General features: G+C 39.6%; 2 protein-coding genes and 1 pseudogene across 2 annotated transcripts; 2 read left to right on the top strand and 1 right to left on the bottom strand.

Annotated features, from left to right (window-relative positions):
- Nucleotides 1-629: 629 nt before the first annotated feature.
- Nucleotides 630-1,505, bottom strand: LOC102665402 (uncharacterized). The gene has a single exon (XM_006574007.1). It carries the CDS (start codon nucleotides 1,503-1,505, stop codon nucleotides 630-632), a length of 876 nt encoding a protein of 291 aa, XP_006574070.1.
- A 24,311-nt stretch (nucleotides 1,506-25,816) lies between these two features.
- On the top strand, nucleotides 25,817-63,182 carry LOC100811914 (uncharacterized; annotated as a pseudogene).
- A 5,578-nt stretch (nucleotides 63,183-68,760) lies between these two features.
- On the top strand, nucleotides 68,761-72,003 carry LOC100810677 (DNA-3-methyladenine glycosylase). Its single transcript, XM_003516782.5, has 5 exons — nucleotides 68,761-69,205; nucleotides 70,520-70,577; nucleotides 70,822-70,905; nucleotides 71,000-71,141; nucleotides 71,335-72,003. Exons 1-5 carry the CDS (start codon nucleotides 68,824-68,826, stop codon nucleotides 71,611-71,613), a joined length of 945 nt encoding a protein of 314 aa, XP_003516830.1. The 5' UTR covers nucleotides 68,761-68,823; the 3' UTR covers nucleotides 71,614-72,003.
- Nucleotides 72,004-72,089: the final 86 nt, after the last annotated feature.

The following is a 72,089-nucleotide window of genomic DNA, read 5'->3' as shown; positions in this document are numbered from 1 at the left end:
TTATTCCCTAGTGGATGGCGCCTCCTCTCATCTCTTCTCCTTTATCTTCCGCTGCATCTCCATGGTGGAAAATCACCATTGAAGGACCTCATTGAAGCTCAATGATCCAGCCTCTATAGAAGCTTCACAAGTAAGCTTCCATCATCCTCACACATCTCCTTCATCATTTTGTTGTTCAAATTGGTGGCATTATCGGTGATTATCTTTCTGGGCAACCCATATCTGCAAATTATTTCCTTCTTGATGAATTTTACCACCACATTCCTAGTCACATTAGCATATGAGGTAGCTTCCACCCATTTTGTGAAGCAATCAATGGCGACTAGGATGAAACGATGCCCATTCAAAACCTTGGGTTCGATAGCCCCAATCACGTCTATGCCCCACATCAAGAACGACCATGGTGCTGACAAGACATTCAATGGCGCAGGTGGGGCATTAACATTATCTACAAAGGTTTGGCGCTTGTGGCATTTCCTGACGTGAACACAACAATCACTCTCCATGGTGATCTAGTAATACCCGACTCTCAAAATCTTTTGGGCCATGGCATGCCCATTGGCATGGGTGCCAAAGGATCCTTCATGCACCTCTGTTAGTATCTGCTCGGCCTCATTTGCATTCACACACTAAAGCAATACCATATCATGGTTTCTTTTATATAGGACATCCCCACTCAGGAGGAATCTGGCTGCCAACCTCTGTAACGTTCTCTTGTCATTGTCAGAGGCCTCAGGTGAGTATTCCTTGTCCTTGATGTATCGCTTGATATCGAAATACCAAGGCTCACCATCCTCCTCTTTTTCTATCAAACAACAGTGTGCAGGCTTAATGTGACATTTGATGTTTATGCACGAAAAATCTCCGCGAGAGCCTATTTTGAACATGGACGACAAAGTGGCAAGAGCACCAATCATTTGATTTTTCTTTCTCGGAATATGATGAAATGATATATCATTAAAGAGTTCCATCAATTCCTTGATATAAGCTTGGTAAGGTATCAACTTATGGTTTCTGGTCTCCCATTCACCTTTCAACTGATGAATTACCAACACCGAATCTCCGTACACTTTGAGCAACTTAACCTTAAAGTCGATTGCTGCTCGGATTCCTAGGGCACATGCTTTGTACTCCTCCATATTATTTGTACAAGCGAAACACAATCTAGCCATGAAAGGAAAACATTGTTTATCTGGCGAAACCAACACTACCCCAATTCCATGACCCAATGCATTAGACGCACCATCAAACCATATAATCCACTTTTCTTTGTCTTCATCTTCACTCTCTTCCTCAAATAGGGCCATAATATCCTCATCGGGGAATTCTAGATGCATAGGCTGATAATCACTTATGGGTTGTTGAGGTAGATAATCTGCCAAGGTGCTCCCTTTTACTGCCTTCTGAGTGACATAAACAATATCGAATTCTAACAACAAAACTTGCCATCGAGCTATTCTCCCAGTAAGAGCAGGCTTTTTGAAGATGTACTTGACTAGATCCATTTTGGACACCAACCAAGTAGTGTAACTCAACATATATTGTCTCAAACAGTGAGCTGCCCACGCCAAGGCACAACATGTCCTTTCTAGTAACGAGTAGTTCATCTTGCATGCTATGAATTTCTTGCTCAAGTAATAAATGTCTCGTTCTTTTTTTCCGTATTCATTGTGTTGCCCCAACACACACCCCATTGACTCATATAATATTGTCATGTACAGAATAAAAGGTCTTCTAGGCACTGCTGGTACGAGCACAGGAGGATTCATCAAACACCGTTTAATTCTCTCAAATGCTACCTGACAATCATCGTCCCACTTAACAGACTAGTTCTTACACAACAACCTGAAAAGAGGCTCACAAGTGGCAGTTAACTGTGATATGAATCTAGTGATGTAATTTAACCTCCCCAAGAACCCCTAGACTTGTTTCTTTGTACATGGCTTGGGCATCTCGAGGAATGCTTTCACCTTGTTTGGATCCACCTCTATTCCTCTCTGGCTCACAACAAAACCGAGCAACTTTCTAGATTTTACCCCAAACGTGCACTTCGCGGGATTCAATCTTAACTTGTATTTACGTAGTCGCTTGAACAAATTTCACTAATTGATTAAGTGCTCCTCCTCCATTCTTGATTTTGCAATCATGTCATCTACGTAGACTTCGATCTCCTTATGCATCATGTCATGGAACAATGCCACCATGGCCCGCTAGTATGTTGCCCCAACATTTTTTAGCCCAAACGACATCACCTTATAACAGAAGGTTCCCCATAGAGTAATGAAAGTCATCTTCTCCATGTCCTATGGTGCCATCTTTATCTAATTATACCCTGAAAACCTATCCATGAAAGAGAATAGGGCAAAACGGGTCGTATTATCCACTAGAACATCAATGTGTGGCAAAGGAAAATTATCCTTTGGACTGGCTCGATTTAGATCTCGATAGTCCACGCACATTCGCACTTTTCCATCCTTTTTGGGGACGACCAAAAAACTTGCACCAAAATGTTTCTTCACCTCTTCTTTTATCTTTAGGGATATCCCAAGCTTCATTCTCCTCAATTTTTGTTTCATCGGGGAGCAGTCGGGATTCAATGATAGCTTGTGCTGCACAATTTCTGAGCTCAAACCAGGCATATCCTAATAAGACCAAGCGAAGATGTCTTGGTAGTCTCGCAACAGGGCCACTAATTCTTCTCGGATGTTAGTTGACACACAAGTGCCAATCTTGACCTCCTTTTTCTCTTCACCAGTGCCCAAGTTGACAACCTCTGTTTCCTCTTGATGTGGCCTTATTTCCCTCTCTTCTTGCTCCGCCATCCTCAACAAATCAGGAGGCAATTCCTAATCCTTCTCTTCATCTTCCTCAACTTGGTTGATTGGCATCTCAAAATTGACATTAGGGATCTCGATATCAATGTCTTCATAAGACTCATTATCAGATTTGCATCAACTCATTTAATCGCAACGAAAATAAATGTTAAGAGATGTAGGAGGGAATATGTCTTTGAAATGCATTTTATTAATGATCACTGGAATTGAAAAAAAAGTACGCTCGACAATATGTGAATCCTAAAGCCTTAAGCATAGCAATATGATCTGGGAATGTTTAATTACATCAAATCTGAAACATAAATCTCGGGTTGCTCTATGATCTGCCAATTTCTCAATTCAAAGTCTGGGGGACATGGTTGCACCCAATTCAACTGATCTTGATCGGTCTCTTCATCCAGCATAGCAACTTGATCTTCATGCATCCACCCTACACTCATAAACCTCTCATTGATGTGACAAATAGGGACCCTCTCCACCTATGGTTCTCGCCCTTGTAAATGACCTAAGATTTTCTCTTTCCTTTCCAAAGCAATCCTCTTTTCGTCTGCACATGTAGGCTTGTAACCCAAACCAAATCTCCCACGGTTTTCAGAAATCTCCAACAAGCTTACCGCACCATCACCATTCAGGCCCAAACCTATTCCAGGCTCATACCCATCCTTTAGCATAACTCGGGCTACCAACAAAGAGGTATCAAACAAACATGGTTGTATCGAAGGAGACTCCACATAAGCATTATTCACAATTTCCAATGTTTGAAACAACATTTCTAATGACTCCTCTACTGCTTCAACATAAAGAGTAGAAGACAGACAACTTACTAGTATGTCCTCTTCACCTGATACTATAACAAGCTGACCCCGCACCATAAATTTCAATTTTTGATGTAAAGATGATGAGAGCACCCTAATAGAATAGATCCAGGGCCGACCTAACAAAAAATTGTAAGCGGGAGTTATATCCATGACTTGGAAGGTGATTTGAAATGTGCATGGGCCAATCTGAATTGGGAGATTAATTTCCCTCTCACATCACGTCGACTTCCATCGAAGTCTCTGACCACTATAAAGCTTGGCCTCATGTATGAGGCGTCAAATGGAAACTTGTCTAATGTCATTTTAGGCATGGCATTGAGAGAAGAACCATTGTCCACAAGCACCTTGGCCACCATATGATCCGCACATTTGACCGACACATGTAGAGCCTTATTATGCTCCCTCCCTTCAATTGGTAACTTGTCATCAGTGAAAGTCAGATAATTAATTGTAGTGATATTATTGATTATTCCTCCAAACTTCTCTACCGAGACGTCATGCGCCACGTGGGCCTCATTTAAAATTTTTATCAACAACTTCCGATAAGGCTTAGAATGCATGAGCAGTCCCAACAAAGAGATCCTGGCCGACATTTTATTCAATTGTTCGATTACCTTGAATTCACTCTGCTGAATGGTCCTCAGAAATTTTGTTGCTGCCTCAGTAGATATCTCTTTCTTTCCAAAATTGCCCTCTTCCTCCGCAATATTTCTGATAGGGGCCTCATTATTCGTCACAGGGCCTATTTTCTCCCTTTCAACCTCATCCTCCTTTGCATTTCCCTTGTCCTTCAACTTTGTTGGTAGTTCGGGAGGAGAAAAAATACGTCCACTACGAGTCATGCCACTCATATCGATAATATTCGTGACCTTAGTAGTCGGCATGCTAGCCCTAACACGCATGATGAACGCGTCCTGCCTTCTGTCGAATCCCTGTATGCCATACCTCTATGGCACCTCCTTGTCACTTTTATAAGGGAATGGTGATGGTGTCCTCACCACAGCGGGTTGGAAACCTCGAGGTACTTGAGTGGTAACATCTCTGGTAAAATGAATTTCCAAAGGTTTAGGCTTACCCAGGTTGCTGTCACTTGACTGCATGAACACCTCTCCTTCCTCCCTCCTTACACGGCCAATTTCAATTCGACCCCCATCTATCAATCCCTGCAACAACTCCTTGGATACTGGGCACGTTTCTACATCATGAAACTCCCCTGGATGCAGTGGGCACTGATCCCCTTTATTACCGTTGTATTCCACCATGCCAGCCTTACGTAAAGCCTCCAAGATGAATCATTTTGGGGTTGGCACATCCTCTTTTTTCTTCAACTCCTAAGACTCCCCTTTCTCAACAGCATTCACCGATGAGCTTCCATGATTTGCAGGAGGATTAGTTCTTACATTAGGACTATCCACTTGAAATGTAAGCCATCCCGCATCAGTCAAACTCTGCACTTTATGCTTAAAAGCTACACATTGTTCAATGGAGTGCCCCGGGACACCACCATGGTAGGTGCATGTAGCGTTAGGATTGTACCATCAGGGAAATGGAGGTTGATAAACCCTTCTCGGGCTCACTACTACCATTTGGTTGCTGAGTAAGGATGGTAGTAGGTCGGCATACGACATTGGGATTGGGGTGAATTCTACAGGTTTCCTTTATGGGAAATTCCTTCATGGGTTGGTGTTTATGTTGGGATTGGGAGTTGTATTTGGTCTGGGTTGTATAGGGAATTAATTTTGTGGGTGATGTTGGGGAGGTCTCTGCGGTTGGTTAGGTGCTCTTGGTCGAAGGGGCGTTGGGCAGGGGGGAGGACCGATATTGGCTGAGTAGTGGTATTGGTGTGGGGGATACTGATACATGTGGTTGTGAGTGGTTTGCGGGGAGTTCAGCCATGTGGGCACTATAGTCACGACATGGGTTTCTCCCTTTTTTTTCTTTGCTTTATTCTCCCTAGGCCTCCTATTACCAGGACTCATAATAGAAGCATAATCAAATTTCTCTCTTCTCAGACCCACTTCAATCCTCTCGCCAGCAAACACTAAATCTGGAAAACTTGAAGGCATGTAACCCACCATATTCTCATAGTAGAACACCGACAATGTATCCACTATCATTGTTATCATCTCTCTCTCCATCACCAGGGGCGCTACTTGAGCTGCCAGATCTCTCCACCTTTGAGCATATTCTTTGAAAGATTAATTATCTCTCTTGTACATATTTTGTAGTTGCATTCTATCTAGATTAGTATACTAGGTAATAGCTGCCCCAACAAGAGTCTCCTGGAAGAAATGCATCAATAACTTTTCATCCTTTGCATACGCCCCCATCTTCCTACAATATATTTTCAAGTGATTCTCTGGGCAAGTGGTTCCCTTGTACTTACTAAAATCTGGCACCTTTAACTTTGGAGGAATAACCACGTCTGGTACCAAGCACAACTCTGCCATGTCAGCAAAGGCATAATTTCCTCCTCCTTCAATGGCCCTCAGCCTTTCCTCTATGTGATCAAATTTTTCCTTCTCAATTATAGCAAGAGGCCCTCCTCCCCTCACAAAATGTAAGGGTTGGGGTGGTGATTGATATTGAGTCCCCCTTGGAGCGTTTGGCACAGGGACACAAGAAAATGTCTGCCCTTCAGTGGTATATCCGGGGTGGGGCTTGAAATCGACCAGAGTGTGGTCTTGGGGAGCTTCATGTGTTTCCCCCATGGGTTAAGGGATATGGGTATGATCAGGTTAGGGTTGTTGATTCTCAATAAGTATGGGTGCAAAATTGTTGATATTCTCACCAGGAGCGTATACAACAGTGGGTGGTGTATAATTGGGAGGAAAACCATATGGTGGAAGGAAATGCTTGCTCTAAACCTGAACATAATGGGGGCCACTTGCATTTTCCACTGCCTCGCCTCCTTGACCTACTACATCTGAGACTGGACAACTCACTCAATTGAAACCGGACGGGTGAATCGAGTCCATCGTAGTGGCAGTACTCGCAAAAACAACTGTAGCAGTGTTAACCTCGATCATCTTCCTCATGCTCATCATTGCTTCCATCATTATTGTTATCTTCTCCTTCATGGCTTCCATGTCGGTCTTCATTTGTTCCTGTACCTCTTCTATCTCACTCATTATTCTAGCTTTGGCATGCGTCTGGTATGAGTGCCGTAAAGCGCATTTTTTCTCTTTGATTACAATGATTACGATTCTGATTTCAAGGAAAGAATGCAATGAGCAATGCAACAACCAATAAGCATGAATGCATGAAAATGGTGACCCGACACAATTTTTTTTGGCACAATTTTCACGCAAGCTATTCAAAAGAAACATGAGGTCAAACCAAGCCCATTTTCCTTTTAACAAAAGTGGGTTCAAATACATTGTGTAAAGGTGTGGCGTCCCTAAATAATGACTGGTTTAATAGTAACGATTTAAATAACAAAAACCATGGGAATTTTTTTCTTTTTTTTCTTTTTCATTTCTTTCTCTTTTTCACAGTAATTAAGTTCAGAAGGAAAATCATCACTATAGAGTCCTGAATGGCCAGTTCACAACTCTATTCGGAGTCATTTCTTTTTTTTCACGCATAACCTTTAAAATATGTTGCTCTTTCAAAAATGAAAGTATACCAGCCATCAATTTAGGTCGTCACGTGTAAAATAATAAAGTAAAATACAGTCGGTGAACTCTCTTTCAAATAAAGTTTGTTAACACATTCTTTTCAACTAACAAGATTAATCATAAGCACATTCATCATCTAAAGCTGTCCAAAAATATGGGAGTTTTGCAAAATACATAGTGTCATCCAGAGCAAAGGTATCCAATGTGGTGGCTTCAGCCACATGTATACATTCATCAAATTCCTATACAATAGGTCTACACATACAAAAAAAACAAAAGAGTAAACCTAACTATCTGTACTAGATACACCCACCCCCAAAAAGTATATAATCCTAGTCTAAGGAGCCGTCTGCTATGATGAAGAACCTCCACTAGTCGCTATCCCTCTGGGACCTCTCTCCTCCGTAGAGTCTGCCTCAGATGCCGACATGACGTCCTCGGGAGAATCCACCTCAGGAAGTGGGTCCTCATCACCCTCTAGAAAGTCAAGAGCATCCACAGCAGGCTCAGGAGGTAGCTCCTCTGGGTCCTCCTCAGGGTCTTCCTCAGATGACATCACCTCAATCACTTGGACTGGCTCCACTAGTAGATATGGAGTAGGTGTAGGTAATATCCACTCCACAGTGCTTGAAGCGTGCGTGCTGGTTCCTCTGGATGTACCAACGAAGTAGCCGTGAGTCGGATCATGCCACGGAATCGGCACCTCGCATTGCCTTCGAGGGTCTCCCAAACTCCCTCCAGGCACTCCATCTCCACTCTGTCATGGATGAACTGCGCTGCCATCATGATCTACAAGGAATAAAAGAAAGGGGTAGACTCTTTCACGAGAGATCTAACTACAGTAGCAACACAAAGCTTCCCATAACCACTACATGCAATTAAAAGGTGTGCCTTAAGGCTTTTCTCCTCTGGTAATCGATTACACAGCATTGGTAATGGATTACTAGAGATCAAACACGAGTTACACAGCTTCAGAACATGAAAACCTGCAATATGCACTGTGTAATCGATTACACATAACTGGTAATCGATTACCAGTGGCCTGTTACTCTGTGTAATCGATTACACAGTATTGGTAATCGATTACTAGAGGCCTCCACAACATACTGTCTCCATTTCTAAGCTTGGTAATCGATTACACAACATTGGTAATCGATTACCAGAAGCCCTCTCACGTTCCTGATCCCATTTCTAGGCCTGGTAATCGATTACACATCCTTGGTAATCGATTACCAGAGGCCATCTTAACTTCCTGTCTTCATTTTTAAGCCTTGTAATCGATTACCCACCCTTGGTAATCGATTACCAGAGGCCATATTCCAAATATTACTCAAGATCCATAGCTGGCCAGCCACCACACAAGCCTCCTTGCTTTGTGGTCTTTGTTCTTTTATCGGTTGACTGCCAGGAGCTCGCCTGTTTAGGTACATCACAGGTTCTCACTGACTGACTATGCCCGGGTTGGGTCGGGATTGGTCAAGCTTGGTTTTGGGCAATAACACCCCACCTGACGTCCCCAAGGTCTCCTGACCCCCGCGACATATCTCCAGGTACCACTCTGTGGTCAACGAATAAAAGTAGGAAGTCTCACCCTTCCACACTTCCTCACTTCAAGCTTGTAGGATTATGGGGTACCCGTCACATGTGGTACTAGGTGGCGGTCGGGCGATGGTGCAAGTCGACTATCCACATCCACAAATCACACATAAATCCACCATCCCCAGTTGCCCACCTTCAACTGAGCTCACGTACTCCCACGTAGCCCTTATCCTCGTTCCTCTCAACACCGGGTCCCCATCAATCCCTCCAAGCTTCCATAACATCCAAGCAATTTCAACATCCAAACATCATGAACTATCAAAACCAAGCAAAAACAGGGCAGAGGCAGAAAACTCTGCCCAAAACACAAACCAATACCACAACTTTTCTTACTCAAATACCCCAGTAACATTCTCTTCGTTCCAATTTGTTCACCGTTGGATCGACTCGAAAATTTTACTGGAGGTCCCTAGTACACAAGTCTACATTTTGACCGTTGGGATCTGCTAGAAAACGTCGAGAACCCAATATGTACAACCCTTTCCACAGCCAGCCATGCATAAGCATTTTCTGCACAAACACAAAATTCAGTTGCACACTTTAACAACAAAATTCTGCATATAAGTGCAGATTTTCGAAATCACCCTTGCCCTCATCCAAAATTGCCCAAATTGGATCCTACAAGTCCTAAATCAAGTATAAATCATATCTAAACCGAAGACAAGCTTTAGACCAAAGCAACTCAAAATCTAGGTATCTAAAACCCCACAATTTAGTGGATTTTCAAGGTTTGAGAAGTGAAAATGAGAATGGGGTAACTTTGGAGCAAACTCTCATCTCAAACAATTCTATAACATTAATCTAAACTCTCTCAAACTGTTTTTACGACGAAAACTCTACCGAATCAAAATTTGACTCCTCAACACCCAATTTACCCTAGAAATGGCTCTTGCCTTCACTTTGGTCACTCATTTTCCTCCTTTGCACAGCCCAAGCTTTCCCACAGTCCTAAATGACATTTCAAACTAGGATTAACTCACTCTAACCTCCAATTACCACTAAATCCAGATTTGGCTTTTCAAATCCTCAAAGCATCACACTTTTCCACTCATATCACTACATTCTCAATTTTTAACCCTAGGTTAACTCTACCCTTCATCTCTATCAGTTTTCCATCATCCATTTTAGCACACAAGCATCATCATAAAAACCCTAAAACAGAATGGGTAAGCTTGACTCATACCAAACATGACAAATTTAGCATGCTTTCATCAAATTTCTTCACAAATAACTATCATAAGGCATAAACCTAGTAAAACTACCCATTATATCTCCCAAAACCCAATACCCACGAAAATTTATGTGAGAAGAAGTCTACCCAAACCTGAAATGTGAAGTCCCACAATGGAGAGGTGCGCTTCACGACTCCGAAAATGGCTTCCTTTCGCGATTTGGAGCAGAAATGGTGTACAAAGGTTGGAGCTTTGATGGAGCTTCAATGGTGAGGAAGAAGAAAGGAATAGCAACGTGAGAAAGAGAGGGAGAAAAGCTTCTGAATTTTTGGGGCTGAGTGAGGAGAGAGAGAGAACGTGGCTTGTGTTTAAAAGGCTTCCTCTTTTCTTTTTCTTTTTTAAACAAAAGATGTGCCACATGTCTTCTTTTGAGTGGAGCAAAAAGGGTCCATTTTTTTTTTCTTGATGTGACCCATAATCAGTCACAAGAAGAGAAAAATCTGACCTTTTTGAAACGCTAAAATCTTGCATCGTTTGCGTGTCGTTTCTCTGGTTCCAGTCCCTCGCGTTTCTCTGCACCCGTCGAGGCCAGTTTTTGAAAATAGGCAATATATATATCAAAACGCTCAGAATGAAACCCCGAGCGTGGTGCAGAGGTTGGTTTCGTTAAATTTTAAGTTGTACGCAAAATGATAATTTTTAGACTAATTAATTGAGAATTAACCTATAACTATCCAGTTATGGATTTCTCTTCGTTAATTAGCCTAACCCGCGTATCTTTCCCCCAATATACCTACTTCTACCAAAAGTATATATATATATACACTGAATAATACTTATATGTAATCATTCAAAATGCATCGTTTACAAAATTCCGGGTAGAAATTTCCAGGATGTCACACAAGGTACAATTAAAAACAAATAGCAGGTGCATCAGTGGTTCCTGATTATATGGGTCATTAGCTCGACCATGTGTTGGTAGTAGTCGAAAAGACTATGAACTTCATCCGGGGTAGAGGATGCACCAGCCACCGTCTTGGCTCTGGCTAGCAGCCTTGGAAGCTCTTGACTTCCATTTAGAGTGAGAGCAAATATGTCCATCCATTTCATGCCTTCTTCATGCAATAACTCTATCACCTCTTCCCTTGCCTCCCTTTCAACTTGCAAGGCCGACACCTTTGCTTGTTCATCCTTCAGCACCTGCCCCCGACCAGCAGCTAGGTTCACCTTCTCTTTATATTGATCAATGATTATCAACATGTTGTTTTTCATCTTGCTCAACTGCTCTTTCAAACTTCCCTTTGACTCTCGACAATTCCTTAACTCATCTTTTAACATTACGTTCTCCATCCTTGATTTGTCTCTCTCGGCCTTTCTCTAAGTTTGAGCTCATTCCTACTGCCTAACAAAGCCCCCAAAACTTGTTTCTACTCCACTTTTCTTTTATGGCTTTCTTTGTTTCCTGCTCTAGCGCTTCAGCTGCAAACATGTTGATATCTTCCAGCCTATCACATTCTTTCCTAACTCTAGTGACTACCACCTTCAGCTTCTCCTTTGCTACTTTTGTCTTTTCCAACTCAGCCTTCAAGACTTGCACCTCTTCACTTTCCTTGAGCACTTCTGTCTCTTCCCCATTCAGACCCTTTAGCTTTTTGAGCCAAGCTATCCCTTGCACTCTAGATTTCAGCCATTTGTGATAGCTGCCTATGACACCATTTCTTCTTCCTTTAAGCTCCTTATCTTTTTTCCCCACTTTATTCCATGCCTTACGAATCTTTTGAAGTATCTTCGTATTAGCTTCGTTGAATCCTTGTGCGATGAAAGGCATGATGGTTTCCTCCGATGGCGTACCTCTCATTGGATACCCTAACTATCTTATGGCCAACATAGGGTTATGATGAAATCCTCCCTAGGAAGGGACCAGTCACTAGAGCCATGAGCAAGAGGCTCCAAGAGGATTGGGCTAGAGCTACTGAAGAAGGCCCTAGGGTTCTCATGAACCTCAGGATAGATTTCTGAGCCCATGGGCCAAGGTTGGGTCCAATTATCTTTGTACATATTAGACTAGGATGTCATTATATTTGGTCCTTGTATTTAGGGCTCCATAATGTAGGTAGGGAACCCTAGAAATATAGGATTTTTCAGCCCTTGTATTTTAGGGCACCTAGACTAGTTTTTGTATTAGGGGTAGTTTTGTAATTTCACATGCACTAAGTGAATATTTGATGTGTGTGGTTGGAAATAAATTTAATTGAATTGGTAGAAGCCCAATCCAATTAAATTTTAGAGGGGGAGGTGAGCATTTGCTTACTACACCCCATTGCCACATCATATAGTCACATTTTGTGCATGTCATTCATGCTTTACATGCCTCATGACACCTAAGCATACTTAGTGGAGAATCTTGGAATTGATCTTGGATTAGTGGGCTGAACCATAACTAAAATTCACTAATCATAATTAGTGAAATTTTGGCTCCAAAGTTTGGCTCTACAAATTCAATTTCAAATTCAAGTGAAATTTGAATTGAAATTCAAATTTCCCTCCAATTTTGTGTGACACTTAGGCTATAAATAGAGGTCATGTGTGTGCATTTTTTTAACTTTGATCATTTGAATATCAAACTTCAGATTTCAGAGCTCTTTTAGAGCACAAAATTTCGTGCTCTTCTCTTCCCCTCCCTTCATTCATCTCCTTCTTCCTCCAAGCTCTTATCCATGGCCTCCTATGGTGGTGAGCTTCTTCTAGGCTCATCTTCTCCTTGAAGTGGCGTCTCTTCTCTCTCTTCCTTCTCTATTCCGCTGCCATTCATCTTCCAAGAAGCAAATGAATCCATTGATGAAGAAGATCCTAGGCCTATAAGCTCCAATGGAGCTTACATCAGGTTATAATTAATGCAACCCCTCGTCCCTATCAAAGGGACATTTAGAAATCCTTCACACGAGCACAATACTCCTGTCCCCCCTTCTTTCCACCATGGGGACCAACTAATGGATTCTCCCATCATGCCTGCCAAGAGCTATTCCCAATTTGCTTTATCTTTTCCTGAACACATGCAATGACCTTGTAGAGGACAGACAAATCTACTTCCATGATTAAAGACGTGGGATACCAACCATACATAAAGAGCAGGCGTACAACAGACAATTCTTGCACTATTTTCTCACATCTTAAATCGAATGTATCACACACATCTGCTAAAACAGCAATGACCAGGATTTCCTTGTTGTGGTGATAAGTAAGAAAGGCATCAACCACTGCAAGATCTACAAGTTTGTCTACATTCGGAAATAATACTGCCACAAACAGTAGTAGTGCCAATACATCCATGAATGATAACCATTCTTTTGGGCTTGCTAAGGTTTCTGCCTTCTCCTCTAAGCACTTTCTCGGTATTCCCGCTACTCCATTCCTACTTTGCTTCACTCGATTTAACTCTCATTCTAAGATCTTGACTACTCCCGCTACTCTCGCCATAGAAGGGTAGTACCCAGAAAAGAGGTATGGCTTCCTTCCTCCTATCGGGCATCCAAAGTTCCTCTCAAACTCCTCTATGGTTGGTGCTAACTGAAAGTCCCCAAAAGTGAAGCATCTCAGCGATTGGTCATAATATTGGGTAAGAGAAGCAATGGCTTCAACTAATACTTCTATCATTGCCAGATCCCAAATCTTTCCATATACCCTGCTAAAAGACTGATGTTGAACCTGATCCATCCGCTACCCCAACTTTCGCAAGCTGGCTACTTCTAGATTTTTGACCTTGACATGATAAAACCTTTTCTTCAAAGTATGTGCTTGGTTTGGCCCCATGTTTTCATGAATAGAAAATTGATTGTTAATACTTCAACACCCTATCATAGAGGAAAGATATGATGAATGATCAAGGCATAGTTATGCTATGCATGACAAACGTATTTATCAAACTAACATAAGACGCCCGAAAGACCACCCCTTCTTATTAATAGTGCATTGGGTACCATGTTCATATGACTTTCAATCATCCTCGGGAGAAAGAATTGTATAACCCCAACATGGTTTATTTATAGTTATTACCATGGTACCCAACACATGCAACTAAGAACGTGGTGTAAACTTTCGTGTTTCATTGTGACTTTGGCGACAAAGAAAAGAATGCAAGGCATGAGCAACTATATGGAAGGAGTATGCATGAGTGAACATAACATGTGACTAATGACAACAAAAGGTATGTGATTGGCAGAACAAAAACATGCTAAATGAATATGTATGATAATGGAATGACTTATGCAAATGCAATGCATGAATATGATAAATGGTAAATATAGGAATGATATGTCCATTATGACACTATGTAGAGATGCATGATACGATCAAGGAAACAAGACATGGCGAGTTTGCTTCATGTCCCTAATTCAGGAAACTAATGGAAAGGATCCAAAAGTTCACTATCTAGTGACAACTCCTAAGGGTAGTTTCATGTAACCTTATAGGCCTCTAGAGATATCATCCTCTTAGGTAACAACACTGTGGCGGTAGAGACTACCAACGACAATGCATCACCAAAAGAGGAAAACTCTAGATGAGGCTTCACTGTTATCAAGCGAGTCGGAGACCTAGCATGATCACAGATTGACCTTCACTCCCTATGGCTCACACAGACTCGGGTATAGGGCCTAATATCTCAATGTGTGTGCAAAAAGTGTAGGTGTCATTTGTGAATGGAGCAACCTAAGGATTAACTAACCCTACCTGCCAAGCAAACAGAAAATTCCTAGGTAGATACAACAAGTACATCACATGTCTACCCAAGGATTCAATGGCACAAATTATTTCTAACTACGAAGGTAATAGATACAAAGATACACACCAAGAGATAAAAACATGGCAAAGGTTATTTACAAGTATGAACAAAACAAAGGATAAAAGAAATGAGGTTGAAGCAAAAACCACAAAAAGAACTGTAGTGGAATGAAACGATCATGAACGTGAGCATAACATAAGGATAAAAGAGAAAAGGGAACATAAATAAAGAAAAAGTCACAAAAAAAAAATTTCACACTGACCAAATGGCTTAACTTTCTAACATGTCCCCAGTGGAGTTGCCATTTGTCGCAACCTGCCTTACGACGGGATGGCGAAAGAAAATAAATAAAAGCACGTTCATCTCCTAGGGAGAAAACGAGTGGGAATCACCACCAACATTTTATTTTAGGAAAATGTTAGAAAACGAAAAGAGGTCTACAAATTTTGAAAAAAAAGGTTCAGGAGTTGTTTACGCATAGGGAAGATATTAGCACCCCACGCGCCCGTCACAAGAGATGGCATCCTTTAATCCAGTGTGCAAAACATGACTTCAAAATTATTTATTTTCCCTCTTTTATTATTATTATTATTTCGAATCGACAAGGGTGTTGCCCTTGCTCCTACGTATCCCCGAGTGCAATGAGGAAATCAGACCTATGTAATTCTTTAATAAGAATACTCATGTTTCTTTTTGAAAGATTCATTTTAAATGCAAACAAAAAGTTTTTAAGGCGTTGGACCTTGAAACCATCTTAAGTGATATTTGAAAAAAAGAAGTTTGATTGTGAATTGATTTTTTTTTTATTTTGGTTTTGTTTATCACTTTCTAGTCATACTAAGAAAAACAAATTTCGTGACACTAGTGACTGATTAGAACTAAGCCTTATGGATAAAATGAAATTACCAACGATATGTGAAGAAGATAAATGCACATATAATATAACAAAGGACCTATAAGGGTGCATAGATTACATAAAAATCTTAAGAAAAACTAACTGACTGTTGCACAGGTTACAAGGCTAGCAAGATAAATGATGTAGGAAATAATCCACGGTTCGATTCAGCAACGCCTCAACTTTGATTTTTTTTCTTCTTCTCTTTCTCTTTTCTGTGTTTTTCCTTTTTTTTCCCTCAATTTTCCAACCCTTAAACCCTTCCCCTGCAAGGCTATTTATAGGAAGGGCCATTTGGTGCAGGGGAAGCTCGCCCAGGCGAGCTAGTTGCTTAGGCTTAAAGGTATCAGCTTGCCCAGGCAAGCTGGTTGCTTAAGGCTGAAGCTTTCCTATGGCCTAGGCAAGCCAAATGCTGTTGGCCTGGGTGAGTTTAGGTCTAGAAAGTTCCAGAAAATGACCATTTTTCCCCTTTCTTTGTGGCCTTTGTTTTTGGATCTGACAATCAAACATCAACCCTGAGCAACCCCTCGACCTTGCGCTGCAGCCGGTGCCAGACACCGTAATTTGATTAGCAATGATCAAAACATCATATGTAAATGATAAAAGTATTATACTCAGATGAAATTAGGGTCTAATAGCAGCCTTGGTAATTTCCTTGAAAGTTCTGTTGAGGTCTGTCTTGATTATGCAAATAATGGGCCTCCTCTTCCTGTTGGCAATCACCAGGTGCTGAACAGTTGCCATTCTGATGGTCACCACCACATAAATCACATCTTAAAACTTGTTGAACTTGACGATCTTAATGCATTTTCTATGATCCACCTTGTTGAAATTGTTGAGGAAGTTGCCCTATCTATTTTGTTAAGGCCTCTATTTGCTAAGTCAAGAGTTTATTCTAAGCTAGAATTGCATTCTGAGTATTCGACTCCATTATACCTTTCCTTTGAACTAGAGCCCTATCATGTTGACTCTGATAATCACTGGCTACAATAGAGTCAATGATTACAATTGCTTCCTCAAGGCTCTTAGACATCATAGTACCTCCAGCTGAGGCATCAAGAATAATCTTTGTCTGAGGTCTCAAACCACTACAGAAAATATGTAGTTGTGCAACATCATCGAAACAATGGTTTGGGCACCTCTACAGTAAATATTTGAATCTCTCCCATGTCTCACAGAGAGGTTCATCTGGCCCTTGGGAAAAAAGTAACAATAGCTGATTTTTCACTAATGTATGTGGATGGAGGAAAGAATCTTGCAATGAATTTTTCCTCCACTTCTTCCCAAATGTTGAGACTTTTGTTTGGATGTGATTGGAGCCATGTCTTTGCTTTACCTGTCAAGGAGAACGGGAAAGCTCTAAGGTAGATAGCTTCAACATCTTCGTCAGAAGCTCCCATGGTACTGCATAGTTCCATGAAGGTAGACAAATATGTGTATGGATCTTCATGATCCATTCCAGCAAAATGGTGTGAACCAATCAAACTGAGCTATGTTGGCTTCAACTCCACAACCTTGTTACTGAAAAGAAAAATGACTATGTTGCTGTAATCTTTTGGTTCTTGTTGATAAGCATAGTCACCAAGAATCCTCCTTGGTGGTCTATTTTCTTCTCCTCTTCTATTAGCCATAACATCAATTACAAGTGGCTTTTCTAGTGAAGGAGAATAAAAAGAAGAAGATTCACCTGGTGGCTTAATGGTTGCTTGTTTCTTTTTCTTCCTGTTCTTCCCTTCAGTCTTGGCAATTTCCAGATCAAATAGCAATTTATCTGTGTCATACCCTAATTTCGTCCGGGGATTATAATTTGATGATATACAACCATTGATTGGTAGCTTCGAGATATTTGGCACCCTTTGTTGCACAATATGTGAAGTCCCGAGACGTGCCGAAAATCAAAAGGAAGCAGGCTTACGCGATCCGTGAAAATTCCGTGATGTGACGAAAATCGAAAGGAGGTATTTTTCGCAATCCGTGAGTTTTCGTAACTTCTTCGAAAGCTAAAAAAGAGTAAATACATAATCCGTAAGGACTCGTAATCTTGCGGAAGGAAAATAAGTACCGTTACGAAATTCGTAAACTTTCGTAACGTTACGAAAAAAGAATTACCAAAAAAGGTAGAGGGGGGTGCATTTAGTAAAAAGGGGGGTACAAATAGCAATCAGGCCCACTGGGGCCTTCCAGATTCTTCCTCCAGAAGGCTGTTGCTTTTGGAGGAAGCAACCTTGCTCGCCTGGGCGAGCTGGGTGGCAAGCTCCTCCCCTATTTTGCTATAAATAGGGGGAGGAGTGAAGGGAGAAGGGGTTCAGCCTTCTTGGCACTTCTCATTCTCTCGAAATTGCTGAGGAAAATTATTTCCGTGAAGAAAATCTAGGCCGAGGCTCTTCCGTAACGTTTCCGTGAGTAATTACGCGAAGATTCTCGACCGTTCTTCAACATTCATCGTTCGTTCTTCGTTTTCTTCAGTCTTCAACGGGTAAGTACCTCAAACTGAGCTTTTCAATTCATTCTATGTACCCGTGGTGGTCCACATTTTGTTTCATGTATTTTTATTCTCGTTTTCATTCACTTTTTATACCCCCTTTTGACGTGCTTAAGTCATTTCTCGCCTAATCTAAAAATAAAATAAATTTCCACCGATCGTTTGAATTGTATCATCCGTTAATTTCGGTTTAAATGAATTCCGACCGTTCGGTCGTGCCGTAACCACGTTGGAAATCAAAAAAGAGGTAAAATAATAATATAATAATCAAGAAAATACCTTTTAGTAAAATAAAGCGAAAAATCAATCGGACGTTTTCTCTTTGGGATTTCTCATTCTTAATTGAATTGACTAATAAATAAAGTGAAACTAAGGCTAAAATCAACTCGCCTAGTCAAGCTCGTCCACAAAAATAGGGTTTTGAAAGTTTATCATTTCAGTTTCTTACCAAGTAAAATGGATCATTTTTAAGGTCCAACGCCTTAAAATGATCACCTTTCAAGTAAAAAGAATCACTTGATTCACGCATAAGGAAGAACTACGTAGGTCTGATTTCCTCTTCGATGGAGGGTACGTAGGAGCAAAAGCCCCGCTTTTGTCAACCTCAAAAAATAAAAAGAAATAAAAGTTAAGGTAACACAATTTCCACAATTCTAAAAAATAGGTTGTTGTCCTTTGAGACAAACGTGAGAGGTGCTAATACCTTCCTCAAACGTAAATACAACTCCCGAACTTAGAATTTTCATTTTGACCGGTTTCCTTCGATTTTCCCGATGTTTTCCACAAATAAACGTTGGTGGCGACTCCGTGCACCTTTCCTCCTTTGGAAAGTGCACCCGTGAGCCTCGCCTTCGCTCGCCCGCAAAAGGGCACGTTGCGACAGTTGGCGACTCCACTGGGGACTATTTTTGTGAGTTAGGCCTATTTTAAGGAATTGTGGATTTGTGAAACTTCGTGTGTGCATTTGTTGAACTGTGTAAAATGTAAATAACTGTTGTCTATTTCGCATTCTTTACACTGCATTCTAAGCACCCCCGGGTTTGAGTAGAAAAAGGGCCCTATACCCGGGTTCATGGGAATTTAAGGAGTGGAGGTGAATCTATCAACATGCTAGGTCTCCGACTTGCTTGATAATAGTGAAACCTCGTCTAGAGCTTTCTCTCTTTATAATGTGTTGTCGCTGGTATTCCATACCGCCACAATATTATTATCTTGAGTGATGATACCCCTAGAAAACAGCCGTGTGAGTTATGAATTGTTGGGGAGTAGTTATTAGAGACCCCTAGATATTGTCCTATAGGTTCCCAAATAGGGGCAAAAAGCAAACACGCTCCGTGCCATTCGTTCTCATGCATTTTTTTTGGTAAAATAGCACTAGTTTATAGTTTTTGCTAGTGGTGTTTGGTTTCTTTAGAGTAATACAGCAGAGGCACCAGCAGAGGCTCCCGACGAGGCAGATGAGGCCCGCGAGGACGAGGAGATGACTGATTTACTTGATATCTTAGGAGGGAGCGGGGCCACATGATTGGGAGATCCCTTGATCCATATTTCTTTTTGTTTCCATTTTTCCTGTTATATATTTTTGTTTGACTAAGGGACTAACGTTTGTTTCATGTTGATTGACTTTTGTTTTGTACATACATATCGTTTGAGTTGTTACGTCAGTACTTGTTTCATTGTTGTCAATAATGTTTGTTGAAATTCCGGGACTATGTAAAGTTTTTCATTTAGGAACGTCGTCCTAAAAAATAAAATGAACCAAAAATCCTAATAAAAAGAAATAAGCGTTGTGAATAAAATGTCTGCGTATACAAAGAAAAAGGAAAGTGTGTATAAAAGGATTTTTTGTGTGTAAATGATGCGTGGAAAGGAATTATTGTGTGTGTGAGCAACGAGTGTATATGAAGAAACTTTTGTATGAACCATAAGTGTGTGTTGGGAAAAATGAAAAAATCTTTGAACGTAAATAGGGTTTGTATATAGACCGTGTGACGTAAAGAGAAAGAGTTCCAATGCGTGTACAGAAAAAGTTTGTCATGTATAAGAATGTAGATGTACAAAGAAAAATTTCTTCATAGAGGACCATAGGTGTATAATTTTGTGAATATATAAAAATGAAACAAAAAGGAAAAAGAAAGAAAGACCGTGAAGGTCGACATGTTATAGTTAAGAAAAGGAAAGAAAAGGAAGAAATGGAAAGAAAGAAAAATAAAAAGATGAAAATAAAGAAAAGAACAATAAAAAAGAAAGAAAGAGAAGGATTCCCGATCAAAGGTCGAAAGGAAGTAAAAATGGAAAAGAAGCGATTCTCAATCAATGAAAGAAAGGGAATGGAAGATCTTCAAACCAGATAAATTTTCGGCAAGATAAGTGATTGCCGGCAAAGGAAAACCCATTTTTGGTGTCTCTTCCTTTCAGATTGCCATTCAAAGGTCATTCTCGACTGGCGATATCCCACCCCACATGAACAAAGAGGAAAAGACCGAAACACCCAGCTTCCTCTCCAAAAAATCCTATTGGTCCATGATCGTACGTTTGATCTTTGATTCGATAGGAAGTCATGTGCAAAATAGAGTCATGGTGCAGTTATGGTTTGGGAATAGGATAAAACACTTGCCTTGTGAGTTTTATACACTATGAGTGATTTATTTTCAGCTTAGCCCGATGTTTCCCCTGCATGTTCATTTAAAAGCTAAAAGTTGACGTCCTGCCCTTCATTCTCGGTTACAAGGAAGATTACCCTTGGCACAAGTATATTTTTTCTCTAAGATATGGTGCTCTCGCGAATGATTTATTTTTCTTTACAAAAAGCATGTTTGCCTTTCAGGTGGAAAAACCCGGTGGACCGTTCGGTCCCGCCGACCCCCTTTTTCGGAGCCCCATGAATGTTATTGCCTAGCGCTGTTCATGTGTCCTCCACCTTCGAGTTTGGAGCTATGTTTCATGATTGCCTAAGTGCGGACCCTCAAGGCAATCCTCCATTCTCCCTCTTTTTCGGAGCCCCATGAATGTTATTGCCTAGCGCTGTTCATGTGTCCTCCACCTTCGAGTTTGGAGCTATGTTTCATGATTGCCTAAGTGCGGACCCTCAAGGCAATCCTCCATTCTCCCTCTTTTTCGGAGCCCCATGAATGTTATTGCCTAGCGCTGTTCATGTGTCCTCCACCTTCGAGTTTGGAGCTATGTTTCATGATTGCCTAAGTGCGGACCCTCAAGGCAATCCTCCATTCTCCCCCTTTCTTGGAGCCCCATGAATGTTATTGCCTAGCGCTGTTCATGTGTCCTCCACCTTCGAGTTTGGAGCTATGTTTCACGATTGCCTAAGTGCGGACCCTCAAGGCAATCCTCCATTCTCCCCCTTTTTTCGGAGCCCCATGAATGTTATTGCCTAGCGCTGTTCATGTGTCCTCCACCTTCGAGTTTGGAGCTATGTTTCATGATTGCCTAAGTGCGGACCCTCAAGGCAATCCTCCATTCTCCCTCTTTTTCGGAGCCCCATGAATGTTATTGCCTAGCGCTGTTCATGTGTCCTCCACCTTCGAGTTTGGAGCTATGTTTCATGATTGCCTAAGTGCGGACCCTCAAGGCAATCCTCCATTCTCCCCCTTTCTTGGAGCCCCATGAATGTTATTGCCTAGCGCTGTTCATGTGTCCTCCACCTTCGAGTTTGGAGCTATGTTTCACGATTGCCTAAGTGCGGACCCTCAAGGCAATCCTCCATTCTCCCCCTTTTTTCGGAGCCCCATGAATGTTATTGCCTAGCGCTGTTCATGTGTCCTCCACCTTCGAGTTTGGAGCTATGTTTCATGATTGCCTAAGTGCGGACCCTCAAGGCAATCCTCCATTCTCCCCCTTTTTTCGGAGCCCCATGAATGTCATTGCCTAGCGCTGTTCATGTGTCCTCCACTTTCGAGTTTGGAGCTATGCTTCATGATTGCCTAAGTGTGGACCCTCAAGGCAATCCTCCGTTCTCCACCTTTTTCGGAGCCCCATGAATGTCATTGCCTAGCGCTGTTCATGTGTCCTCCATTATCAAGCACGGAGCCTCTGGTGACTGGGAAATATGTTCTTCTGTTGTTTTCCGGATCGGTTCCTTTGCCAAACGTGTGTATATGTGTATATGTATATTATATTCGTTGTTCTTGTTGTTGTTTGTATTTTGTTTTGTGTTGTACAACAAAAAAGAAGGAGTAGAGACGAGAATCGTCATCACGGAAAGGGCAGGATGGACGAAATCAGTGTCTTATCTTTGCTTTCCTCTTATCTCCGATGAGAGGTAAGTAAAGAGGGGCAACTGCCATACCCTAATTTCGTTCGGGGATTATAATTTGATGATATACAACCATTGATTGGCCGCTTCGAGATATTTGGCACCCTTTGTTGCACAATATGTGAAGTCCCGAGACGTGCCGAAAATCAAAAGGAAGCAGGCTTACGCGATCCGTGAAAATTCCGTGATGTGACGGAAATCGAAAGGAGGTATTTTTCGCAATCCGTGAGTTTTCGTAACTTCTTTGAAAGCTAAAAAAGAGTAAATACATAATCCGTAAGGACTCGTAATCTTGCGGAAGGAAAATAAGTATTGTTACGAAATTCGTAAACTTTCGTAACGTTACGAAAAAAGAATTACCAAAAAAGGTAGAGGGGGTGCATTTAGTAAAAAAGGGGGTACAAATAGCAATCAGGCCCACTTGGGCCTTCCAGATTCTTCCTCCAGAAGGCTGTTGCTTCTGGAGGAAGCAACCTTGCTCGCCTGGGCGAGCTGGGTGGCAAGCTCCTCCCCTATTTTGCTATATATAGGGGGAGGAGTGAAGGGAGAAGGGGTTCAGCCTTCTTGGCACTTCTAATTGTCTCGAAATTGCTGAAGAAAATTAATTCCGTGAAGAAAATCCATGCCGAGATGCTTCCGTAACGTTTCCGTGAGTAATTACGCGAAGATTCTCGACCGTTTTTCAACATTCATCGTTCGTTCTTCGTTTTCTTCAGTCTTCAACAGGTAAGTACCTCAAACCGAGCTTTTCAATTCATTCTATGTACCCGTGGTGGTCCACATTTTGTTTCATGTATTTTTATTCTCGTTTTCATTCACTTTTTATACCCCCTTTTGACGTGCTTAAGTCATTTATTTAAGTCATTTCTCGCCTAATCTAAAAATAAAATAAATTTCCACCGATCGTTTGAATTGTATCATCCGTTAATTTCGGTTTAAATGAATTCCGACCGTTCGGTCATGCCGTAACCACGTTGGAAATCAAAAAAGAGGTAAAATAATAATATAATAATCAAGAAAATACCTTTTAGTAAAATAAAGCGAAAAATCAATCGAACGTTTTCTCTTTGGGATTTCTCATTCTTAATTGAATTGACTAATAACTGAAGTGAAACTAAGGCTAAAATCAACTCGCCTAGTCAAGCTCGTCCACAAAAATAGGGTTTTGAAAGTTTATCATTTCAGTTTCTTACCAAGTAAAATGGATCATTTTTAAGGTTCAACGCCTTAAAATGATCACCTTTCAAGTAAAAAGAATCACTTGATTCACGCATAAGGAAGAACTACGTAGGTCTGATTTCCTCTTCGATGGAGGGTACGTAGGAGCAAAAGCCCCGCTTTTGTCGACCTCAAAAAATAAAAAGAAATAAAAGTTAAGGTAACACAATTTCCACAATTCTAAAAAATAGGCTGTTGTCCTTTGAGACAAACGTGAGAGGTGCTAATACCTTCCTCAAACGTAAATACAACTCCCGAACTTAGAATTTTAATTTTGACCGGTTTCCTTCGGTTTTCCCGACGTTTTCCACAAATAAACGTTGGTGGCGACTCCGCGCACCTTTCCTCCTTTGGAAAGCGCACCCGTGAGCCTCGCCTTCGCTCGCCCGCAAAAGGGCACGTTGCGACAATCTGCAGAAACTTTACCTTGCATAAAGGAAAAAAGAACAAACTACAATAAACCATAAGCATGAAGGTTAGCGAAAATAAAATATAAAAAGAGAGAATTTATACAAAATCAAAATAGGAAAACAATAAAAGTAAGGAGAATGGCCTATAAAACTGAAAGATTAAATCTGAAAGAACTGAGTGAGCGACTAAAGTCCCCAGCAACAATGCTAGAAACTTGTTAGACTATTGGCAAGCGTACCAATGTCGTCGCAAGTTACAGATTTTATAAAAGAGATCATCTGCACAGGGACTTGAGTTACTCAGTTTCTCCAATTAAAAGTAAATAGTTCAATAGTTATGTACAACAAATTTAATTGAAATCTCATGGGTTTAACGGAAATAACGAATGTAGCAGAAATATCAGAATTAGTGCGTCAAAAATACGTAAAATTACGAAAACAAGTTAAATGAATTTAATTAATTCAAGAGAAACATAGGATTGGATTTCATTGTTCATACCCTCAGTATCCAAATATTATTAATACATATGAATTATTTTCTAACATCATTAATGCATATATTAAATCACCCCAAATCAATCCTTCGCATTCGAGAATCCAAAAAATATTTACCTAATATCGATTCCTTGCATATGAAATAAATATCCCAGCATTAAAATCATAATCTCATGCTATTTGCAATCATAATGTTATGCTTTATTTCTAGCAACGAAACGTAAAGAGTAAATTCATTCAATTAAAATTCTAAGAGTACTTTCCAGTCAAACTTAAAATTCAATTTCATGAAATTAGTGATCAAATAGAATCAAGGATTAGGAATAGAATGAAATCACTAGTAATGAGTAGAAAAGATTCATATATATATATATATATATAATATTAAAGGAAATACATAAGGTTACGAAGATTACATCCAATCCTTCGGAGAAACTAGCCGATTATTGTGTAGAGCACAAGATCAATATAAGAAATGATGAAGGATGCGATTCACAGTCACTTCTCTGCAGCTCTAGGTCCACTTTTCTCTCTTCTCTCTCCTTGTTCATGCTTTTTCCTCTGGTTTCTGCACTCCACACCTCTGGTTTTCAACTTTTCCATGGCTTTTAAACAAAATGATCCAAGAGGTGTCTGACCAACTCACCCAGGCGAGTTGGTTCCTTCAAGCTGAAGTAATCTCACTAGCCCAGGCTAGTTGATTGCTAGCCTAGGCGAGTAGCACTCTGAATTTCTTCAAATTGACCCTTTGTGCTCTTCATATTGTCTTGGTTTCTGGTTCCAACAAATAACCATCAAAGCATAAGAAATGCATGGATGAATTTTTCATATTTAAACAAAACATTTATAAATGAACAATATATAAAACAACTAGAATTAAGGGAAGTTTATAAGAAAACTATTAAAATCAAAAGATAAGTGCTAACATTCTAATCCCAAAAATAACTAAAATATGACACTTATCAGTGGTGTTAGGAATTTCTTCAATGAGTCGCAAACAATATACCCAGAACATTTTGGAGGAATGTTGAGTTTGTCAATAAAAAGGTGATAGCATCCAAAGTTCTAGGAATCAAAGTGGTACTGTCCAACGACACCATTGCCAAGGCAATAGGGTACCTTTGTGAAAGAAGTACATACCAAGAGGGATGGAAGAAGAACTATGACTCTTATGTAACAAGTGCACTATATAAGGAAAATGCTAAGAAAGTAGAGACCAGAAGATGATTGTGTATAACCTCATGTGCGAGCAGGCCAAGATTTTGGCCAACATTCTAAACAAGAGTGTTCTCCACAAGGCAGGCTCAAAAACAACTCTGTCAGATCTTCACAAGTTTTTTCTTTTTCACTTGATGGAGAATTTGCCATTTGATTTTCCTTACACCATCTACATCAACATCTTGAGAAACTTGAAAGGCTTGGGTGGTCTGAACATCATCTATTATGCTTCTCTCATCAACATGATGCTCTGGGAACAAAGCATGTATCAGGTCTTCAACAAGATGGATGATGATTCTAAGCACACTCTAATAGCCAAGGGTTTAGTTGTTGCTAAAAAACTAAAATTTAGCAAAACTAACCTAAAAGATACAAAGGTTGCTCTAGAACATAGTGAAAAGGATGCTCCTCAAGTGGACTTGATTGCCATAAACAAGAGGAAGCAGAAGGGGCTAGCCAAAGCTATTGCTGATGAAGATCAGGGTGTGAACAACTTTGGTATTTCCAAAAATGGACAAAAGATAATGGCTGAGAAACAAAAGAAAAATAAAACAAGGAAGCATTCCCAAAAAGAAGAAGAAGAGGAGGATAAGATGAAGAAGAGACATGAGCAGTCCACTGCGTCCATTCCTGTGCATCTAGTAGCTGGAACTTCAATCCTACAAAGGTTGAAGGACTTGAGTAAGATAGATGAAAAAGATGAAGGATTTGTACAAGTTTATTTCCATAAGAGAAAAAGTTGTAGCCTTGCTTTCTCCTGCCCCCATAAAGAGTCACGAAAGTTCAACCAACTCCAAAACCAAGAGAATCTGTCATTTCGTCTGCAATACCAAGGCATATCAAGACAAGGGCTACTAAAGCCAATCCTAAGATTGGTGAAAAGGAGTGGGCAGTCTGCTTCACAGGGAACAAATGTTGGACAAATGGCCTCAGTTATCTTAAGAAGGGGTGAATTAATTTCCCACTAACAAACTTTTAACCCCCTTCTAAATGATAGGCTCAAAATGCAGAAGTAGAAGCAACAATCAATTTAATAATGTTCTTTAAACATGCATAAAAAATTGATTGCAATAATATAAATGAGATAAGGGAAGAGAGAAATGCAAACTCGATTTATACTGGTTCGGCCACTTCCCGTGCCTATGTCCAGTCCTCAAGCAACCCACTTGAGATTTTCTACTCTCTTTGTAAAAATCCTTTTACAAAGTCTGAACCACACAGGGACAACCCATCCATTGTGTTTAGGAATCCTTACAACTTAAGAGACCCTCAATCCCTTAATCAATCTCTTTGAAGAAGAAGAAGAATTCTCTCTTTAAGAGAAGAATATTACAATTGAAGTTCATGGATGAACTCTTAATGGATTTGCAAGTGTTTGCCCAAGAGTTGTTGAGAGAGCATTTGGCAATGAAGTTCTCTTGGAATGTCTCTCTCTTGCTTTTTGAAATCAGACACACATATATATAGGCCCTTCATTCCTTTTCAAAATGGTTTGAAGCGATGTGTCTTTTCAAAAAGCTTTTTCTGAAATTTTTCACTGGTAATTGATTACAGGTTTCTGATAATCGATTACACAATTGTATTTTGAAGGGTCATGACTTTTGAATTTGAATTTCAAGAGTTCTGTTGCTGGTAATCGATTACAAATATCTGGTAATCGATTACAGGTTCAAAATTTAAATTCAAAACCCTTTTTAACATTACCAGAGCCTTAGATGTCTTGGGAACACTTTGGTTTGAGGCAAGGTTTGATCTTTAAGAAATCTTGAAGCAAGGCTTTGTATGTTGAAGCAATCTTGTATTAATCTTGAAGCAATGCTTATCCTTTGAAGTAGCTTTGTTTAATTCTTCTTTGGCATAATCAAAATCATGTATACATACATTCACAATAAATAGGGTCAAGCTTCATCATCATCAAATAGTAAGTCAATTGGTGATACTTCTATCTCTCATCTTCATAAACATGTTCCCTCTACACAACCGCGTCCACCTCCATCCCCCCACAATCTAGAGGTTTAAAAGAGCTGCTCCAAGGGAACCTTTGACAGATGCTCAAAGATTTCCTCTAGCATTTATTAATGGTAATCCTATAATTAAATCTCCCTACTTTGAATACATCTCCATCGAACCTGTTCAAAGGGAAATCATTAGTGTCCAAGCTCTTACATGGAAAAAGTATGACTGTGACCACACACCATCTAAGGTCTTTAAGGCTTTTCCAATAGATGCCATAGTTTATCTTCCACTCCCACAATGGACTCATCCAGTGTAGCCAAACATTATCAAGATGCAACCACATTGGCTTGCACCTGGCACCTAGCAATGAGTTCATCCATCAATAAAGGTATCACGAACAAAAGCTATATATATATATATATATATATATATATATATATATATATATATATATATATATATATTAATTATTTTCAATATTAGTAAATTTAGTATTATATAGATATATAGGAGGGATCAAATTACATAAGTGCAACTTTGACAACTATTACAATATTTTATAACTTTCAATTAGATAATGTTATAAAAGTTGTGTAATAGTTGTCAATGTTACACCGGTATAATACCTTATGGATCATATCTAAAGTTGGCAAAATGGATCAGGCCAGCTAGGTTGGGCAAAGCTGGACTGAGAAAATGTTGGCCCAAATAGAATTGGGCCTATATGGGCTAGCCTGATGGGCCCATTGAACCAGGCTAGACTTAAAAAATATAGGTCTGAATTCAATTGAGCCTATTTTGGCCTATTTTTTTTTTTATTTTTTTCCTTTTGATTTGTATAAATGTAAACAAAAAAATTAAAAGGGGTCACTATGGGCTGGCCCGATGAGCCACCAGGCCTATATGGACTTCAAAAAATAAGGCTCATATAGAATATGGGTTGATCTGGCCCACCCCATTTTTCAAGGTTGGCTTGATGGATTGAGTTGTTGGGCCGAGCCGACCACCCATTTTGCCACCCCTAATCATATCATGTTGTGTTCTTTCGAGGAATATTGTTAAGCTAACCAGGGAAGACATGAATGAAATGAAGTATAGCTTAGTCCTTGGGGGTGTTTATCTAGTTTGGAATCTTCGTGTGACTCATGTTGATCCCATGAGTTGGAGTATCCTTGTAAATCTGGGTCCCTGATGCATTATCAAAAATCTTTTGATATGGGTGTTCATAAAATCCGATTATATAAAACCAATCCATAATCGTCCATATCCAAACTACTTTAAAGGATTGGTTTTACATCCAAATCTAGTTTTTTAGATTTTAAATCCAATCCAGTTATTTGGATATGGATTGGATATTTTATTGGATTTTCAAATTTTATTGCATTCCTCCAAAACAACCTTGGTCGAGGTCAGCTGAAAGTAGCTTTTTAGTCGACATTGGCTGAGACTATTTTTGGGCTGATGTAGACTGAGGTTATTTTTTTCGGCCAATGTCAGTTGATAATGTTTCTCAACTGACCTTGGTTGAGACTATTTTTCGGAGGACATCGACTAGTCTTTTCTTTTCAATGAACATTGGCCGGGGCTATTTTTTGGCAAATGTCGTTTAGAGTGTTTTCAACCAACGTCGATTGATGATGTTTTTCAGCCGACATCAACGAGGCTATTTTTGGTTGATGTCAGCTAGAGCTTTTTTCGGCCAACATTGGTCAAAACTATTATTTGGTCAATGTTGTCTAGAGTTTTTATTGTTGATGTTGACTGATGATTTTTTTTTGCCGACATTGGTCGATGCTATTTTTTGGTCGACATCGAATAAGGTTTTTGCGATTGATGTCAGATGAGACTATTTTTCGAATGATGTCGACTGAGTTATTTTTTGGCCGAGACTATTCTAACAAATGTTAGCTAGGATTTTTTGGGCCAACGTCGATCAATGATGTTTTTTGGCCGACATCAACTAGGATTTTGTTGGCCGACTTTGGTCGAGGCTATTATTTTATTGGCGAAAAAATATCCCTGACTGATGTTCCTTGAAAAATAGTTTTAGTTGATGTTGACCAAAGAACATCACCAACTGAAATTGACAAGAAAATATCCTAGCCGACGTCGGCTGAAAATAGCCCTGGCTGATGTTGGAAAAAAAAACATTATCGATCAATGTTGGCCGGAAAAAAAAACCTAGACGAAGTTAGCCAAAAAATGGCCTCGACTGACGTTGACCGAAAAAAATCATAGCCAACATCAATTGAAAAATAGAGACAATCGACGTTGGCTAAAGAAGTCCTAGCCTATGTCAACAAAAAAATAGCCCTACCTGACCTCAGTTGAAAATAGCCCTAGAGGATGTCGGCAAAAAAAATTACCGGCCGACATTGACTGAAAAAAAACCTAGTTCACTTCTACCCAAAAATAGTTTCACATTGACCTAAAATAGCCTAGTTGACGTCGGCCAAAACCCCTAGTAGAAGTCGACAAAAAACAATTTTGACCAAAGTCATCTAAAAGCAGCCTTAGCCGAAGTAGATTGAAAACTGATTTATGGTTTAAAACTAGATTTAAAGCCAAAATGATTGTGAACTATAATTCGGTTTTAAAAAAATCCAAACCACTTTTATCCAATTAAGTGGGTATGGATTTTAAATCCAATCCATTTAATTGGATTTGGATTGGATTTTGAAAATCCAATCCATGAACACCCTTGCCTCCTGAGCTTCTTTCAAAATATTTTTAATTATTACCACATGCATATAGAGTCATAAATTAAATTTTGCACCATAATGAATGTGTGTCTTTGAGAACATATCTAGTAATGTGAAAATGGTACAAATGTTTGTCACGTGTGAGGATACATTATTTTTAATGTTTACACTGTTATATATGATAAGATGTATCTCACTCTCTATCTATTTGTGTTTGGGCTAATTGTCATCCCAGGTCAGGATCATCAAAGTAGTAAGATGATGCTAAAGAAGAGGGTTATCCTCATGTACTTAGTTTATATTTGAGTTGTGGGAGTTATGCTCTGATAGTTGTAACATTGAGACAAAGTTATATTTTTATAAGAGTTTCTTTATGAAATTTATATTAATGTTTTCCATATAACTTGTATGGCCTATAGAGTGCTAACCTTTGTTATTTATCTTTATTCACTATTAGAAATTACACTTTCAACATCGGTTATTTAGGGCATTCTACATCGGCTCTAAAACCGATGTTGAAAGTGATGATGTTGAATGTATCATTGTTAACATCGATGTGAAAAATAACCGATGTTAATATAGAAACGGTAACATCGGTTATGTATGAATAACCAATGTTAATGTATAAAAGTTAACATCGGTTTTCTGTATGACCAATGTTAAAGTTCATGTTGACATCGGTTTTTGTAAATAACTGATGTTGTTTACCATATTAACATCGGTTTTTGTTAATAACCAATGTTGTTTTCAAGTATTTTTTTATATATACTTTCTGTTTTTACAATAAACCCAAAATTGTACCTATAAAATGCAATTTCAAGCCCAATTCACAACAAATAAACATTTTATTATGCTTTCAAGCAGTTTTAATGATAATAAACATCAAATAATTGATTTATCATAAAGAACAATCATCAAATGAATTTAATGTTCATATTACATAGAAAATGTCAAAAATGTTAAACCAAAGTAAACTAAGCTAAAGATGATGTCCCTAAATCCTAGGTTTGATCTCTAACTCGGAGATAAAACTGTGCCCACTGGATCCGCAATGCCTTTAATCTCTCTGGCTCCAATGGTCTAGGATCGTTAAAATACTGCACGATGAAATAAATCATAATAAGTTAATAATGTAATACAAATTATAAATAAATCGATTTTGTTTGAAATAAACTTACCGCTTCCCTATTATTCCTAAAAGTTCCTAAAATGATGGTGGACATCCAGTGCATCACATTGTAGCCGCACTCAGTACTTCCTTTTTGTCTATTACACTAAATACATAATGAAATTTGGATATTAATTAAACAACTAGTGTACAGACACATAAAGAAATATATATATATATATATATATATATATATATATATATATATATATATATATATATATATATATATATATATATATATATATATATATATATATATATATATATATATATATATATATATATATATATATATATATATATATATATATATATATATATATATATATAAGTGGAAGTTTTATGTAAATGACGTACCTTGACGACAATCCACCTAGCAGGAGCCTTTGATTTAGGCTGTGGAGCATCATCAAGACCTTTTAAAGCACTGTTCCAAATGAGTAACAATTAAAAACTGGTGTTGTACGTTGAGGTATTTCAAAGCAAATGTATTGAAAAGAACACTAACCTATTAATAATCCCCTTAAGGTAGTTGTCTGGCCTGATATGCAATGAACAAAACCAGACAACTAGGTGTTCCTTGGGCAGGATGACCACCATCTGCCAGTGTTCGCTGCAGTGGAGACGAATATGGGTTAGTATATTAGTAAACATGAATTAAATTCAGTTATTTTGTGTGACTTACCCATTTAGGTAGGCTCCAAGATAGACATCGCGTTTTGAACTCTGCATCCAAGTCTTTATGTAACTTTCAGACTCCAACAGCGATTGCCCAGACCTCTGAATGGACTGTGGCTCGAGGAATCCATAGATATCAGAATTCCCCGCTCGCATACATGTTTCAGTGAGATGCCTGTTTATATTAAGTCAAAGTTAAATATTTATGAATTGAAATCAATAAATTAGGTAATTAAAAGTAATATAAAATGACTTACAGAATCCACAACTGTAACACTGATATGCTGAGACATTGACCACCGTGTGCGATTTCGGAGAGGTCTTCGTGCTTTATGTAGAGGGGGAAATCTGGATTAAAGACCCCGAACACGGTGGCATCCCATCTAACCTGATAAGGCCTCAAGAAAAGCTCTGGGATGGTCAATGTCATCAGATAAAGCAGATCATCGACCTCCGGATCGGGCTTTGGAGGTGGTTTTGCCGGAGACACAACTACCTGTTCATGAAACAAAGTTAAATGGCCTAATTTGAGGCACGCTTAATGAATTAATTTAAAAAGAAGAAACATATAGTAAGGACAATAAGTACCTACAGTGATAAAGGCTTGACCAGATGTGTCGGCCAAGCAAGGAAGGTGTGAAGTGCCTGCCCCACTAAGGAAACCTCATCAATGGGTACAGGAACTGGAGCATCTGCATCTGTAACCTCCTCCACACTCACCTTTACTTGGCCAGACAACAAAGGAGTGTTATGAACAATAGTGGATCCCTCATAAAATCTCCCCATGGCAACCAGGCGGGCAGGATCTGCTTCTATTTACAAGCCGCACCTATCAGAGTCACCCGTCTCAGGATCGTTTCCTGAGGGATCAACACAACTCCCATTTGTGCTTACTTGAGGACCGGAGGGACCAACCAGAGGGTCGGGAGGCGGTGCAAGTCCCTGAGATTGCATCTGGGACAGAATCTGGGACTGCATCTGGCTGAATGATGCCATGAGCTGCCGCGTCACTTTTTATGTGATGGACTCCTCTAGTTGGTCCCTGATTTGCTAGGTCAACTACTGCAATTCTTCGGGAGGCAGGGAGGAAGAGCTGCGGGACGTCCGCGGAGTTGATCCAAAGTATTGCCTGATGGTGACCCCGACTCCAACAGCACGGACACGTCCAGGGTGCTCTGGACGTCCAATAGCAGCGGTGAGAACATCCTGACGTCCATGGGGGATGAAGGATCCCTATGTGGCCTGCTCCTCAAAGGAATCCTGCACAGAAAAAACACAGTGGTACATGGCATTCACAAAATATTGAAATATAATTGTAATGGTTAGTTGAAAATGACTTACGATCTTCTCAGCAATTTCCTTTGCGGCCTTAGTCGTCTTCTCCCCTATTTTCTTCGTGTGGGCCATCTTCCATTTCACGTGGCGTCTGACCGGGGATGGAGGGTCAATGACGCCATCAATGCTTCTTGACTGTGCAGCTTCCTCCAGCTTCTTCTTCATCTTCTCAGCCAGGAGCTTCTGCTCCAAATAGTCATAACCCCCACGAGACAAAATGTGGGGGGCAGTATTTTGCTTCTGGATGGCCTGTGCCTTCTTGCGCACATCCTGAAAAAATTAAACAATAATATTTCAAATTGGTAGAATGAAGTATAACAACATCATGTTTTTTGAAAAAAACTTAAATGGCAAGGAACATACCTCCCAAGAAGGGTCTCTGCGAGTCTGGCATAACTGGGCCCACTTTTCCTTGCTGATGTCGTATTTCTCATAGATAGTGTCCTCGACACTGTCCTGATCAGCTGCAAGGGCCCATTTCTTCGTGAGGTCTGATTTAAACTGCCTATATCTCTCCCCCACGGTCTAAAGTAACTTCCTTTTCGTCCTACTGTCAGAAGCCTCTAGGATATCAAATTTCGCCTGACAACATCAAATAAAGTTTATTTATTACAACAATGTATTTTTTGGCTATTAATTAAACAAAATCAAATAAGAAAAGAAAAATACCTGAATATCCTCCCAAATCAGGTCCTTCTGAGCAGTAGGGACCTCCTTCCAGTTCTCGTAGGTGACGTCCACCTTATCACACGCCACAATCCCCAAATATGTTCTTAATTTCTTCCTGTGGGGACCGTCGGCCTTGCCGATAGCAGGATCAACATGGACCACTGGTCTCTCAGCACCAGGTGGTCTAGTAGATAACGATCATAGACGTGAGGCTTTGCGTGTCCGCTTCACGGCAGACGGCGAAGCCGATGTGTCCGAAGGAGTAGTAGTAGGAGGAAGAGGATGATGAGAAGGAGGAGTAGGAGGAGGAGGAGGAGGGGAGGCAGGTGGAGAACCCATGATCTTTTATACAATAACATAAAACAACATACAAAATAGGATTAATCAAAAGAGGATAAGTCATAAGTGATTTAGTTGTGCTTTTTAATTGTGATTCAAAACAGGACAAGATGTAATAGTAATGAAAAAGTCTGATAAATCAATAGTGTGATAACAAATTAAGGTTGATGATGTGTTGTGATACTTGTGCTTTAAATTTGTTTGAAGACATGAAAGAAAATTACTGTGTAGCACAAGTAACAATAATCGTAGACATGTAAAGATTACATAGTGTGCACTCAAAGCTAGATTTGTATGGGATTTAAAGGATGTCAAAATGGGGTGAATGCAAGCAAACTTTTCTTAGATTTTTAGAATTGTAGAGAAATCATTGACAACAGTACTTCAAAGTCTCGGGGAAGGAATGACATGAAGACCTTGAATGATGAAGGAATGAAATTGGGGGTTACCAGGGGAGGGGTTGATTGGGGTTGGTGTCATTTTGTACATAGCAAATTTTAGTGACGTGTTGTGCAGCAAACATTGAATTATGATTTGATTTGGGGCATGCATGTTAAAAAAAGTCTATTACACGTAATCAGCAGTCAATGGACGCGTGATGGAATATAAATACTATATCTTGAGAAATACACATGTAGATGGCATCCTTAGGACTTCATCCAGCTGATGTTTGTCGCCAATTTCATCATCCACCACCCTTACCTTCTCTGGCTTTTCACGTTTATTGTTGTTAAACCCATATTTATGCCTTCTTCCCTTCATGTCTTGTTTTATCACAACTTTAGCCGAATCTCCTATCTTCAACACAGTTGAATCTCTTGTCTTATTCTCCAATGACACACTTCGATGGCCTGTATCTTTTTTCTTCATATGTTCTAGTGCTTCAGCTTCAGAATGCATAGAGCAATCTGAACTTTCCAGTGATCACCAAAGGCTTCTGCATCAACATTGACACTCTCCACCCTCTTTGCTTTATGCTTCTGTGCTGCATTCCGTGGTTCCTCCTTATAATTCTTAGATTTATTAGAGGTTGCACTAGAAGAATCAGCACCAATTCGTGCCTCTTCCTCTTCTACCAGCTCAATATCTTTCGTTTCACCTTTGCTTTTGTAAACTACACTGTAATTTACAAAACAAAAGTTGAAAGGAAAGATATTGAGCTGGTAGACGAGGAAGAAGCACAGATTGGTGCTGATCGTTCTAGTGCAACCTCTAATAAATGTGAGATTTATAAGGAGGAAGCATGGAATGCAGCACTGAAGCATAAAGCAAAGAGGGTGGAAAGTGTCAATGTTGATGCAGAAGCCTTTGGTGATCACTGGAAAATTCAGATTGCTCTATGCATTCTGAAGCTGAAGCACTAAAACATATGAAGAAAAGAGATACAGGCCATCAAAGTGTGTCACTGGAGAATAAGACAAGAGATTCAACTATGCTGAAGATAGGAGATTTGGCTAAAGTTGTGATAAAACAAGACATGAAGGGAAGAAAGCATAAATATGGGTTTAACAACAATAAACATGAGAAGCCAGAGAATGTAAGGGTGGTGGATGATGAAACTGGCGACAAACATGAGCTGTATGAAGTCCTAAGGATGCCATCTAAAACAAAATACCAATGCCTTAATCAGAAAAAAATGTAGCTGTCACTTACTTGCTTTGGTGACCTCTGTCTCTGCAGAAAATTACATTAGATGATGTTAATCAGTTCTCCTTCATCATGATCATTACGATTAGCATGAACGTCGTCAGCTTCTTCTTCTCCGACAACGTTAGGAGTGATTTGTGCAGTCAAAGGACTAACATAGGTGTCCATGTATGAATCATCATTTTATACATTAACACCAATTGTTTTGCCCTGCAGAACCACGCACCACCTTTCATCACAAGGGTCTTGCACGTAAAATACTTGTCTAGCTTGTTCTGCCACGATGAAAGGGTCATTGTGGTAACCAAGTTTCTTTAGGTCTACCAGCGTAAATACTATATCATCGGTGCGCACACCGGTGTTGCTGTCAACCCATTTACATTTGAAAACACATACCGTGAATTTCACATAGTTAAGCTCCCAAATTTCATCAATGAACCCAAAGTAAGGGATGGAAGCTACACAGGGATTGGCGTCATTGACACTTGCAAAGTGTTGAGATTCAGCCCTTAGGGTGACCCCGCTGTTCTGCATTGTACTTTTGTCATCTTGTGCTTTTGTGTAAAATGAATACTTGTTTATGTCGTATCCTTGCCAAGTTATAACATTTATGTTAGGCCCATCTGCTAGCTTTCTTAATGTTTCTGAAGCATTCTCATCTGCAAAGATTGTATCTTTAAACCAATCACAGAAAGTCTTGTTATGCTTTTTCAACACCCAATTCTTTGACATTTTTGGATTACTCTGTTCAACTAAAGCTTCATGCTTAAGTATGTATGGCAATACTTCATTACTGTTGTTCAAGACATACAAGTGAGCTTGTAACAAATGTTCTACACTTGGAGTGATCACATGCAATCCTCTTGAACCCTTACCGCCCACTCTATCATCATGCCGAGACTCAGGAAGGCCAACAGGTTTAGCCTTCTCTAAGTATTCTGAACAAAATTCAATGGCTTCTTCTGCAATGTACCTCTCAACAATAGATGCTTCTGGTTGATATAGATTCTTTGTATACCCTTTTAAGATCTTCATGTATCGCTCAACCGGGTACATCCACCATAGATAAACAGGACCACATCATTTGATTTCTCTGACCAGATGCACAATCAAGTGAATCATGATGTCAAAGAAAGCAGGGGGAAAATACATATCTAACTGGCACAGTATAATTGCGGCCTCATTTTCCAACTCATCAAACTTGATAGGATCAATGACTTTGCTACATATAGCATGGAAGAAAAAGCACAGGCGAGTTATCGCTAACCTGACTTTGTTTGGCAAGATGTCTCGTATAGCCACGACTAACAATTGTTGCATGAGCACGTGACAATCGTGAGACTTTAACCCTACAAGCTTAAGCTCATTCAAATGCACAAGGCTCTTAATATTTGAAGAGTATCCTTGTGGAACCTTCACCCGACGAAGACACTGACAAAAACTTATCTTCTCCTTCTTGGACAAAGTATGGCAGGCTGGGGGCAAGTAAATTTTCTTCCCATCAGACCTTGGATGCAACTGTGATCGTATGCCCATATCAGCTAGATCTTGATGGGTATTCAAGCCATCCTTCATCCTACCTTGAATGTTAAGGAGCGTCCCAATCACACTGTCACAAACATTTTTCTCCACATGCATAACATCAATACAATGTCTAACGTCAAGATCAGACCAGTACGGAAGATCAAAGAAAATGGACCTCTTCTTCCATATGCAACTCTTACTTTTATCCTTCTTTTGGGTCTTCTCAAATACAATATTCAGGTGTTGAACCCGCTGATATACCTGCTCACCAGTCAACGGTATCGACACAATATCATGCTCTTGACTTCCATTAAAAACTTTTTTCAGTCGTCTGTACGGATGATTGAGTGTTAGAAAGCGGCGATGCCTACTGTAGACTGTTTTTCTCCCATGTTTAAGTTGTATGTAGCTTGTGTTTTCTTCATAGATGGGGCATGCATGATGACCCTTAACACTGTAACCGCTGAGATTCCCATATGCTGGAAAGTCATTAATGGTACAAAAAAGAATTGCATGCATTTCGAACGTCTCCTTGTGAAACGCATCAAACACTACAACCCCCTCGTCCCACAACTTTCTTAGATCTTCAACCAACGGACTTAGATAAACATCAATGTCATTTCCTAGCTGTCTTGGGCCCGATATCATCATAGACAACATCATGTATTTTCGCTTCATGCATAACCAAGGAGGCAAATTGTAAATTACTAATAGAATTGGCCATGAACTGTGTTGCGTGCTTAAGGTGCCATATGGATTCATTCCATCATTGGTGAGGCCAAGTCTAAGATTTCTTGGCTCTTTCCTGAAATCCGGATACAAACCATCAATCTTCTTCCACTGTGAGCAATCAGCCGGATGACAGACCAGTCCATCAGAAATCCTTCCATTTGCATGCCATGTAAGGTCTTTTGCGTCGTCCTCGTTAGCAAAAAGACGCCTAAACCTTGGAATGATTGGAAGATACCATAAAACCTTCGCTGGCGGGCCCTTGTTTGAGTTTTCATCATAACTGCTTTCCTCTTCAGCCTTCACTTTGTACCGTGAAATCCCACAGATAGGGCATTTGAACATTTCTTGGAATTCATGCCTGTAGAGTATGAAATCATTGGGGCAAGCATGAATCTTCTGATACTCCATACCCATGGGACACAGTATCTTTTTCGCCTTATAGTAAGTTTTAGGTAGCGTGTTGTCCTCTGGAAGCAGATTGTGCACTACCTCAAGCAGTGAGGTGAAACTTTTGTCACTCCACCCATACTTGGCCTTCACATTAACCAGACTTAACACCACAGACAACAGAGTTAAGGAATTCTTGCACCTCGTATACAAAGGCTTCTTTGAATCACTCTGCAATCCTTCATACACAGGGGCATGTGCTTCCTGAAAAGACTCTTGTCCAAGGTCACGAATCATGTCCTCCAAGTGATCTCCCATTTCTACATCAAACGGTTCAGATTAGGACCCACTCTGCATGTCAGCCACTTCACCATGCCATATCCAAGTCGTGTAATTCTTCTTGATCCCATCACACAATAGATGGTCCCGTATGTCGTCCAGTAGTTTTCGTCTTCCGTTCAAACAATTGATGCAAGGACAATAACATTTTCCTTCTTCATTCGGTCGACCTCTTTCTAAAGCAAATTGCAAGAACTGCTCCACGCCATCCTCATATTTTGGGCTCATGCGACTTTGATTGATCCAACTTCGATCCATCTAAGAAATTCCATGCATGAAATTCTCACTTTTTTATTTATAGGTGTGGCCCTATCCCATTTAGGAAGACTGTCTTTTGTGTTAGCCTCAAACGTCATGGTTAACATTATTTTGAACAATTTGACTAAATTTCGGCAGCATTTCGCATTGGTCTCCAAGTACACGACATGACATCGATGAAATTAATTTCCCGATAATGAAGGAGAGGAGGGAACATTTTCTGCAGGGTTTGGGCTTAGTTGATTCTACAAACCAACTATCTTGTGCCTAAAAGCAAGGATGAAATCCTCACCTTGTCTTCGATGACTTTAGCTATGAAGTCACTTTGTGAAAGTCACAATGACATATGGACCCTTATGACTGCCCTTGAGCTTCGTGTGAGTGATTGGGAGGACAAATGGATTGATGTGTACTTCGACATAAGTTCGAAGTTGCTAGACATTTGCAATGCATTTAGCTCTGAGCTTTCACGTCTGAACCAGGGAAACCTTCCTCTTAAGTGTGCACTACACAATTTAGACTGTTTTTTTTTGTTTTGCTCAGCGAAAATAAATAATATATGTGCGAGAGCCAAACGGCAGGAAGATAAAGACAATCTCTGGACATTGTGTTCCAGTAAAAGACATATCAGTTTCGAAAGCAGCTAAAATTGTCACAAACTTTGTCTCTGCTGACAATGGTGCTTTTCATGTCATTAATGCATATCTCCCGAGCTTCTGCATCTTTCAATGAGCTCAAGCAGCTCCACAAGGAGCTTGGATCATCTCACTCTCATAAGAAGCACAAAAGGCACAGAACAGAGAATGGTAATGACATTGGGAAGGTAGTGGGAAATTTTGTTCAAAGTGTTGATATTAACAAGGAGCTCAGCCTTGGGCATGTGAAATTTGATCAGTTCAAAAGGCAACAAAGTGGCAGTGGGAATTCTTATCAAGATGATGAAAATTTTAGTCAACAACTTGATGTTTTATTGGGTATGAAAGTGAAAATGTGGATGGGGGTGAAATGCATAAGAAGAAGAAAAGAAGAAGCAGGAAGTTGAGTCCTTGCACGACATAGATAGCACCGTTAAATTTGGAGTGACGGAAGCTGATGGAAAACATGTTAGTTCTAGGAACCCTAGAATTTAGAAATGTAGTTCTATGTTAGATAATCCTGTGGGCTCACTAGATCTTCCTGAGGTTAAAAATTCTGCCAAAGGAAAGGTTTTGATGCAAGCAATGTATGGAGTTAAGGTGGAGACTGTATTTATTTGCAGGGTGTTTACTGCAGCATTCTTTGGCTCGTCAAAGAAGTTATCAGACTTGAATGTGGCAGACATACATTCATGGGCTCTAGATTTTAGAAGGTTGCAGAATCTTGTAAATGAGGAAATTAGAGTAAGATTTTCTGGTGGTAAATTTACTGTATTGAATGAGTTGGAAGCGGTTGATGCGTCTATGAAGATATTATATCCTACTTGTCGCAACCTACCCTTCGGCGGGAGGGCGACGCGTGACTCGCGGGATGCGTGTTCCACGAAAGGAATACGCGCGGAGTCGCCACCAACGTTTATTTGAGGAAAACGTCGGAAAAACCGGAAAAGACGCGATCTACGAACTTTTTAAGTGAAAGGTTCGGGAGTTGTATTTACGCACGGGGAAGGTATTAGCACCCCACACGCCCGTCCCAAGGGACGGCAGCCTTTAATCGAATGTGCAAACATGACTTTGATTTTTATGTTCCCTTTTATGTTCTTATATCCTTTATACCCTTTTTATATTTTTTCCTTTTTTGTGGTCGACAAGGGTGTTTCCCTTTGCTCCTACGTATTCCTCAATTTGGGATGAGAAAATCAGACCTACGTAGTTCTTTTGGAACAAGTGATTCTTTTTTACTTAAGTGGTGATCATTTTAAGGCGTTGGACCTTAGAAATGATCCATTTTACTTAGTGAGAAATTGAAATGACAAACTTCAAAAGCCTATTTTTGTGGACGAGCTTGACTAGGCGAGTTGATTTTAGCCTTAGTTTCACTTTAGTTATTAATCAATTCGATTAAGAATGAGAAATCCCAAAGAGAAAACGTCCGATTGATTTTCCGCTTTATTTTACTAAAAGATGTCTTTTTGATTATTATATTATTTTTACCTCTTTTTTTGATTTCCAACGTGGTTACGGCATGACCGAACGGTCGGAATTTATTTTGACCGAAGTTAATGGATAATACAATTCAAACGTTCGGTGAAAATTTATTTTATTTTTAAGTTAAGCGAGAAACGACTTAAGTAAAATGGCTTAAGCACGTCAACAGGGGGTATAAAAAGTAAACAAAACGAGAATAAAAATGCACGAAACACAATGTGGACCACTACGGGTGCATAGAATGAATCGAAAAGCTTGGTTCGAGGTACTTACCCGTTGAAGATCGAAGAACGATGAAGAACGTCGAAGAACGGTTGAAATCTTAGCGAGATTCCTCACGGAAAACGTTACGGAAACGTTTCGGAAGCGCCTCGGCTTAGATTTTCTTCACGGAAACAATTTTTCCAAGCAAATTCGAAAGAGAGAGAAGTGCCTAAGGGGCTGGAATCCCTTTCTTCTTCACTTCCTCCCCTATTTATAGCAAAATAGGGGAGGTGGTTGCCGCCCAGCTCGCCCAGGCGAGCTCAGCTCGCCCAGGCGAGCAGGGTTGCTTCCTCCAGAAGCAACCGCCTTCTGGAGGAATCTTCTGGAGGGCCCAAATGGGCCTGGGTGCTATTTGCACCCCCATTTTTACTAAGTTCACCCCCCTCTGCTGTTTTTTGGTGATTCTTTTTTCGTAAAGTTACGGAAACTTACGAATTTCGTAACGATACTTGTTTTCTTTCCGTAAGGTTACGGGACCATACGGGTCACGTAATTACTCCTTTTTGACTTACGGAATGTTACGGAACCTCACTTAATTATACAACGATGCTTCCTTTTGATTTCCGATGTGTCACGGAAACTTACGGATTGTGCATCAACATTTTTTTGGTTTTTCGGCATGTCCTGGAATTTCATAAATTGCCTAATGATGGGTGCCAAGCACCTCACAAGGACCAAAGAATGGTCGCACGTCATCGAGCAAAGGTCCCCGGACGAAATTAGGGTATGACAGTTGCCCCTCTTTACTTGTCTTTTATTGGAGATAAAAGAAAAGTAAAGATAAGACACTAATTTCGTCCCTCTCGATTTGACGAGAGTCGCGGGTGACCATAAAATCTCCACATGCAAATGACTTGTTGTTCCCAGAATTTCACAAATTGCCTAATGATGGGTGCCAAGCACCTCACAAGGACCAAAGAATGGTCACATGTCATCAAGCAAAGGTCCCCGAAAATCAGTGTATGACACTAATTTTGCTCCTCTCGGTTGACGAGAGTCGCGGGCGACCATGAAATTTCCGCATGTAAATGACTTTGTTGTTCCCGGAGGAACAAAAGGTGCAGAAGACTGTGTCAGCCCCTGCATGCTATCAAGCGTTCTGTCTTACAGATAGCAAAAGAATGGGTGCGAATAACCATAAGGTATCTCCGCGTATCATGGGTGCAGGATGACCAAACTTGGTCTCTGCGTACCATCGGACACGACTGTGTCTGAATGGCAAAGGGGTGCGGATAACCGTAAGGTATCTCCGCGTATCATGTGTGCAGAATGACCAAACTTGGTCTCTGCGTGCCATCGGACACGACTGTGTCTGAATGGCAAAGGGGTGCGGATGACCGTAAGGTATCTCCGCGTATCATGTGTGCAGAATGACCAAACTTGGTCTCTGCGTGCCATCGGACACGACTGTGTCTGAATGGCAAAGGGGTGCGGATAACCGTAAGGTATCTCCGCATATCATGTGTGCAGAATGACCAAACTTGGTCTCTGCTTGCCATCGGACACGACTGTGTCTGAATGGCAAAGGGGTGCGGATAACCGTAAGGTATCTCCGCGTATCATGGGTGCAGAATGACCAAACTTGGTCTCTGCTTGTCATCGGGCCCGCCGCCTCTGGATGACAAAAGGGCGCGAATAACCATAAGGTATCTCCGCGTATCATGGGTGCAGAATGACCAAACTTGGTCTCTGCGTGCCATCGGACACGACTGTGTCTGAATGACAAAGGGGTGCGGATAACCGTAAGGTATCTCCGCGTATCATGTGTGCAGAATGACCAAACTTGGTCTCTGCTTGCCATCGGACACGACTGTGTTGGAATGGCAAAGGGGTGCGGATAACCGTAAGGTATCTCCGCGTATCATGTGTGCAGAATGACCAAACTTGGTCTCTGCTTGCCATCGGACACGACTGTGTCTGAATGGCAAAGGGGTGCGGATAACCGTAAGGTATCTCCGCGTATCATGTGTGCAGAATGACCAAACTTGGTCTCTGCTTGCCATCGGACACGACTGTGTCTGAATGGCAAAGGGGTGCGGATAACCGTAAGGTATCTCCGCGGGCTACCAGCTCTTGAGTCATGACAACAAAAGGCGGTATGGTCGACAAAAGCGAGGCTCTTGCTCCTACGTATCCTCCAATGAGGAACTCAGACCTACGTAGTTCTGGATAACTTGTGAGACTTGAAAAAGTCTCGTTGTTTTCTCCACTAAAATGCAAACATGCTTTAGCAAAGAGACAAATATTCCAACTGATTTAGAGCAGCATATGCTTTTTTGAGTGAAAAACAATGCGTCTACCGGGGAAGGAGAGTCTGCTGATGAAATCTCCCATAACCATAAATGAGATTTTTGATGTTAGCATTCCGTTTCTAAATGACCATTTAGAGGAAACACTGGGTTCGACAAAAATAGAAGAAATCCACTCAAAGTGTATCAATCTCGCACAGGTAAGTGTTTTATCCTAATTCCGAACCATAGATATGTCATGACTTGACTTTGCAAATTATTTCCTATCAAATCAAAAATTACATGCGTGATCATGGGTCAATAGGGCTTCCCTTGGGAATGGGTTCTTTTGGTGGTTTCTTCTTTCGGTTTTTGTGTGTTTTTGGCTTTTTCTTTTTCTGTTTTTTTTTGTTTAGTGCGGGGCGAGAAAAAAAAGGTCGCTAGCGCACGGGATTTTGGTTGGTAATTAAAGGGAGAAGACCATTTTAGGTCGTGGTTTCCTTTCCTTCCTTTTTTGTTCATTTGGTGACAATTCTGTATTGTTCAGATATTGTCCGGTCAAAAGACCTTTCTGTACATTTCTTCTAGTTCTTTGATCAAGAACTTTCTTTCCTTCCTTTTTTCTTTTTTCTTTCTCCCATTCTTTGATTGGGAATTTTCTTTCTTTTCTTTTTGCTTTCTCCCACTCTTTGATTGGGAATTTCCTTTCTTTTCTTTTTGCTTTCTCCCACTCTTTGATTGGGAATTTCCTTTCTTTTCTTTTTGCTTTCTCCCACTCTTTGATTGGGAATTTCCTTCTTTTCTTTTTTTGCTTCCGAGGGTAAGGATTATGGTGAGTCAGGATTTTGGCTCAAGGTTTGTAGAATGGCTAGACATGATACATGTCGGGGTTTGGTTTGGTTCAAGGATAAAAAGGGATGCCCCACATTATTTCCATGACACAAAATGCAAAAATGATGATTTGGAAATTTTATGCAAAACTGGTCATGCATGCACCTATGCGGACACTCAAATGTCAAATTTTTATGGTCATGTGATGCTAGGGCTCAGGATTCATTTCCTCTATTTTAATCAACCCAATGTTTCCAAAATATGTTCTTTTATCAATTTGTGCATTCATCCGAGTCCATTTCGGGCGTCCGGGGAAATTTCACAGCATTCACCCTTCAGGTGTAGACACATTTTCCAAAAATTGGTTATGATCAATGAATTTTTTCAAAGAAAAGTTGGAAATCATCTCTTTTCAAAAGCATGCCGGTTTTTAGCTAGACAACTTATTTTTCTTTTTTCTCTCTTTTTCCCTTTTTTATTTGTTATTTCTTTTTCTTGTTTGTTCTTTTTTTTTTTTCTTCTTTTTTTTTTTTTTTTTTTTTTTTCATGAGGTATTTTGCTACCTAAACATGTGCATATTTTTGTGAGGTATTTTTGCTATATACATGCATATCCAAGGTATCTTGCCACCTAAACATACATATATATGTTTTGTGAGGTATTTTTTACTACATACACGCACATCTAAGGCATCTTTCTACCTAAACATACAAATATATATTTTGTGAAGTATTTTTTTGTTTACATACATGCATATCTAAGGTACTACCTAAACATACATATATATATTTTGTGAGGTATGACTACCTTCCGAGCTTGCGCTTGTTTTATTTAAATCCCCAGGATCATGAGCAACTAGGTGCATCCTACTATAAAAAGCGATCAAATAACAAACATAGATTCAAAAGGTACTAGGTTGCCTCCTAGTAGCGCTTCTTTAATGTCTTTAGCTGGACGCCTTATGACTTGTCGGTCACTGACCTAGTACTTTGCTTACCTTTGGCTTTGGACTTGGTCGCTTATTGGTCGGCCATGGGTCGTAAGCAACGCTCTAACCTTTTTGTGGATGAGCTGAGGTGAACTCTAGAGGTGATGGCGGTGCGTCTGTTGCCCGCTGCCGGCCATCCCCAGGCTGCTGTGGTGTTTCGCCCTGCGCCTGCCTGGAGACGCAGCACTTCTAGATGAAAACTCGATTGGTAGGGGGCCTGATGACCCTGCTGGGGGCAACAGGCACTCCCTTGAACTGATAGAGACCCGTATTTAGAGCTGGCAACTCCAAGACACTGTTGGCCTTCTTCGGGTCCACTAGGTGTCTTGCGGGCACAATCCCTGCAAACAATAGATGACATCAGAAATCAGTTGAGCGATGTGCATACTTACCTATGATGACGTGACCTTGCCGGGGGGGTACGGGCACCCTGTAGGGCCGACAGAGGCCCGTAACCAGAGCTGGAAACCCCAGGGCCCTGTTGGACTTCTTCAGGTCCACTGGGTGTCTTTGTGGGTGCGATCCCTGCAAACAATAGATGGTATCAGAAATCAGTTGAACCATATGCATACTTACCCCTGTCGGGACGACACAGACCAACTGATACTTTTGCAGTGGGAGATTGGCATTGCGGTCGCTGGGCAGAATGTATCTAAGTAGCAATGTCATCTATATCTGTGTAAGAGTGGTCATGTTGTTGCGCATGATCCGCACTCGTCTCTTTGCAGCGGCACAGGTGAAATCTTGCCCCGGTATGCATAGTAGCTGTGTGATAGCCTCCCTCTCTGGTTGTGCTCGCACAGTTGGCCCTCCTCCAATATCAGGGGGTGGCCCAGGAACCGTTAAAAGGAAACTACTGGTCCCTTAACCGGGAGTGCAAGTCTTGGTTAAGCATTTAAGGATAGAGGACCTTAAATTCTCTTAAGGTGCGGATGTGGAGCACACTGAAAATGAGGACACGTAGCCCTCTAAAGGTGAGGGCGTGCAACCCTCTCAAGGCGAGGATCTATAGTCCTCTGGAGGTGAGGGTGTGTAGTCCTCTCAAGGTGAGGGTGTGCAGCCCTCTGTTGGCGAGGACGTGTAGTCCTTTCAAGGTGAGGGCGTGTAGCCCTCTGACGGTGAGGGTAACTAGTACCCAAGGTGAGGACGTGTAGTCCTCTGAATGTGAGGGCGTGTAGCCCTACAAAGGTGAAGGCACATGACCCTTTGACGGCGAGGACGTGTAGTCCTCTGAAGTTGAAGGTACATGACCCTTTGAAGGCGAGGACGTGTAGTCCTCTGAAGGTGAAGGTAACTAATACCCAAGGTGAGGGCGTGTAGCCCTCTCAAGGCGAGGACTTATAGTCCTCTGGAGGTGAGGGCGTGCAGCCCTCTGGTGGTGAGGACGTGTAGTCCTCTCAAGGCGAGGACGTGTAGTCCTCTGACGGTGAGGGTAACTAGTACCCAAGGTGAGGGCGTGTAGCCCTCTCAAGGCGAGGACATGTAGTCCTCTGGAGGTAAGGGCGTGCAGCCCTCTGATGGTGAGGACGTGTAGTCCTCTCAAGGCGAGGACGTGTAGTCCTCTGACGGTGAGGGTAACTAGTACCCAAGGTGAGGGCGTGCAACCCTCTCAAGGCGAGGACATGTAGTCCTCTGGAGGTGAGGGCGTGCAGCCCTCTGATGGTGAGGACGTGTAGTCCTCTCAAGGCGAGGACAGGTAGTCCTCTGGAGGTGAGGGCGTGCAGCCCTCTGATGGCGAGGACATGTAGTCCTCTCAACGGTGAGGGTAACTAGTACCCAAGGTGAGGGCGTGTAGCCCTCTCAAGGCGAGGACAGGTAGTCCTCTGGAGGTGAGGGCGTGCAGCCCTCTGATGGCGAGGACATGTAGTCCTCTCAACGGTGAGGGTAACTAGTACCCAAAGTGAGGGCGTGTAGCCCCTTTCAAGGCGAGGACGTGTAGTCCTCTGAAGGTGAGGGCGTGCAGCCCTCTGATGGCAAGGACATGAAGTCCTCTGATGGCGAGGACATGTAGTCCTCTAAAGGTGATAGGTACAAGTACCCAAGGGTCCACCCTTATGAGAAAGCAAGAGATCGACTCATCGAGAGGGCCGGTCATCCCAAATCCACAAGATTTGGACATTTAGATGTAGGGAATCTATGTAGTTAACATGATTTTGAGGGATGCAAATGCATGCAACCTTTGTTGTGAAATTTGGGTAAATGCGGACTTTATATGAAACAATGCAATGTAATGGAAAGTTGTACAATGTTCATGGCATTCTTTCCCTATTTTGTGATTTTGATTTTGATTTGATTGATTTTTATTTTTTTATTTTTATTTTTTTTATTTTTTTGGAAAACACAGATTGACTGTCCTTTTGAAAGAGGTAATAATTCATGCAACCTTATCGTATCTTTTGCAAATCTCTCCGGGAACTCCCTCAGAGTGTACGTTCTTTTTGATTTAGTCACTTGACCGTTTTGGAGTGACGGGAATGGAGTCGTTTGATGTTTGATCAATCCATTGAAAACCTAGGGTTTGTCCCCCCTTTTCTTTTTCTTGTTTAAAAACATCGACAGGTGAGAACTTTTGATAACCTATTGGGTGAGAACTTCTAATCTGCCCCTAGGTTCACTTGAGGCTCATGCACGGTGCCCCTCATTGCCCCAGTGTAGGGCTTAGAGGTACCAAGTGTTGTCTTGTTTTCACGACCTCATAGTGAGGAAGAATGAAAGAAGCAGTTGATTCTTGCAAAAAGAATTTTCCAAGGACGAGAAATAATTGAAGGATCTTTCAGTTGATGGATTAAGTCAAATGACTCCTATGTAGAAGCAAGATGTTTTGATGTCTTGATGATGCTAAAGGATCAAGTGCTTCTAAGTTTTATTCAAGACTAGAATCCAAGAAAATCAAGATATATGATCAAGTTGATCTCTAGAATCTTAGGAAGAAGTTTCCAAATTGAAGAAGCAAAAGGTTTGACCAAGGAATTCTATCCTTTCAAATTGAGATTTGCTCTCTGGTAATTGATTACCAACAGTTTGAAAATGTTTTAATTCAAATTTTTAAAACCTGTAATCGATTACATAAGTCTTGTAATTGATTACCAGAGGGGATTTTCAGAAAATAATTTCCAAGAGACATATCTATTCAAATGGCCATTCAAATGTTTTAAAGAGAGTTTTCATTGCCCAAACAGTTTTATCCTCTCGAAAGATCAAGAGTTTTTCTGAACTGAAATGTCTTATCCTCTAAAAAAGATTCCTTGGTCAACCACTTGCTTATTCAATAAGGAATTTTGATTGATCTTCATTTTACAATCTACCTCTTTTACGAGAGACCTCTTCTTCTCTTCTTCTCATTTCTGAAAAGGGATTAAGAGACCGTGGGTCTCTTGTTGTAGAGGATTCCTGAACACAAGGGAAGGGTTATCCCTGTGTGCATTGTTAATTCGAAAAGAGAGATTGATAGTTCAATTGGGGAATAGTCTTTGCATCTTAATTCAACCCCCCTTTTTCTTAAGGTAACTGAGGCCATTTGTCCAACATCCTATTCTTGATAACTCACTTCTCTCTAAAAAGACAAAATGAGGTCACATGAACGTCTATATTTTTACTTGAAAACACAGTCAATCAAATGCCTTTTTATTTTTTATTTTGAAACTTATTTGTTTTGAACTTTGCTCGTTGTTTTACGGCACCCCCACCAACGTGCAAGATGAGTAATCTCTGATTGAACGGTCTTGGAAGTCAACACTTAGGAGCGCAGGTTGCTTGAGCAAACAGACCAATGGCTTACACCCACATTCCGGTGAAAGTTGAATAAGCAAACATGCGTTTGTGAGAGGATGAGGGACAAAGATATCAACTTTATCCATTTCATTTAACATTGTAGCTGTGGTTTACAATATAAACTTGGAAACCCTGATGAGTCATTAGGGACACCTAACAACAGCTTTCAAAATTGCCCCATGTGTGGCATTTCTTGTCAATGTTAGGATTTACACGCAATTCTCCTCAAATTTCAGCCAGCCCGTATCAATTAGACTTCACACTTTATGCTTCGGGGTCATACAATGCTCAATGAATGCCCCAGGGCTCCTCCACGATAAGCACACGTTGCATTCGAGTCGTATCCTCAGAAAAGTGGAGGTTGATGAACCTTGGCTAGGGTTATGGCTACCATTGAATTATCAAATAGATATGGGAGCAAGTCAGCATAGGATACTGGAATTGGGGTGAATTCTACAGGCTTTCTCGCTGCAAAATTCACTTCTTGGTTGGTGTTTTTGGTTTGTGCTAAAGGTGGTGTTCGTCATTGGAAGTGCAGTAGACAGACTTTGTGGTAGATTTAGGGATGGCCTTTGTGGATAACTGGGTGGTGGGTAAGGAGGAGGTTTGTTATTGGCTGAGTAATGACATTGTTGGGTTGGTGGGAAACTTGGCCGTATAGGAATGGCAGTCACAGCATGGGTTTCTCCCTCTTTCTCACCCTCTTCATTTGCCCCAGTTTTCTCAGTCGTCCTAGTAGGATGATCAAATTTGCCTTTTTTTTTTTTTTCAGACCCACATCGATCCTTTCACTGGCGAAGACCAAATCTGTAAAACTTGAAGGTGTGTAACCCACCATTTTTTTCATAGTAGAACACCGGTCACGTGTCTACTATCATTATGATAATCTCTTTCTCTGTTTTTGGGGGTGCTACTTGAGTTGCCAAGTCTCTCCATCTTTTGGGCGTGTTCTTTGAAAGATTCGTGCCCCCTTTTTGCACACTTTTTGTAGTTGCATCCTATCCGGAGCCATATCAGAATTGTACTGACACTGCCTAATGAAGGCAACCATTAGGTCCTTCCAAGAATGGACTCAAGAAGGTTCCTAAGTTAGTATACCAGGCGACAGTTGTCCTAGTAAGACTTTCTCAGGAAAAATGTATCAGCAGTTTCTCATCTTTTGCGTATGCCCCCATCTTCCGACAGTACATCTTTAGATGGTTCTTGGAGCGAGTAGTCCCCTTGTACTTGCCAAAGTCCGGCACCTTGAACTTGGGAATGACCATGTTTGGGTATTAGGAACAACTCTTCTAGGTTAGCAAAGGCATAATCTTCACCTCCTTCAATGGCCTTGAGCCTTTCCTCTAGGTGATCCAACTTTCCCATTCCTGCCATAGTCATAAGGGTTTTTAACCGCTGTGGAATGCAAGAGGTGCAGTTGTGGGTGATACTGAGGGCCCTCCAAAGGGTTTTGTAGGGGTATACCACCAACTGCTTGCCCTTCAGTGGTATATCCGAGCCAAGGCTCGAAATCGGCTAGATTGTGATGGGGAATTTCATGGGTCTCTTCCACAGTTTAAGAGACATGTGCATGATCAGTTTGGGGTTGCTGGCTTTCAATGGGTATAGGAGTGGAGTTATTGACATTCTTATTGGGAGTGTACGCCACATTGGGTGGCGTATAGTTGAGAGGCAAGCCATATGACGGGAAGGCGTGCTCGTTTTGAATTTGCACATCATGGGGGCCGCCCGTACTTCCTAAATCTTTGCCTACCATATTTGAGGTTGGATGATTCATTTGCTTGAGGCCAGATGGGAGCATCGGGTTCACCTTAGCGACAGCGCTAGTAGCGGCAACTATAACCACATTAGCTTCCATTATCTTCTTCATGCTCATCATGGCCTTCATCATTGTGGCCATTTGCTCTTTTATGGCCTCCATTTTCGGCCTTCATCTTCTCTTGCACCTCCTCTGCTTCACCCATTACTCTAGCTCTAGCACGAGTTCGGTAAGGGCGCCGTAAAGCGTGTCCTTTTCTTTTTGATAAGTTCATTTTATTTTATTTTATTTTTCAAGGAAAGAATGCAATGAGCAATGCAACCAATGAAAAGCATGGATGCATGCAAATGATGTACAGTCGAAGTATTGGGAATTTTTACGCAGGATATGGGGTTGAATCAATTTAGATTTTCAACATGGTCCATGACATCTTTGTCAAGGTGAAACTGGAAGTAACAAGGACATCAATAATCCTAAATATGTTTGGCAGTAGACGAAGCAGTGATGTGACTCGATTCATCTTTTGCCCCAATTTTGCAAGACGGTTACTTCCATATTTCAACTTGACTTGATGAACCTTTTTATAAAAGCATGAGCTTGGTTCAACCCTATAATCCAAGGAATGGCAATTCTGATCGCCAATACTTCAACAACATCTCATATGAATGACTCGGGCATACTTTAAGCTATGCATGGAAAATGTAATTATGAAATTGAGATGCCCGAAGAAACATCATTTCTTAGTTAAACATGCATTAGGTACCATGTTCAATCATTTTGTTTTTAAGTGAAATGGGTTTATGATCCCAACATGGTTGGCTCATGGTACCGAATATATGCAACTAAGAATGCAGCGTGAATTTTCGTACTTCCCTTTTTTTTTGTTTTTGTTTTGTAGAGGAAAATACAAGGATCATGTATGAGCAAACAAAAAGTATGTTGAACGCATATGATGATGCAATGACTCATGCAAAATGTGAGGCTGGAATATGATAACGAACAAATGCAGGAACGATATGTTCATTATGATGTTATGAAGAGATGCTTATGCGATGCATGATATGAATGCATTTTACGGACACGAGAGCCCGGAAAATTATCTCTTCTTACTTGCGCATTTGGGGGCGCAGTGCCCCATGTGTACAATTAAGAAGGTGATATGGACCTTCCGGCTTCCCGTGACAAAGGACGAGACCAACATACAATGCATGCTAGAGATAAAATGCGGGAGTGACTTGATTTGCACAAGCTTTTTGGAGTAGAAACATGGGACCAACTCATTTTATTTCAAAAAGGAAGTCGTATCTAGTCAAGGTCTGAGAGACCATACAAGTTTCCTAACGATTTCTAATTATGTGGGCCATTAAGTCTATCATATGCTGACAATAGCCGAGAAGCCCATGAATCTCTTCGGGGGCAGAGTAGGTGTCTGCCATCGCCTTGGCCTTGGCTAACAATGGGGAAGTTCTTGACTCCCATTCAAGGTAAGAGCAAACCGATCCATCCACATGGTTGCCTCTTGGTGCAATGAATCAATTACCCTTTCCCTTGCTTCCCTTTCTGCTGATATCTTGGCGTACTCATCCTCTAGCCTTTGCTCGTGAGTCGCCGCTAGATTTAGCTTCTCTTTGCACTTATCGATGATGGCCCCACATATTCCCTTCAGTCTCGCTTAACTGTTGGGACAAATTTCTTTTCGACCTAAGGCAAACCTTTAGCTCGTCCTTCAAGATCATGCCTTTGACCCGTGATGATTCCTTTCACCTCTTCGGAGCTTGAGCTCACTATTGCTGCCCTATAAAGCCCCTCAAAACTTTGCTTTGGTCGTGTTCTTCCTTTCGGGCCTTCTTGGTTTCTCATTCCAAGGCTTCATCGGTGGCCATATTGACATCCCTTAGTTCATCATACTCTTTTCAGACTTTGATGGCTATGGACTTGAACTTCTCTTCGACTACCCAGGCTCTTTCAAGCTCTGCCTTTAGGGCTTGTACCTCATCACTTTCTTCCGAAGCTTTAACCTCATCGTCTCTCACAGTCTTTAGATTTGGGAGCCAATCTAGTCCTTGTGTTCGGACTCTCAGCCACTTATGATAGCCGCCGATGATCCCATTACTGCTTCCCCTAAGCTCTCTGTCCTTTCTTCACGCCGCATCCCATGCCTTGCAAACTCCTTGGAGTACCCTCGCGTTGTGGTCACTGAAACCCCGTGCGATGAAAGGCGTGATGCCTTCGTCTAATGGCGCTCCTCTCATGGGGTAGCCAAGAGTTGGTGCACAACAAACAATTCTTGCGCCGCTCTTTTCACATCCCCGGTCGAACGTGTCACACATGGCCAAAATGGCGACGATCGGGCTTTCCTTGCCATGATGAAAGGCGAGGAAAGCGTCAATCGCTGCTAGGTCCACTAACCCTTCCATATTCGGAAAGAGGACAACTCCAAAGATCAACAGTGTGAGAATATCTATGAATGGGGTCCACTCGCCTTTATCTGCCAAGATTCTTGCTTTTACCTCCAAATATTTTCTCGGTATTCCGACCACCCCATTTTCGACTTGCCTTTGGCGGTCTAATTCCTGGGCCGAGATTTGGACTTTTTTAGAAATTCTGGCCAATGAGGGGTAGAACCCTGAGAAGAGGTATGGTTTCCTTCCCCCTAGAGGACATCCTAGGATCTCTTCAAATTCTTCCGCCATTGGTGATAGCTGGAAGTCCCCAAAGATGAAGCACCTCAACGGCCGATCATAATACTGGGCGAGGGAGGCAATTGGTTCCATGGAGACTTCTACCCTAGCTAGGTCCCAAATCTTACCATAGGCTTTGCAGAAGGCTTGCCGTTGAAGTTGACCCATTAATTGCCCCAACTTTCGTAAACTGGTGACCTCTAAGCTCTTGATTTTGACTTGATAAAACCTCTTTTTAAGCGAAGGCTTTTGTCTTGATCCCATGTTTTACTAAAGTGAAATAAAATCTAGTGCGAATCAAAACTCCGACATCTATCATGGGTGGGATGGATGAATGCATGATGGAATGCATATGACACAGATGCAATCTAGAAAAGCGGGGGTTCGGGGAATTTGTCCCCTTCTTAGATACGACGTCTAGGGGTAGCAGAATGCCCCAACGCACGTTTTTAAGAAGGCGACACGGACCCTCCGTTGGTTTGTTTACAGAAGGGATCAAGACAGAACCCATATGCGATGCCTATGCAAAAGACACAATGCGGGAACGTACACAGTATGACGATATTTACTGAACATAAGCAAAAGGGTATATGATACTTATGCATGGCAGTGTGAAAAATGGCACGCAGCGTGTTTGCTCCGTGCCCCTATTTAAGGGACCTATAAGGGAGAGAACTAACTAGGCTTTTAGCAATAATCCCCAAGGTAGTCATATCTCTCTTGATGGTTTCTAGAGGTATCATCCCCTTCGAAGAACATATTGCAGCAGTAGGGACTACTAGCAACAATAAGTTTTCAAAGAGAAAAGCTCTAGATGAGGGTTCACTGTAATCAAGCAAGTCGGAGACCTAGCATGATCACAGATTCACCTCCACTCCTTATGTTCCCATGAACCCGGGTATAGGGCCCTTTTTCACTCACAGTGTGTGCAAATAGTGTTAGTGTTTGTGTGCATCAAATGAATAAATATTTACCTCATGCATACATTCTAAAACACACTAAAAGCAACAAATAGTTTATAGACACAAGAACATAAGACAAATAAAGGGAAACCAACAAAGGAGAAAGTCATGATAAAACATTGCACAAGATTAAATGGCCTAACTCTCTAAAAAACTGTCCCCAGTGGAGTCGCCAACTGTCGCAACCTACCCTTCGGCGGGAGGGCGACGCGTGACTCGCGGGATGCGTGTTCCACGAAAGGAATACGCGCGGAGTCGCCACCAACGTTTATTTGAGGAAAACGTCGGAAAAACCGGAAAAGACGCGATCTACGAACTTTTTAAGTGAAAGGTTCGGGAGTTGTATTTACGCACGGGGAAGGTATTAGCACCCCACACGCCCGTCCCAAGGGACGGCAGCCTTTAATCGAATGTGCAAACATGACTTTGATTTTTATGTTCCCTTTTATGTTCTTATATCCTTTATACCCTTTTTATATTTTTTCCTTTTTTGTGGTCGACAAGGGTGTTTCCCTTTGCTCCTACGTATTCCTCAATTTGGGATGAGAAAATCAGACCTACGTAGTTCTTTTGGAACAAGTGATTCTTTTTTACTTAAGTGGTGATCATTTTAAGGCGTTGGACCTTAGAAATGATCCATTTTACTTAGTGAGAAATTGAAATGACAAACTTCAAAAGCCTATTTTTGTGGACGAGCTTGACTAGGCGAGTTGATTTTAGCCTTAGTTTCACTTTAGTTATTAATCAATTCGATTAAGAATGAGAAATCCCAAAGAGAAAACGTCCGATTGATTTTCCGCTTTATTTTACTAAAAGATGTCTTTTTGATTATTATATTATTTTTACCTCTTTTTTTGATTTCCAACGTGGTTACGGCATGACCGAACGGTCGGAATTTATTTTGACCGAAGTTAATGGATAATACAATTCAAACGTTCGGTGAAAATTTATTTTATTTTTAAGTTAAGCGAGAAACGACTTAAGTAAAATGGCTTAAGCACGTCAACAGGGGGTATAAAAAGTAAACAAAACGAGAATAAAAATGCACGAAACACAATGTGGACCACTACGGGTGCATAGAATGAATCGAAAAGCTTGGTTCGAGGTACTTACCCGTTGAAGATCGAAGAACGATGAAGAACGAATGAAGAACGTCGAAGAACGGTTGAAACCTTAGCGAGATTCCTCACGGAAAACGTTACGGAAACGTTTCGGAAGCGCCTCGGCTTAGATTTTCTTCACGGAAACAATTTTTCCAAGCAAATTCGAAAGAGAGAGAAGTGCCTAAGGGGCTGGAATCCCTTTCTTCTTCACTTCCTCCCCTATTTATAGCAAAATAGGGGAGGTGGTTGCCGCCCAGCTCGCCCAGGCGAGCAGGGTTGCTTCCTCCAGAAGCAACCGCCTTCTGGAGGAATCTTCTGGAGGGCCCAAATGGGCCTGTGATGCAAGCTCCATTGGAGCTTGTAGGCCTAGGATCTTCTTCATCAATGGATTCCTTTGCTTCTTGGAAGATGAATGGCAGCGGAATGGAGAAAGGGAAAGAGAGAGGAGACGCCACTTCAAGGAGAAGATGAGTCTAGAAGAAGCTCACCACCATAGGAGGCCATGGATAAGAGCTTGGAGGAAGAAGGAGATGAATGAAGGGAGAGGGAGAGAAGAGCACGAAATTTTGTGCTCTAAATGAGCTTTGAAATCTGAAGTTTAATATTCAAATCATCAAAGTTGAAAAAAATGCACACACATGACCTCTATTTATAGCCTAAGTGTCACACAAAATTGGAGGGAAATTCAAATTTCACTTGAATTTGAAATTGAATTTGTGGAGCCAAACTTTGGAGCCAAAATTTCACTAATTATGATTAGTGAATTTTAGTTATGGTTCAGCCCACTAATCCAAGATCAATTCCAAGATTCTCCACTAAGTGTGCTTAGGTGTCATGAGACATGAAAAGCATGAAGGACATGCACAAAGTGTGACTATATGATGTGGCAATGGGGTGTAGTAAGCAAATGCTCACCTCCCCCTCTAAAATTTAATTGGATTGGGCTTCTACCAATTCAATTAAATTTATTTCCAACCACACACATCAAATATCCACTTAGTGCATGTGAAATTACAAAACTACCCCTAATACAAAAACTAGTCTAGGTGCCCTAAAATACAAGGGCTGAAAAATCCTATATTTCTAGGGTACCCTACCTACATTATGGAGCCCTAAATACAAGGCCCAAAAATAATGAAACCTTAATCTAATATTTACAAAGATAAGCGGGCTCGTACTTAGCCCATGGGCCCGAAATCTACCCTAAGGCTCATAAGAACCCTAGGGCCTTCTCTTGCATCTCTGGCCCAATCTACTTGGAGTTTTTCTATCCAATGCCCTTGCGGAGTAGGATTGCATCATTCCCTCCCCCTTGAAAAGGATTTGACCTCAAATCCTGAGGTTCTTGATACTCTGGGCTCCTTCCCTTAACACCTGTAAAAAGAACAAAAACATATGTATTAGTGGTGTTTAGTATGTTGAAGTAAGGTAAGGTTTGAAAACTCATTTCCTGGGCATCTTCCCATGAAGGAACATGGTTCCTTACCAACTCAATGAGTGGTGCTACAAGTATAGAAAAATATGGGGCAAACCTTTTGTAAAAGTTTGTTAAGTCTTGGAAGCCCCAAATTTTTCTTACACTTGGTGGAGCGGGCCACTCAGGAATGACCTTTATTCTCTTAGGGTTCATGGGAACCCTTTGATCACAATTTAAAAAATTAAGAAAAGTAAAGCAATAGAACATACCTTTTTCTGTATTTTCATGTTGATTATTCCTACCAAAAAGTATGACAAACCTAAGGTGTCCCATATGAGTGCCTAAGTTTGTATTGAAACTAAAAATAAGAACAAACCTACCTAATGAGTCCCTATGTACACAAATCATGAAGATGTTGGGTGCATGAGTAATTTTACAAAAGAGTGTTGCACCACCCAAAGCATTCATCACACCACCTATTTTAGGGATTTGGTGCCTAATAATACCTATTTTGGGCACCAACAAAGCACAAGGATTTAATCTCTTGCGAACCAAACCCTCATCCAACAACTCCTTTACTTGAGGAATAAACTCAAGCCTAAGAGATGTGGCAATGCTAACAAGTGTCTTTTTACAAAGGAGAAAATGTGGAGGTTGTCTAAGAAGGGAAATTTCTTTAATATTTGTCTTTATTTCACAATGTCTTTCCTTCTTAGCTAACCTTTTGGAGGAGACACTTACCTCCTTACACTCCTCCTTAACCATTAAAGGTTGTCCTTCTTCTTGGGGGTAGATCTCTTCACTAGATTCTTCCCCTTTTGCTTCTTTACTTTTACTAGAGGAAGGTGAAGTAGTAGCCTCATCTTGGCTACTATAAATGTCTTGGCCCCTAATAATCATGGTTTTCTTGGTGGGGCATTGAGAAGTAATGTGTCCTCTTCCAAGACATTTAAAGCACTTCATGGAGCTAGTCTTCTCTTGCATACTAGCCTTAAGGGGTTGCTTTTCTATTGTCTTCCCCTTATCATCTTTGGGCTTAGAAGGTCTCACCCCTAAGATTCCTTGACCTTGGTCTTTCTTTGGATAAGAGTGAGAGCCATAAGATTTTGAAGTAGACTTCCTTTTAAGTTGTTGCTCTACCCTTATTTCCCAATCTAAATTGGCCTCTACATTGTCCTTCCCATGGAAGTATGGGAGTTTAATGTTAACCTCTTGAGGCTTTCTTTCATTTTCTCTCCTATGGGAGTGAGGTCTAAGATGTGACCTATGCCTTCCTTCATAATAGTCACGAAGTTCTTCACTTAGGCTCTTGCAAGAGTTATGACTACTATAGGAGACATGTTTTTCTCTTTTCATTTCTTTCATTATTTTTCTTCTTTCTTCCTCTCTTATTTTCTTTCTTTCATCTTGACTTATTTCTTCCACTCTTTTTTTACCTTTTTCTTTTCTCTCTTGTTTTTCTTTCCACAACTTAAGGGATCTCAACTCATCTAATATCTTATACAAGGGGTCCTTAGGAGTAGAACCCTCACCATTAACACTAGATGAAGAATGAAGACTCATGTTGGTTCCTAAGTTATGGTTCTTTCTTGTTGGGGGTTTGAAAACAAAAGGTAAAATAAACTATGGTTGAAACTAGCCAAGATAACACTAAAAGAGGGGTGAAAGATAAGGTAAAAACTAATTGGTAAAAGGCAAGCTATCTAGGCGGTTTGACAATGGAGGGTAAAGGAAATAAGCTATGAAAGTAAGCAAGAAATTAAAGTGCAAGAAATGCAAACTAGGCGGATCCTAGGAGTGTTTGGATGACCTCATTTAAGGTTCCCAACAAAACACTCACTATCCTAAGGGGAAATTGCCTAAAATTATTACACACAAATGGAAGTAGGGTGACCTAGCGGAGGCTCCCAACTTACTTCCAATGAAAGGCCTTTTTGTTACAAAATTTGAAAGCAAAGCAAATTGCCAATTACAAAATTACAAAGAAAAAAAGTCCTCAATTGTGGTGGCTATTCTCTCTTTAGTGTTTCACTCAATTTGGAGTGCTTCTTAGTCCAATAGCTCTTAAGGTGGTTGGCCCCTTGCTTCTTGACTCAAATTCTTCAAGATATGGCACCAATCCTTCTTTCCAATTCCCTATATGGCAACTCACAAGCAAGGAAACAAAGAGACAAGCAATAACCAAAGACCAAAAAAAAATGAAATGAAAGCTAAACCAATAGAGTTTTAACAAGACAAATTTCCAAGGATTATTCAACAATTAAAGCAATGAAAAGCACAAAAAAGCAAGCTAGGACTCAAAGAGAAACCTAGAATGGCTCTAGAGTAGAGTAGAAAAAACTAAAAAAAAAGACTCAAGAAACCTCTAGTTTTGGCACTTGTTTTCACAATAATTTTCAATTGAAATTTCAGAACTAGGATTGGTATAAAATATGCACCAATTATAGAACAAATTTTGAGCCAAAACAACAAGCACACTTTCCTTTCACTTTTCTTTTTTTTTCCTGGACACTGATTTTTCTGCCAACTTGTGAGATTTTTCTTATTTTTTCCTTTAATCCAAATCGCTTGGTTCTTTTTTTATAATTTTGGTCCAGATGTCTAGAAAATTCGGTAAAAGTTTCAGCTCAAAAATCGTAGTGACCAATTCCCAGTAATTTATACACTTTTGTATGTTCAAGCTGCCTGCACCAGCGATTTCAACCTAGAAATCAAGAGTAGTGTTTATGTTGCTTAAGGCTTGGATAGTTACAATTTGTGTTTGCTTATGCTCAATTATCTTGAATAACACAATTCAAGAGAGCTTAAGACTTATTTGATTCACAAATCCAGCCACAACTCAGCACCACATCTCAACTTCATCATAGGCATCATGTAGGAATCTTAGAAAACAAAAAAAGAGTTCAACAACAAGACTACTTCTAGGAATTGATTTAGAACATGTTATGAACTAAATAACATGCATGAATTAGACTCAAAATTGAAAAGATAGGCTAAGAATGACAATAATACATGAACAAATGTATCTAGAATTCAAAAAGCAAAATAAAAATTCAACACAAACTTAGAGCATAATGTGACAATTACTATGACTAAACATGACTCTAAGACAACATGGATTAAGTGATTTACACTTAGATTTTTGTGTTTTTTTTTTCTAATCAATATTTTGGAACAAAATTTAGATCTAAAGGTTCAGCACAAGAATATTATGAATGAAAATTGATAGAACCTAAAATCAACACAAAAACAAGATTCAAGAGTAGATCTACAAAATTTGAACCATAGAAATGCAAGAACAAGTGTAGATCTAAGATTTAATCGGTTTATTTTTTTTTGAATCTACTCTAAACAGCACCAAACCACAAGACAATGGAGGATATACATGGAGAATAAGATGAAGAACAAGGAATTAAAGAGAATTCACCGAACAAAAAGATAGAGGAAGCAAAAGAACATCACCTAGATGAAGATGCTCTTGATACCACATGATGCAAGCTCCATTGGAGCTTGTAGGCCCAGGATCTTCTTCATCAATGGATTCCTTTGCTTCTTGGAAGATGAATGGCAGCGGAATGGAGAAAGGGAAAGAGAGAGGAGACGCCACTTCAAGGAGAAGATGAGTCTAGAAGAAGCTCACCACCATAGGAGGCCATGGATAAGAGCTTGGAGGAAGAAGGAGATGAATGAAGGGAGAGGGAGAGAAGAGCACGAAATTTTGTGCTCTAAATGAGCTTTGAAATCTGAAGTTTAATATTCAAATCATCAAAGTTGAAAAAAATGCACACACATGACCTCTATTTATAGCCTAAGTGTCACACAAAATTGGAGGGAAATTCAAATTTCACTTGAATTTGAAATTGAATTTGTGGAGCCAAACTTTGGAGCCAAAATTTCACTAATTATGATTAGTGAATTTTAGTTATGGTTCAGCCCACTAATCCAAGATCAATTCCAAGATTCTCCACTAAGTGTGCTTAGGTGTCATGAGACATGAAAAGCATGAAGGACATGCACAAAGTGTGACTATATGATGTGGCAATGGGGTGTAGTAAGCAAATGCTCACCTCCCCCTCTAAAATTTAATTGGATTGGGCTTCTACCAATTCAATTAAATTTATTTCCAACCGCACACATCAAATATCCACTTAGTGCATGTGAAATTACAAAACTACCCCTAATACAAAAACTAGTCTAGGTGCCCTAAAATACAAGGGCTGAAAAATCCTATATTTCTAGGGTACCCTACCTACATTATGGAGCCCTAAATACAAGGCCCAAAAATAATGAAACCTTAATCTAATATTTACAAAGATAAGCGGGCTCGTACTTAGCCCATGGGCCCGAAATCTACCCTAAGGCTCATAAGAACCCTAGGGCCTTCTCTTGCATCTCTGGCCCAATCTACTTGGAGTTTTTCTATCCAATGCCCTTGCGGAGTAGGATTGCATCAGCCTGGGTGCTATTTGCACCCCCATTTTTACTAAGTTCACCCCCCTCTGCTGTTTTTTGGTGATTCTTTTTTCGTAAAGTTACGGAAACTTACGAATTTCGTAACGATACTTGTTTTCTTTCCGTAATGTTACGGAACCTTGCGGATTACATAATCATCCCCTTTTTGACTTACGGAATGTTACGGAACCTCACTTAATTATACAACGATGCTTCCTTTTGATTTCCGATGTGTCACGGAAACTTACGGATTGTGCATCAACATTTTTTTGGTTTTTCGGCATGTCCTGGAATTTCATAAATTGCCTAATGATGGGTGCCAAGCACCTCACAAGGACCAAAGAATGGTCGCACGTCATCGAGCAAAGGTCCCCGGACGAAATTAGGGTATGACACTACTATCCAGGCTGGTGTAGATACCATTGAGATAGAATGGCTTGTGAAGACTGTTGAGGAATTACGTGCGGGTGCTGAGAAGCTTTCACAAGGAAATGATCTTCTTGCAAAGGGAATAGATGGGTTTTTTGAAGTTGTTATGACTAGTGGCGATACTTTGCTCAGATCTGTGAGGATTGATAAAACTGTAAATGATCGTTCCCCAGGCCATAACAGAGACATGCAAGTAGTTCACGAATTATGCAATAGCCTAACTCTGGTAGGTTTTGGGGGGGGGGGTGTTCCTTTGTAGGATTAGTAGTATTTTCGGACTGTTAGTATTTTCTGTGTGTGGTTGTGTGTGTATGTGGGTGTGGGTGTGTGTGTGTTTCTGTGTGTGTGTGTGTGTGTCTGTGTGGGTATGTGGGTGTGTGTGTGTGTGTGTCGCTGTCTGTGTGTGTGTGTATGTGGGTGTGTGTGTGTGGCTGTGTGTGTATGGGTGTGTGGCTATCTATGTGTGTGTGTGTGTGTGTCTGTGGCTGTGTGTGTGTGGGGGGGGGGGGGGGTCTGTGGGTGTGTGTGTGTGGTTGTGTGGTTGTGTGTGTGTGTATGTGTGTCAACAGCACAAGCTGGATTTCAAAGATAGCTTTAGGGGAGGACTATTGACAGATACTCATTAGATGCTAGATAAGTTAGTCAAACAAATGCAGCAATTTATCTACTAAACAATGGTATTGGGCTTGCAAATTGATTATTTGTTATTTACTTTCCAAATTATTCAATAAATACTACTTTCATGGCATTGCAATTTATCCTGTACTTAGCAACAACTGGTGCGTATAAATCAAACAGTTCTACAACTAATGCATACACAAACAATTTGAGAGTAGTTTTCAAATAAAACATATAAATACCTGAGTTCAAGGCTTAAGCACAATTCACTTTCCAGCAATGACCGCAAGACCACTTTTAATTAATTTCAAAACAGCAATGACCTCTGGCTTCTCAACAATGCCTATCACTACAGGATCAACAATGGCTAAAATCGCTCCTAATGGAATCTAAAAATAGTATGGCAGCATAATTTAGGGTTTAGCAAATTTAAAATTGAGATTCTCCATGCAGCTTCTTTAAAAACTATCACGTAAGTAACACCAGCGGTGCTATCCTTTTCAAGACCAATTCAAAACTATATCAATAACTGCTAGTAACGATCGAGCTTATGTCACGACTAGTTTAATTTCAAAGTCAACAAAAGCACAATAAATCTTATCCTAATAATAATAGCAAGAATTTTATAGCTTTATATCAACTTAAGTGAACTCAAAAGGTACGAATGTTCACAAACACCACAAGTCATTAAAACAACTGTAACTCCTAGCTAGTTATCAATTATATAGACTCTTTTGTATATAGCAGAATTATAGCAACTCAACTTTGTACCAAACAATTTTCATTTGGTTGACATTCTCCACGACTAAAACTAAATGAAAGACAAACTCTTCATTGTGGTTCACATGCACTGTTGTTTTTTTTTTTTATCAGCCAAAATACTAATATATTAATTAAGTACCAGAGGTACTAGAAAATACAATAGACAACTCAGGATTGGTCCCTATGCAGTTGAACCAATGATGAGAAAATAAACATAATACAATTGTTTGCTTGAGTATTCTATGCTATACTATTAGAAAATCCTGCTCTGATATTGGATGACCATTGGTTGAAATGGATACCGAAATCCTTCTCCAAATTTGTGAGCCATGTCCATAACAAGAAGATTGCATCATTTAATATTTTGTTAGCATGCACTGTTGTGGTTCTTTTTTCTGCCACCCTACTATGTTTGCAACCTAAGAGTCCACATTGGGCCTTAACCCACAAGCAGGGGGGGTGAAAATACCTGACAGGTTTATTCTCGGCAGAGAAGGTGCAACAAAAAATCAGATTTGGGCTTTCTTCCATTTATCTTAGGAGCTGCATCGCATACTGGAGACACACAACCTCAGCATACAAATATCTCGACAATGCAAGGGGAAACACATAAGGTTATTCAAGACCTTTCTCCTCAGCCACAGGTCAGCAATGGAGTCTTAGAGGCAATCCCAGAGTCTGATAACCAGTATACTCCTGAGGCAACTCAGTTATGGAGTATGGCCAAACAATTGGGTCTCACTGGAGGGGGAAGCATGGAGGTAATCATTCAAAAATTCTAGCAAATGGAGGAAAGGGACAGAGTAGAAGCAAACAGAAGGGATGACAGCAACACGAATCAATGAATATAATCTCCTATAATGTTAGAGGCCTAGGGAGGGGTGTAAAATGGGGAGCAATAAGGAGATTGGTTAAGCAGGAGGGTGTGGATATGATTTGTCTTCAAGAGACAAAGAAAGAATTGGTTGATAAAGCTATGTGTCAGGCTTTGTGGGGACATGTAGATGTAAGTTGGGAATTGCTGCCAGCTATTAACTCAGCAGGTGGCATACTATGTTTGTGGAATGATAATTCATTTAGATTGCAGAGGAAAATCAGTGGTAGTGGTTTTATCTTAATGGTTGGGGAATGGGTCCAAGAAGCTCAACTGGTCACCCTTGTTACTATTTATTCTCCATGTGACATACACAATAAAAGAATTCTGTGGGATACAGTAAAACAACTGATTTAGTGGCTGAAGGCATGACAGGTCTGATGAGGGAAGCAATCTCAAAAAACTGCTTTAGAAGTTTCTTGGTGGGGAATAACAAGGTGCCTGTGGATGTTCTTCAATATGCTGATGATACTATATTTTTTGGAGAAGCCTCCATGGAGAATGTCAAAGCTGTGAAGGTCATTCTCAGAAGCTTTGAGATGGTCTCTGGTTTGAGGATCAATTTTTCAAAGAGTCAATTTGGAGCTATAGGTCAACCTGAGGACTGGTGCATCTCTGCTGCTGCCTTCCTTAATCGTGCTCTGCTCCAGCTTCCTTTTTGTTATTTAGGAATTCCAATTGGAGTCAATCCGAAAAGAAAGGTGGTTTGGGAACCGATAATAAGGAAGTTTGAGGCTAAACTGAGCAAGTGGAATCAAAGAAGCATCTCTATGGCTGACAGAATCACTCTTATCAATGCTGTCCTAACAGCATTACCTCTGTTTTATTTGTCTTTTTTCAGGGCCCCCTCAGTAGTGATCAATAGGTTATCTGCCATCCAAAGGCAATTTCTTTGGGGTGGTAATCGAGAAGGGAAGAAGATTGCTTGGATATCTTGGAGTCAATGCTATGCTTCTAGAGATATGGGAGGTTTGGGGATCAAAGACATTAAGATCCTCAATAATGCTCTTTTAATCAAATGGAAATGGATGATGTTTCACCAACCAGACCATCTTTGGAATAGGATCTTGGTTTCTAAATACAAAGGTTGGAGGGGATTGGATCAGGGGCCTCAAAAGCATTACTTCTCTCCTTGGTGGGCTGACCTAAGGGCCATTAACCAACACCAGAGCATGACTGCTGCTTCTAATCAAATTTGCTGGAAGGTGGGTAGGGGTGATCAGATTCTTTTCTGGGAAGTAATCTTTGTTCCAATTCCCAAAGTTAAAGAATATGGTATCCACGACGTTTCAACATTAAAAAACTTTCAGGACAAAAGCTTATAAAATCATCACATTACCTTCAACTTTAACTTAATTTTTTTTTATGAATTTTAAATTAAAAAACATCAAATTAAATGCTATAATGACTTTTTCTTGAATTATTTTACTTTGTCATCTTAAAAAAATAAAACATAAATTTCAAATAAAATTATCATAACTTTAATGCTTTTAATAATTTTAGAAACAAATTATTCTAACCTTGCTAATATTTATCAACCATGCTACACTATATGTTCTAAATTTATTTTAAATTAATCTATATTAAGATAATGTTAGAAAAAAGATTAATTTAATTTTAATATACAGTTAATATAAAGATTTTTAATTTACACTTTTGATTAATTAAAATATTTATATTTAATTTTTAAAATAGTTATTAAAGAATAATTTTAATTATATAACAATCCATAATTGAAGAATAATACAAAATCGACACTGTCATATTCTTATTAAATTTTAAGAAGATATATCATTACTCCTTCATATATAAAAATATGGCTGTTTGACTTCCACAATTAAATATAGATGCTAATATGTTGCGACCAACTAGCCTCAGCATATCGATCAAAAGATCAAAGCATTAGTTTCTCCATCTAACTTTATATGCACCATATAGCTAATTATAAAAACCCCAGCCAGATTTTTTTGAAGAAATTTGAACAAACGGAAAGAAGGATGGGAAATCTTTGTCTTTGCAGGCCACAGGTATGTCTCAGAATTAAAGGCACTGGAGTAGGAGTCAAGAATTTTATGGACCCATTACACCTTGCATTGAGAAAAACGCTGCAACTAAAAGAGTTGTGATTTAGGTCTTACCTATGATTAGGAGTGTCATTACCAATTTTCCATTTCAACCAATACTTCACCTATGTTCGCCTATTTTAAGACACATAATATATGATGTTTTATTGCTTGAAGGAGGGTACACCTATTGTCAACTAGCTATAAGATATTAAATATTTTTATCAATTTTAAATATTTTTTAATCACCAAACTCGTGAATTAACTTATATGATACACGATTATTTTAATTTAACGAGTAGTTTTAAATTTTAATACAATATATTCAGCAACTTTAAACATTTGAAAAATAATTTTTCATCTATAATATTTTTATGTAACTCGAACACAATTGTCCTTCATAAAAGATACATGCAATTTCTAAAAATAAAATCTATCTGATAAAAAAATAGCAATATATATAAAGCATAACACGTAATATTAAAAGAAATCAATGTTAATGTTAATTATATATACAATTATCTATAAATGATTGAAATTGAATTATAATTAATTTTAGTTATACATCTATATATGGATATATAGTCAAAATTAATTGTTTTTATATCTCACATTTTCACCTTATACGCCTGAGTATGCGTGCAGAATACTAAGTGTGATATATATATATATATATATATATATATATATATATATATATTATTGAGATTAAGATAAACATATTTTGACTACATTATGAATGGTCAGGATGGGGTTGTAGTTGCATCTAATCAAATGAAGTTATTACCTAATTAAGGCTTTTTTGGATCATTTACAGCCTAAAAATAATAATAATTATTTTTTAATTATTTATCTCAAAACTTTCTTAACTTCCTAACTCCTTTATCTTAATTTCCTACTGTTTATTTCAAGTTTTTTGGATGGGGATATGATCTGAAAAAGTATTATTTTAATCTTCATAAGTTTACAAATTTTGTTGACAATTTTAATATTCATAATCATGATTAAAGTATTTTCATAATTAAAGATATTGACAGAAGTGTTAATCAACAATATATAAAAGTAGTCAATTGAAAGTATCAAACTACATTAAAATATTGGATTTTTTCCTAAAATATCTTTTTTTGTGACACCTAAAATATCTTATATTTCAGTTAGATTTAATTATCAATATTTGTTTTTTTACTTTCAAATAAAAATAGCTTTACTAAAGAAAAATAAATTTAAAAAAGAGCTCTACCACTTGCTATATTTCTTATATTTTTAAAGTTTTTTTCTTACCAAAAACACATCAAACCATACTTATAATTAACGGCCATATAATAAAAAAAAGTTGCAAGACTTTTAGTATTTGAATATTTAATTTTGGAAGGTTTAATGTTTATTATTTACGTAAGATTTAACGGTTAAATTTACTCATCCTTTTCAAATCACAAAAATCTTCTCATTCAATATGTTGAATGATTTATCATGAGAGAAGCCGCAAAAATTAGGCTAAATGGATTGTTTGACTACAAAAGCCATGGTGAGCCTCTCAATCTTAATCTGCTTATAATTGAGAGTGCCATCAAACATGTACTCTGATCAAGAACACAATTCAAGGGATTTTTGGTATCTAGAGTTTTCGGTGTTGGTTTACGTTTAAAAAAATCTTGTAATCTCAACATTTGGTATAAGCCGTATAGACATATGTTTGTGTCATTGTGTGGGCCAACGACAAAAAAATATCCTTATCAAGAAATTGTGTTGCCCATGCTAGAAACTCATAATCAAATATTGCTTGAAAACCAAGAACCAAAAATCTTTCTTATGCATGAAAAACACATTTCAACAACCAACTTAGGCACTATCCAACTTATTATAAAACCCCACATTTTTATGATTAATTCCCATTCCCAACCCACTTTAACATACACCAACATAATTTGTTTTTCTCTTCTAGCTTCCACTATGTCTAAAACGAATGTGAGAAGACATGCTCTTGAGAAGTGCAGGAGTGTGAAAGAGACACAGAAAGTATTGAACCACAACTTTTTCACCAGAAACCTCAAGAAAGTGTACCCTATTGGGCTTCAGAAAAGCACCTCATCTTTGTCTCTGTCTTCAATTTCATTGTCTTTGTCACAAAACTCAAATGACTCTTCACAGGCTGATTCTTTGACTCCACTGGATGAAAAGATTTCGCTGGCACTGCGTTTGATATCGCCAAGGGAAAGAAGAGAACCTACAATAGCTACTTCTAAGCCTCTTCAGCAACAGCAACCACCAAGTCCACCACCCACTACTGAGCCTGGGGAATTGAAAAGATGTAACTGGATCACAAAGAGCAGTGGTATGATGATCAATTTCATTTTCAATACCTATATTATTTTGCAAGTCTCTAGAGTCGGTTTAGTGATGAGTGTTTAGAAGTTTGTACAAAGTTTCAGGTCCAAACTTCATTGTCATCATTATACACTCTTTTTTTTTTACAATTTTTGCAAATTTTGACTTAATGTACTTTTCTTTGCATTTAAACAATGACTCCTGATGCTAATTAAGGCCTTGTTTCATAAACTTCTTCATAAGGGAAAAAATAAAAAGATAAAATATATTGATATTAACTCAAAAGCTAAAATTAATTTATGTTCTTAACTTTTGGACAAATTATTAGATGAGAGAAAATTTTAAAATGTTATGCATACTTTATTTTAAATTATAGAAGACACTGATTTGTATGGAAAAATTTATCCAAGTAGATAGTCTAACTATGAATACCATAAAGACAATCTCAACATGAAACTAGTAACATTTGTAGTTTCTTTAAAGCATGGTCCTATCACTGATAGGCTATATAATGTTCAGCCATTTTGATTGGGGATTGGTTTATATATATATATATATATATATATATATATATATATATATATATATATGCTTAATTATTTCAAAGAGGGGATAAAAACTAAAACAAAATATTTAATCTTGAAAGCAAGTCTTTCTACCTAAAGCTTCTATTTTTGTTAAAAAGATTCAACAACTTCAGTAGAATAGGTTGCTTTCACTTCAATATCAATGCCTCATAGCTTGAATGTAAATCATGCCTATTAATTTGGATATTTTGTTCTGCTTAGCTTGATTGCTGTTAAAGGTGCTGATAACATTGCAGCGCTATGGTCAACAACATCAGAAGATTACTTTAGTTGAGTAGTTGAAGTGTAAAACACCAACTTAGCCCATACAAAAAATGTAGCAAAATATCCAATTGGTCCTTGTTAGATTTAATTATCATGTTATTGACAATAAATATAAAATAATGGCAAAAACCGTACCAGATGTCTTATTTTGCGAGTACTCTATAGCTTTAAATTTTTTTCCTCCACATTTTATAGGTTGTACCTAATTCTAGTTCCCTATAAAAAAACCCAACCAACTTATAGTTAATGTGTCAGTTGACTTTTAGTAATTGTATTAAAAAATAAGATTTTATTTGCAACCACACTAGCATATACTCAAATTGTTTCGTGCAAACGGTTGGATTAGATAATAACTGGTCCAACTATGTGACCTTTTCAAAATGGTCCAAAACATAGGATTTTGTACATACCTCGCATAGTTTGTAGAAGTATCTAATTCCTCACAAAATTATTTTATGGGTCTTGTGCAGATAAGGCGTACATAGAATTTCATGATGAATGCTGGGGAGTTCCTGCTTATGATGACAAGTAAGTTCTAAGTACGGAAGAGTTTTTATCTGTTCTAAAATTTTATCACTTTTAAAAAAAGTTTTTGTTTTTCAATAACTTTATATATAGGTACTCTAAACATCTAATTAATTCGCAATTATACCCTAAATATCTTATGCTAATAATTAGTATAATTAATAAAACGTGTGGAGGGAGGAATATTGCATTATCTCAATTTCTTTTCTTAATGGCAATTATTTTGATTGGGTAAATCATGGAACAGCAAATTGTTTGAGCTGCTTGCATTGTCTGGATTGCTCATGGACTACAACTGGACAGAAATTCTAAAAAGAAAGGAAACTCTAAGGTAACATTGTGTGTGACCAATTCTAATTCTATACATATTGTTTTGTTTTTAATCAAATTAATATAGTTATATTATTATACAATACTTGATACAGAGAAGTTTTCGCTGGATTTGATGCCAATACCGTTGCCAAAATGGAGGAAAAGGAAATCATGGAGACTGCATCAAACAAAGCACTTTCTTTAGCCGATAGCAGAGTCATGTGCGTAGTAGACAATGCCAAATGCATAATGAAGGCAAGTACACATCACAATCCATGTCTATGTATACAAATCAGCTTTTCAATTTGATGGTAGCGAAGTTAATTATTTTTACCAAAGGGTTTAATTCAGTTGCTTGAGCATGCTGTCTGAGTTATCATAAACCCTCTGATACATGTCTTTAATTCCTATAAAAAAAAGTTAATTGTTTCTTGTTCTTTATGCACAGATTGTTAAAGAATGTGGATCATTCAGCAGTTACATATGGGGTTACGTGAATCATAAACCAATAATAAACAGATACAGATACCCAAGAAATGTGCCATTGAGGAGTCCAAAGGCAGAGGCACTTAGCAAGGACTTGGTGAAGCGTGGATTTCGGTTCGTGGGTCCAGTGATAGTGCACTCTTTTATGCAAGCTGCAGGGTTGACCATTGACCATCTTGTGGATTGTTACAGGCATAGTGAATGTGTGAGCCTAGCAGAAAGACCTTGGAGGCATATCTAACATATACTGTTTCGCTACCAGAATTTTCAGTTGGGGTTTATAAGAGCACCCTCTCACTCACTAAGTTGTTTTCGAGAAATTATTACATGATTGAAGATCATTATGGTTCTAACCAATCTTCACGTATCTGAATCTTATGAATTCCTTTTCATAAATTGAAAATTCTGACTGTATGTCATGCGAAAATTGGTTGGGACCATAAATGCCTACAGTTCCTCATACATGTCAATCAAATGAAGACATGAATGTTGTATTGTTCCTTTCTTTCCTTTGTTTTGTTTTTTCTTATATTTTTAGCGGGAATTTGGACACTTTTTTCTTCCTATTTTTTTAAGTGACCTGTCCCTGTAATTATATAAGGAAAAGAAAAGTATGCGCTACAAATAGAGTGATACCCGAGAGTGAAACCCTTCGTTATTAGAATGCTATTTGTTTGGTAAGGCAAGTTAAATGCATTTTGCCTAAAAAAAATCTTA

Source organism: Glycine max, chromosome 1 (assembly GCF_000004515.6).
Source record: "Glycine max cultivar Williams 82 chromosome 1, Glycine_max_v4.0, whole genome shotgun sequence".
In the NCBI taxonomy this organism is placed as follows: Eukaryota; Viridiplantae; Streptophyta; class Magnoliopsida; order Fabales; family Fabaceae; genus Glycine; species Glycine max.
Note: the sequence above shows the minus strand (reverse complement) of the source record. Positions and strands in the feature narration are given on the sequence as shown.

What these genes read in the sequence shown, in the direction of transcription:
- LOC102665402 (XM_006574007.1), bottom strand. Translation starts at nt 1,505, where the DNA reads ATGGATCTAGTCAAGTACATCTTCAAAAAGCCTGCTCTTACTGGGAGA.
- LOC100810677 (XM_003516782.5), top strand. Translation starts at nt 68,824, where the DNA reads ATGTCTAAAACGAATGTGAGAAGACATGCTCTTGAGAAGTGCAGGAGT. An exon ending in GTTCCTGCTTATGATGACAA is followed by an intron (nt 70,578 to 70,821) that starts GTAAGTTCTAAG and finishes ATCATGGAACAG; the next exon opens with CAAATTGTTTGAGCTGCTTG. An exon ending in AAAAGAAAGGAAACTCTAAG is followed by an intron (nt 70,906 to 70,999) that starts GTAACATTGTGT and finishes TACTTGATACAG; the next exon opens with AGAAGTTTTCGCTGGATTTG.